The sequence below is a fragment of the Netta rufina genome (genome assembly GCF_964035555.1).
Source record: "Netta rufina genome assembly, chromosome: Z".
Taxonomy (NCBI): Eukaryota; Metazoa; Chordata; class Aves; order Anseriformes; family Anatidae; genus Netta; species Netta rufina.
In genome coordinates this window covers 7,038,032-7,101,555 of record NC_140126.1, presented here as the reverse complement: position 1 = coordinate 7,101,555, position 63,524 = coordinate 7,038,032, and the positions used below count along the sequence as shown (strand labels likewise).

The 63,524-nt window shown below is 63.2% G+C and overlaps 7 protein-coding genes across 15 annotated transcripts in view; 2 read left to right on the top strand and 5 right to left on the bottom strand.

The window, feature by feature from the left end:
- Window positions 1-1,054, top strand: part of LOC311221198 (carbonic anhydrase 9-like) — an 11,957-nt gene extending 10,903 nt beyond the window's left edge. For both annotated transcript variants that reach the window (XM_084305037.1, XM_084305038.1), the window contains exons 9-11: window positions 445-474; window positions 593-686; window positions 832-1,054. In XM_084305037.1, the coding sequence (XP_084161163.1) occupies window positions 445-474; window positions 593-686; window positions 832-895 (188 nt within the window). In that variant the 3' untranslated portion in view covers window positions 896-1,054. The remainder of the gene's footprint in view (window positions 1-444; window positions 475-592; window positions 687-831) is intronic.
- An 826-nt stretch (window positions 1,055-1,880) lies between these two features.
- Window positions 1,881-5,576, bottom strand: LOC311221127 (gamma-secretase subunit Aph-1b-like). Its single transcript, XM_084304926.1, has 7 exons — window positions 5,286-5,576; window positions 4,516-4,686; window positions 3,409-3,482; window positions 3,184-3,306; window positions 2,950-3,077; window positions 2,635-2,758; window positions 1,881-2,410 (listed from the first exon to the last, which is right to left on the bottom strand). The coding sequence occupies exons 1-7, from the start codon at window positions 5,396-5,398 to the stop codon at window positions 2,373-2,375; spliced, it is 771 nt and encodes a 256-aa protein (XP_084161052.1). The 5' UTR covers window positions 5,399-5,576; the 3' UTR covers window positions 1,881-2,372.
- Window positions 5,577-7,515: 1,939 nt separating this feature from the next.
- On the bottom strand, window positions 7,516-18,823 carry TPM2 (tropomyosin 2). 8 transcript variants are annotated; one of them, XM_084305315.1, is made up of 9 exons: window positions 18,605-18,823; window positions 17,839-17,964; window positions 12,287-12,420; window positions 11,753-11,870; window positions 11,585-11,655; window positions 11,326-11,401; window positions 10,623-10,685; window positions 10,347-10,416; window positions 7,516-7,812 (listed from the first exon to the last, which is right to left on the bottom strand). In XM_084305315.1, exons 1-9 carry the CDS (start codon window positions 18,716-18,718, stop codon window positions 7,730-7,732), a joined length of 855 nt encoding a protein of 284 aa, XP_084161441.1. In that variant the 5' UTR covers window positions 18,719-18,823; the 3' UTR covers window positions 7,516-7,729. The 8 variants fall into 8 exon arrangements, with proteins under 8 accessions (XP_084161441.1, XP_084161439.1, XP_084161445.1 ...); XM_084305313.1 differs by lacking the exon at window positions 11,326-11,401 and adding an exon at window positions 10,814-10,889; XM_084305314.1 differs by lacking the exon at window positions 7,516-7,812 and adding an exon at window positions 9,382-10,008.
- A 3,144-nt stretch (window positions 18,824-21,967) lies between these two features.
- On the bottom strand, window positions 21,968-52,460 carry TLN1 (talin 1). The gene is made up of 57 exons (XM_084305302.1): window positions 52,389-52,460; window positions 49,250-49,413; window positions 45,910-46,007; window positions 45,677-45,806; window positions 45,439-45,591; window positions 45,181-45,323; window positions 44,942-45,069; window positions 44,665-44,725; window positions 44,443-44,547; window positions 43,989-44,144; window positions 43,661-43,762; window positions 43,384-43,460; window positions 43,049-43,229; window positions 42,549-42,662; window positions 42,106-42,214; window positions 41,499-41,707; window positions 41,275-41,373; window positions 39,442-39,609; window positions 39,017-39,311; window positions 38,631-38,797; window positions 38,408-38,536; window positions 37,958-38,071; window positions 37,056-37,169; window positions 36,835-36,969; window positions 36,623-36,751; window positions 36,443-36,545; window positions 36,157-36,365; window positions 35,949-36,068; window positions 35,612-35,809; window positions 35,141-35,280; window positions 34,724-34,817; window positions 34,462-34,551; window positions 34,234-34,356; window positions 33,992-34,135; window positions 33,724-33,885; window positions 33,488-33,628; window positions 33,090-33,271; window positions 32,824-32,956; window positions 32,379-32,480; window positions 32,084-32,254; window positions 31,805-31,954; window positions 31,470-31,571; window positions 31,239-31,358; window positions 31,020-31,166; window positions 29,922-30,088; window positions 29,484-29,667; window positions 29,185-29,310; window positions 28,804-28,920; window positions 28,539-28,724; window positions 28,316-28,423; window positions 25,242-25,347; window positions 24,971-25,095; window positions 24,757-24,882; window positions 24,572-24,634; window positions 24,179-24,361; window positions 23,459-23,584; window positions 21,968-23,274 (listed from the first exon to the last, which is right to left on the bottom strand). Exons 2-57 carry the CDS (start codon window positions 49,377-49,379, stop codon window positions 23,143-23,145), a joined length of 7,626 nt encoding a protein of 2,541 aa, XP_084161428.1. The 5' UTR covers window positions 49,380-49,413; window positions 52,389-52,460; the 3' UTR covers window positions 21,968-23,142.
- Window positions 52,461-52,595: 135 nt separating this feature from the next.
- CREB3 (cAMP responsive element binding protein 3) lies at window positions 52,596-56,485 on the top strand. Its single transcript, XM_084305310.1, has 7 exons — window positions 52,596-53,225; window positions 53,334-53,610; window positions 53,869-53,981; window positions 54,203-54,295; window positions 54,790-54,896; window positions 55,192-55,260; window positions 55,353-56,485. The coding sequence occupies exons 1-7, from the start codon at window positions 52,641-52,643 to the stop codon at window positions 55,891-55,893; spliced, it is 1,785 nt and encodes a 594-aa protein (XP_084161436.1). The 5' UTR covers window positions 52,596-52,640; the 3' UTR covers window positions 55,894-56,485.
- Window positions 56,486-57,991: 1,506 nt separating this feature from the next.
- On the bottom strand, window positions 57,992-59,128 carry LOC311221377 (avidin-like). Its single transcript, XM_084305323.1, has 4 exons — window positions 59,015-59,128; window positions 58,713-58,923; window positions 58,214-58,334; window positions 57,992-58,126 (listed from the first exon to the last, which is right to left on the bottom strand). The coding sequence occupies exons 1-4, from the start codon at window positions 59,084-59,086 to the stop codon at window positions 58,081-58,083; spliced, it is 450 nt and encodes a 149-aa protein (XP_084161449.1). The 5' UTR covers window positions 59,087-59,128; the 3' UTR covers window positions 57,992-58,080.
- A 3,233-nt stretch (window positions 59,129-62,361) lies between these two features.
- Window positions 62,362-63,522, bottom strand: LOC311221375 (avidin-like). Its single transcript, XM_084305321.1, has 4 exons — window positions 63,426-63,522; window positions 63,139-63,352; window positions 62,850-62,970; window positions 62,362-62,558 (listed from the first exon to the last, which is right to left on the bottom strand). The coding sequence occupies exons 1-4, from the start codon at window positions 63,495-63,497 to the stop codon at window positions 62,459-62,461; spliced, it is 507 nt and encodes a 168-aa protein (XP_084161447.1). The 5' UTR covers window positions 63,498-63,522; the 3' UTR covers window positions 62,362-62,458.
- Between the last annotated feature and the right edge of the window lie 2 nt (window positions 63,523-63,524).

The following is a 63,524-nucleotide window of genomic DNA, read 5'->3' as shown; positions in this document are numbered from 1 at the left end:
GGGTCAGGAAAGCTGCTCTGTGAGCTGCTGGATGCTGGCACTGATAGTGCCACCCGGCGCGCGATGCTGGGGCTGTGCAGGTGATAATGCTGCCGGGGCAGAGCAGCGCTGCTGCGCTAGGTAAATATTGCCTGGCACAGGATTTAGGGCATGGGTAGGTGGTGTTGTGGGCTGGCTGTCCCCACGTGGGGAGCAACGAGAGCAGCCCAGGTTTGGCAAAGCCTTGTACTGGCACTTTCCTCCCCCCTGACTGTGCCGTGTCTCCTGGGGGTGGTGGCAGCAGGCACAGGAGGTGCTGGCCCTGGGAAAGGTGCCGGGGGACACCCAGTGGGGACGGGGGTCCTGGCAGCCTGGTGCTGAGCCTGGGGCATGCAGCCATGGGGGGGCTGTTCTGGCATCCCGACAGCAGGCTCTCACACCTCTCCTTTTTTAATTTTTCCTCAGCGGGACAGACCAGCTCCTCGTTTCACGCAGGTAAGTGTGCTCAGCCGAGGCTGCTGGCTCCGTGTCCCCCCCAGCCCTGTGTCCCCCCCGCCCCCCTCACCACCACCACCACCACCCGCCCCGTGACGTGCCTGTGCTGGGCTTGCAGGGGACGTGCTGGCTGTGGTCTTCGGGGTGCTCTTTGCCATCACAGCATTGGCCTTCATGTACTACGTCTACAAGCAGCGCAGCCAGAACGCACGGTGAGTGGTGGGCAGAGCAGGGTCAGGGGCACCGCTGTCCCCCCCCCTACCCCTGCACACTGCTGTATGGGAAACAAGCATTATGCAGACGAGTTATCGGGGCTTCCCTCTCTGCCCTAACACCCTGCTCTTTGTCCCACGCCAGGCTGGACTCGCCCACCAAATCCAAGGTCATCTACACGGCGGCCACCACCGAGAACACAGCGTGAGCCCCGCGGCTCAGCCCCGTCCCCTCGCTCCCACCCCGGGCTCGGGGGGCACCAGCCTCCCCCGGCTGCACAGACTGTTCACCTGGGGCAACGCCCAGCCCCAGCAGATATTTTTGTTACAAAAAACGATAAAAACGTTAATAAAAAAGGTCAAAAAGCTGTAAGAGCTTCCTGTGCTGCCGGCCACCTCTGCCGTCCCAGGAGCAAGCCGCGGAGCGACGCCGGACCCTTCCCATCGCAGAGCAAGCATCAGCCTCCATCCGTGCCCCAGGCAGAGCTCCAGAGCAAGCAGTGCGGGGCTCCTTGCACAGCCCGGCCCTGCCCTTCAGCGCCCTGGGACTTCTTCCTCCTCTTATTTGTGCAAAGCCTTGGAAAAACAGCTGCCGGGGCTTGGTAGGGCCGGAGCGCTGCAGAGGTGAAGGCAGCAGCCCCTCGGCTTCCTCGCCGGCCCCCACCCTGCTCCTCTCGAGCTGCTGGCCTCCGAGGCTCGCGTGCAGCCAGAGCCAAGCCCTGGGGAGCATCGGGGCCCTGCTGCAGCCAAAAGCAACGGGCTCGGGCAGGGGTGAGGGGAGGAAGACACGGGAGGAAGCCTCCGCCCTGGTGGCAACCGAGGAGCGGCCGAAGCACCCCCCCCCCAGGGCTGGCACACACCCCACTCAGCTATGGTGCTTATTATTTTTTTTTTTTATTGGTATAAAAGCCCACTGTGGACAAAGCCGCCTTCTCAGCACTGAGCCCCTGGGCTGTTTCAATATCCCCATCTTGTAAGCACAGCATCAGGGCCGGTGCCTGCCTGAAAATCCCCCTCCGGCCCCTGGAGAGGGCGATGATCCCCGGGGGGGCAGCCCCCAGCACCCCTCCCCAGGCCGTGCTGGCACCAGCTGCAGGCTCGCTGGTCCACGGCCACCCACCAGAGCTGCTGGGATCCGTCTCCCCACATCCCTTCCCACCACCTTCCATCCCCAGCAGCTGCCCCCCACCCCACAACAGCCCCCCGACACCACCCCCCAGGATGCCAGCTCACTGCAGTCCAGCGCTGGGGCCACGTCTTGCCGTGAGCAGGGGGCGAAGAGGTGGAGAAAGAAGCACCACAGGGCTCAGCCCCGGCCCAGACAGCGCCTTGCAAAGCTGCTTCCTCCACCCCAGCGGCACAGGGGACAAGGGGGGCATCTTCAGCGCCGGGGGGAGAAGCGAGGGGGGTCCTTGGGATCAGTCTGAGGAAGGATCCTTCCCAGGCAGGGTAGCTCAGGGCCAGCAAAGCCAAGTCCTGCAGGCTGGGCTGTCCCTGGAGGGGCAGAGGAGCAGGCCAGCCCCGGTGCCACTTGTCCGCTGGGTGGTGGTCCCTGCCCCTCCGGGGGCTGGCCGGGGTCCCCCCTTCCAGGAGAAAAACGTATTGCAGAGGAGGCGAGTGCCGATGGTGTCGCCGAGATGGAGGGGAGGGCAGGGGCAGCTGGGGACAGGAGCGTCCTGCGGGGCCTCAGGATGCCAGCTGGGGGCTGGCTCCGCTCTGCGAACCTGCGGGAACCAAGATGGGGTGGTGAGGTGGAGATTTTCACCAAATTTCATACCCAAACCACCTCCCCCTCAGAGTCAGCCCCAGGGTCTCCTCCTGTCCCCTAGGAGAGGCAGCCAGCTCCTCACCTCATTCCCCAAGAGACCCTTTCCCCACCCCAGGACCCAGCACCCAGAGGGTCCCCAGCACCCAGAGGGGTCCCTGTCCCCCTTTACCAAGCACTTACAGAGCAGGAAGCGGCGCAGGTTCTGTGCAGAGCCCCCCGAGAGCAGGTAAGCCCAGACAGCAGCAGCGGCCATCAGCAGGTAGGAGGGCACCAGGCTGCCCACGTACAGCGGGTTCCAAAACGTCTGGGGGGGAGGAAAAGCAGAAAAGGGAAAGGGTGAGAGGGGTCTCCCACAGCCCGGCTGCTCCACGCAGCCACCGTGTCCCCCTCCTGATGGTTCCAGTGGAGTGGAAAGCCTGGTGAGAGTCTGGGATGGGACGGGGACGTGTGGCAGCATCCCTGGAGGCAGCACGGGGCTCTGCTCCCAGCACTCACCGACCCCGAAACCGCGAGGTGCATGAGGACGACGGCGGCGATCTCCCACCAGCGCCGGTTCTCGCAGCCGTGGAAGAAGAGGATGCCCCAGAAGGTGTGCAGGAAGATCAACACCATGGTCATGAAGGCTGCGGGGAGCAGCAGCGGGGGGTCACCAGGGAGCCACGGGCCCTGCGGGGGGCTCCGATGGCTACGGGGAGCAGGGATGTGGGTTATGGCCCCCCCGTTCCTCACCTGAGGTCAGGAAGTAGAGCTGCGAGTCCCCGTGGATGCCCACGGTGCCCGGCCCCAGCGCGTCTGCCAGGAGGTTGATCATGGAGAAGGCGCCGCTCATCAGCCCAAAGCCCACACCAGCCACTGCCGGGACAGAGAGGCCGTGACACCCCAAAACCACGATCCCCCCTGCCCCAGGGACCTCCCAAACCCCATCAGTACCCCGGGTACCCGCGCGGCACTCACCGTATGCCATTTGCTGGATGGAGATGGGGGAGCAGCCGTCCTCGCTGAGGGCCACCAGCCCCTCGATGGCCTTCCTGCAGGGAAAAGCGTGTTGCCAGCAGGCACCTGGCTCCTTGCTCAATAATCCTGCCCTTGATTAATGGACCTGCGGGCACTCTGCGCACCGCTACGCCACGGCAGGAGCAGTGCTGCCACCGCGGGGACCTCCCTGAGCCACCGCCACGGGGCTGAGGCCACGTCGGGTACTTGTTCAGCTTTGGGACCCCCAGTACAAGGACATCGAGGGCCTGGAGCCTGTCCAGAGAAGTGCTACGGGGCTGGTGAAGGGCCTGGAGCACAAGTGCTGTGGGGAGAGGCTGAGGGAGCTGGGGGGGTTTGGTCTGGGGAAGAGGAGGCTCAGGGAGATCTCATTGCTCTCTGCGACTGCCTGAAAGGAAGGGGTGGGGAGCTGGGGGTCGGCCTCTGCTCACAGGTAGCTAGCTTGAGGACTAGAGGGAGTGGCCTCGAGTTGTTCCAGGGGAGGTTCAGGCTGAAATGAGGAGACATTTCTGCTCAGAAAGAGCAGTCAGGCACTGGGACGGGTTGCCCAGGGAGGTGGTGGAGTCACCGTCCCTGGGGGTGTTCAGGGAAAGGCTGGATGTGGTGCTTGGGGGCAGGGTTTAGTGGGTGACAGTGGTGGTAGGGGCATGGCTGGACCAGATCTCAGAGGTCTTTTCCAACCCTAACGACTCTGTGATCCCAATCCAACCCCACAGACCAGGTGTGGGGGCTGCTGGGGTGCCACAGACCCAGCAGCAGCACCGCAAGCTGCAGAGCGCACCCCTAGGGCATGCACACAGCTGGGAGAGCAAACCTATTTTTTTTAGAAAACACAAAGAAAAAAAAAAAACACAACACAGAGGGTGCAGAAAGAAGCCCAAAAAAAAAAAAAAAAAAAAAAAGGAAAAGATATTGCAGGGAGGAGAGGCTGTGGCTCTGCAGGACGGAGCTCTGCCACCCTCTGCCTGCGTGCCGCAGTGCTGCCGCCCTCCCCGCCACCGCCGCCACCGGGTCTGGGTCCAGACTTTGCCCCGGTGTCCCCGTGCCCCGTCCCCGTGCCCCCCGTACCTGAGCAGCTTGTAGTAGAGGAAGCGGAAGGCCTCCTGCAGCAGCACCGAGAACATCACCCCGAAGATCAGCAGCCCCCGCTGCAGCGCCTCGTCGCGCGGGTCGCTGGCCTTCACCGCGATGAACCAGATGAGGGAGGAGAGCAGCAGCGACACCAGCCAGAAGAACGCCCTGCAAGGACCGGGAGCCCGTCACCAGCACGGTACCGGGGACGGTAACGGGGCCTGGACCCCGCTGCGCACTGGTGGTGCCCGTACTGGTACCGGTGCCGCGGTACTGGTGGTGCTGTGAGCACTGGTGGTGCCTGTACTGGTACCAGTGCCATGGTACTGGTGGTGCCCATGATGGTACCGGTGCCCCGGTACCGGTGCCCCCATGGGTACCGGTGGTCGTGTTGTGCCCGTGACAGCCCCGGTGCCCATACCAGTGCCCGGTACCGGTACCAGTATGGGTGCTGGTGGTCCTGCAGCACTCATAGCAGTGCGGGTACCGGTGGCCGTGGCCGTGCCCACACTGGTGCGGGTGCCGTAGCCCAGCCATGCACACCCGTACCGGCACCATCACCCCTCCCGGTACCGGTACCGGTGCCGGTGCCCACCCCAGCCCCATACCCACACCGGTACCGGTACCAGTGCCCACCCCAGCCCCGTACCCACACCGGTACCAGCCGCAGCACCGTGCCCCAGGCTGTGTGCCGGTCCCGGTGCCAGTCCCGGTGCGGGTCCCGGTGCCGGTGCCGGTGCCCACCACCCCCCGGTACCGGCACGGACCCGGCGATGAGGATGATGATGCGCAGCGGGTCGCGGGCGATGGTGAAGAGGAAGAGGCTGAGCGCGGGCCCGAAGGCGATGAAGGTGCACCCGAAGAAGACGGCGAGCGTCATGGCGGCGGCTCCGGTACCGGCACCGGCACCGGCTCCGGTCCCGGGGATCCCGGAGGGGGGGTCCCGGGGGGGTCCCGGGCTGGGCTCGGCACCGCGGGGTCCCGCCTGCTCCCGGCCCGCGCCCCCCGCCCTTCCGGGGCCGCCTGACGTCACCCGCCGCCTGCGCGCGCCGCCGCCGGGCCCGGAAGAGCGGCGCGGGGCGGGGCCCGCACCGGGGAGCTGGGGCGGGGAACCGGGAGGGGGCGTGGCTTTTGGTGGAGGGGGCGTGGTCTATCTGGGTGGGTGTGGTCTGCTCGGAGGGGGCGTGGTCTGGCCGGAGGGGCGGTGTCTGCTCGGGTGGGGCGTTGTCGGACTGGAGGGGGCGTGGTCTAAGCGCAGGGGGCGTGGTCTAAACGCACGGGGCGTGGCCCGCACAGGGCCGCCTGGTCTACCCGGAGTCCACGGTGGCCATGCCCCGCCGGGGGGTGGTCCCCCGAGGGGGCGGTCGGGGGTGGCCTGGGCAAGGCGCTGCGGCTGGGGGTGGTGCATAAAGGGGGCTGCAGGACAGCTGGGGGGGAATCTGTGCCCAGGGGTGGTGGTAGGACAAAGGGGAATGGCTTTAAAATAAAAGAGGGGAGATTTGGGTTAGATATTTGGAAGAAAATCTTTATTTTAAGGGTGGTGAGGACCTGGCACAGAGGAGCCGTGGCTGCCCCATCCCTGGCAGTGCTCAAGGCCAGGCTGCATGGGGCTGGGGGCAGCCTGGGCTGGGGGGAGGTGTCCCTGCCCATGGCAGGGGGGCAGAATTGGGTGGGTTTTAGGGTCCCTCCCAACCCAACCTGTGCTGGGACCCCACGGTTTGCAGTTGTACCCCTGGAGCCCTATCATCCTTACGGTTCCCCTCCCTGTAGAACAAGGGGCAGCGGAGGGGCAGCAGTGCGGTGCCGGGCCCCGGGGGGGTCGGCTGGCGGCCTTGGTGCTGCCATCACCGGGAACAGCCACAGCGCCTGGCAGAAATGAGTTCGGAGGTGAAGGAGGAGCCGTGGGAGGGGTGTAAATGGTTGAACGGGCCGGCACGGTGCAGGAGGCTGGAATGGGGAAAAGTGCTGGGTGTGAAAGGGCTCTTTGTGCCGGAGGGACGCTGGGGACGCGCCCTGATAGGGAGGCCTGTTTGCAGGGCAGGGTGCCGTGGTGGCTTTGCCCTCTTGTGCCTCTTACAGACAGACAAATCCCCTCCAGGGGGCTGCTCTGACCAAACACCAGCTCCACACAGCGACCTGCTGCGGGGAAAGACCTGAGGAGAAACCCCAACCCTCCTGCACGTCCTGGGATGTGACAGCCCAGAGGGAGAATGAGCAGCGAGGGCAGCCCTTTGAAGCTCAGCTTCAGTCTGCAGAGCTCCAAATCGTGATTTGGGGGCCAGGAGGAGGGCAGGAGGCCAGAAGCACCTGGGCAGGAAAGAGCTGCCAGCTCTCCATCCTCTCCCGAGCCGAAGGGCAGCAGCAAATAAAGGGAAGCGGTCAGGGAAAGCTCGCCCTGTCACTCGATGGGGTGACGGCCTGGCCCAGCGAGGGGTCAGCACAAATTAATGTTTCCTGGCTGCCTGAGGCTGTGCTGCCAGGGGGATATCCGCAGGGCTCCATGCAAGCCGTGGAGGGGCCTGGAGCAGAGGGCAGGGCTAGATCACAGCTCCGGGCATCCCCAGGGAGCCCATCCCTGTTTGGTGAGAGCGGCGAGGCACATCCTGCCACCCTCCTCTTTGTGCTGGAGAAAACACAGCAGAGCAGGAGGGAACTTCCCGAGCGTGCTGGGAGTTGGTGGCCTGCCATGATAGCGTCTGTGGGTTTGTACAGCTGTCCCTCGGGCGGCTGGTAGGAGAGAACGCAGCGAGGTGAGCAGCTCCAGGCCTGGAGAAGATCCCGGTAAGTGTGTACGTGCTCATTTTGGGCTGAGCTTGGGACTTTGAGGTTCCCTGTGCATCCTAAGGAATCACTCTCAGTCCCACCCCAAGGCCAAGGACGTCCTTGTGACTGCTCTACCTGCCCCACAGCAATGCTCCTACAGAGCAGCCCCCCCATCTCCCAGTGCCCGTGCCCCCCCATCCACAAGGACCAAGCGCACCCGTCCTTCTTGTCAAACTGCTTTAATATTTGGACATGAAGACAGGACAGAGCCGTTCGGGCTGTGCACAGACAAGACGCCCCCCGAGCCACGGTGTAAGGCTGCAGGGCTTCCCTTCTCAACGGATGTGTGGATTTGGCCAAGGCGCAGTTCAGCTGATGACATCCTGAGCGTGCCAGTGGGGTGCACGTGTGGGGTATAGGGAAGAGGGGCGGGGGCTCCCCAGGCAGCTCAGAGGTTGTTCAGCTCCAGCAAGGTCTGGTCCAGGACCTGGTGGATGCCCACGTTCTCCTCTTTGGCACTGGCCAGACTCTCTGTGAACACAAGGGACACCCAGCCACGCACACAGCCGGACCCACGCACACCACGCCAGGCACAGACACACGCACACGGGACACGGCTCAGTATGAGCAGCCCCAGCAGCGGCAGGGATGAGCCCACGACCCCCGGGTGGGGGTCAGGCAGCCCCCCCCTCTCTTCAGCTTCTCCATCCTCCCGCTGCACCCTGTAGCCCTCGGCCAGCCCCTCCGTGGTGCGGGTACCACCACCACCACCACCACCGCGGCCCCATCTCTCCCCGTCCTGCCGTCCCCACCAGCATGTGCACGAACCCTTGAGAGAGGAGAAGCTGGTGCCAGCGGCACGAGCCGGGTGCTCCGTGAAGAAGAGGAGTGAGACAGCAGCCCGGGAGGGCGGGCAGAGAGGACAGCAGAGAAGGAGCAGAGATATCGAGGCTGCAGGGACGAGCTCCGACGGGCAGCCCGCTGCCGGGGCGGCCTCCTCCAGTGCTTGCTTGCGGTCGGCATCCCCCTCCCCGTTAAGAGTTGGGGATGGGGGCACCCTGCGGGGACCCCACTCTGAGGGCACCCTCCCTGCGTGGTTTTGGGGTGACGGGAGGGAGGGGGAAGCAGCCACACAAATCTCCAAATCCCTCCCCAGCAGGGCCATGCTGATGCCAGGGGACAGCCACCACCGTGTGGGCATCCCAGGACACGACAAAACCCCTGATCCCTATCTCCAAAAAAAAACAAAAAAAAACAAAAAAAACAACATTGGCTCCCCAAAGGCTCCCTGTCCCCCCCAGCAGGGTGGTTATCCCCATGGGGAGCGGGCAGGGGTTCCCAGCCCCAAACCAGCCTGGCCAAAAGGGGGCAGGGGGGCAGCCGGGGCTGGGTGTGAGGCTGTGCTGGGGCTGGAGCTGCCTTAGCTCAGTTGTTAAGCTCGGTAAGGATGACCCGCAGCTCGTTAGTGAGAACGCGGTTTTTCTCGGCCTCCTGCCGGGAGCGCTCTAGAGAAAACGGAGACGTCAGCGCAGCAAAGGGGAGAGAGAGAGAAAAGAGAGTTAGTGAAAAAGAGACAGTGCTGCCTGCGAGAGCCTTCGCTGGGCACCCCGCTGTGGTGCCACTGGTGGGCGCTGGGGACCAGTGGGGACGGTGGGAGGAGGCAGTCGGCCCCGGGTCCACCAATTCTGGGTTTTGGGGCAGGGTAGGATGGTGAGGGATGAGGATTGGGGACCCATTTAGGGCCAGGAACTGCTGACGAAGAGTAGGGCCAGCCCTGTTGGCACGAGAAGGGGATGGAGGAGACGTCAGGGCTGTCGTGGTGTCCGGGGGTGTGGATGGGGAGCGGACAGGACTGGGTCTAACCCTACTAATTTAGGCCGAAAGAGTGATGGAGAAACGTCTCAGAAGGTGGCAGAAGATGAGGAAAGCTGTGTCCGGGAGCCGGGGGTGGTGGGGGACGTCCCCAGGCTGAGGCACAAAGGGGCTCAGCAGTGGGGGTCCCCACAGCCACCTCCCACCCCCGGCTGCCGGCGAGAGGGAGCAGGCAATGAAGGGGTGAGCGTGGGGAGCCAGAGCAGCATGAAGAAAACGAGGGAGAAACCAAGGAGAGAAAACGCTTTATTGAGACCAACTCGGTGACCCGGAGGGACAGAACAGAAAAGAAAAAGTCATGAAATGCAAACTGAAGAGCGATGTGCGAAGGAAGGAGGGGAGCGGGGAGAGGGGAGCAAGGGGAGAAAGGGGGGGAACCGGGGGCTGCCTGCCTGGGGACGGACCCCCCTCATCCCCATGGGGCTGGAGCCCACCTCTCCTCGGAGATGCTGCTTCTCCGGGACGTGTCCCCCCACCCTGGGCACGGCTTTGCTGGGGGGGCGCGGGGTCCCCGGTGCTCGTGCTGCTGGGACGTGGGGGCTGCTCCCCTTTCCCCCAAACACCCCATAGCGCCTTACGCCTTGCTTTCCCCAAAAAGAGGGACACTGCGGGGATCCCCATGGGCCAGGAAGGAAAGAGAGGGGATGGGAAGGGCAGGGGGAGCGGTGGGGGGGCCGGGCAGGCAAGCGGCCGAGCTGGGGAGGGGGAGGATGAAGGTGAGGATGAAGGGGATGGGGGGGGGGAGTGCGGTGCTGGTGCCGGCCGGAGGGGCTCAGAGGGAGGTGATGTCGTTAAGCGCATTGTCCAGCTCCTCGCTGATGGCTTTGTACTTCATCTTCTGTGCATACACTTCGTCTGCAGGCAGTGGGGAGGGGGCAGCAGGGGGGTGGCGGGCGGTGGAGCAGGGAGGGAGCGAGTGGCAGAGAGAGAGAGAGCGGGTGAGCGGGGCATGGGGTGTGCGGGTACGGCATCGGGCACAGGCAGAGTGGATGCGGCCCTATTCCCCTCCCACAGACCCCAAAAAAACCCCACGGCACCCCAGCCTCCCCCCCTACCCACCTCCCTGCACGGGGACCCGGCTCGCCCATGGGGTGCTTTGGCCTCAGCCCGGCCGAGCCCCCCCTAATCAGGGACACGTCCTGTCCCGTTGTCCCCATGACAAAGGGGTCAGGAGGCGGTGGGGATGTTTTTACCTTCCAAATCATCAATGGTTTTCTCCAGCTTCGCCACAGACCGCTCGGCAAACTCTGCCCGGGTCTCCGCCTGCGGGAGAGGATGAGTGTGATGGGGGCGCCCCTAAACCTGCCCCCCAAGCCCACCCCGCACCCCAAAACCGCCCCAAAATCATCTCCTGCACCTGGGCTGCTTGCAGGTGCCGAGCACATTAATTAACCTCCAAGCCTGGGAGGTGAGGGATTATTTTTCCTGCTGCCCTGGGAGCACCCGCGGGGACCCAAAATGAGCCTTACCTCCTTCAGCTTCTCCCCTAGGAGCTTGATTTCCTCCTCGTACTTGTCCTCCTTGGTGGAATACTGCAGGGACACAGAGATACATCCGTGAGCACCGTGGGACACAATCTGTCACCCTTGTCCCCCCCCACACCCAAGGGACCCCGTCCCCCCCAGCCCCAAGCTCTGCGCCCAGCCCCCGCAGCCCCTACCTTGTCGGCCTGGGCCTCCAGGGACTTCAGGTTGTTGGTGACAATTTTCAGCTCCTCCTCTAGGTCACCACATTTACTACATCCCAAGCAAGGCGTGGGGAGAGGGGGGGAAGCAGGGCCGGGGATGGTGGTTGGGGAGGAGAGGAGCGGGGAGCAGGAAGAGCGGGCGCAGGGCAGGAGGAAAGAAAAAGAGAGAAAATAAGATGAGAGAGGAGAAACCTCGGGCAGCAAGGGTGGGAGAGGAGCAGAGCTGCTGGGCACGGGTCCCTTCCTCGTGCCAGCCTGTGTCAGCGCTGCCACCACGCTCCTGCAGCCCTCCGAGGAGGAGGAGGAGGAGGAGGGTGAGGAGGAAGAGGAGGAGAGCGGGCACGGAGGGTTGTGCCCAGCCCGCGGTGATGTAGGGGAAGGCGAGGTGAGGGCTGGCGGCCGAGGCAGAGTGGAAGAGAGGTGGCTGGAGAGCGACAGAGAGAGGGGGGGCTGCCGCACGTCGCCCCGCGCCCCTGCCCCGGTACCTCTTCCTCTGAGGCAATGAGGGATTTGAGGGTCTGGTCCATGGTCCGCAGCTCCTCCTCCAGCTGTCTCACTCGGCTGGGGTGGGAAAGGGGCCAGCAGAGAGCAGGGTCATGGATGTGCTGGGGGGTGCGATCCCTCTGCCTCCCCTCCCACCCCACACACACCTCCCCGTCCCCACGGGGACGCTCGGCCACCCCTGTCCCCACACGGACCCGGCACGGGGGTGGTGTGGGACCCCCCTGGGAGCCCCCCGCTCACCTCTCCGCAACCTCTGCCCTCTCCTCCGAGCGCTCCAGCTCTCCCTCAAGGACGACCAGCTTGCGGGCGACCTGTTGGTGGCATCAGAAAGAAGGTGTCAGCCCCAGAAAGGGGGTGTAAGGCCACAGGGGGTGGCCCCGGGGGGACACCAGGGGACGGGGCACGCACCTCCTCGTATTTGCGGTCGGCCTCCTCTGCTATGTGCTTGGCCTCCTTCAGCTGCATCTCCTGGAGCTCCATCTTCTCCTCGTCCTTCATGGCCCTGTTCTCGATGACCTTCATGCCTCTGAGGGAAGCCAAAGCAAGGAGATTAGGAGATCTCTTCAAGGAGAGATGTTATGGCTGTGGGTCGAGGTGGCTCCTACACATCCTGCCTGCCCCTGCCGTCCTCCAGCCCCAGCACCACGGGGCACTGCCCGGGGACAGCGGCACCCCCTCGGCCACCCCGTGCCGGTGGCACCCCGGGGATGCTTCCGAGCACAATTAAAGCAGCAGAGATGCCCCAAGGCCCTTCTGGGGACACGTCCTGGAGCAAAGAGCTGTGGGCATGGTGCCTCTCAACCAGGCTGGTCCCAAACTCATCCCTCATCCCTCAGGAGCTGCTCTTTGCACCGTGCAGGAATCCCCTCTGCGGAGAGCAGGGGGCTGCTGGTGATGGAGGGTGACCCGACACGACCCCGGCGGTGCCCCCCCCCGTCACACCTCTCGCTCTCATCCGCCGCCTTCTCGGCCTCCTCCAGCTTCTGCAGGGCGGTGGCCAGGCGCTCCTGGGCCCGGTCCAGCTCCTCCTCCACCAGCTGGATGCGGCGGTTCAGAGAGGCCACCTCAGCTTCGGCCTGGGGAGCACAAAAACCCGGGGTCACCGCCCGTCCCCAGTGCGTTTTCAGCAGGAAAATGTGCATTTGCGTGGAGCACCCCTTTGTGCCGTGCTCGCCCAGCTGGGACACGCGTCCCATTTGCCCACCCCGAGCACCTCGCTCGGTGCCACACGGCCCCGGAGGTGGAAGGGGTGCGCTCCATGGGGCAGCACGGGGTTTGGGGTTTGCAGAGCCGTGAGTAAAGGAGGAGGAATGCCCCGTGCAGATTCGCTCCCGAAAAGGAGATGGGAGCCACTTGTGGATTTCCTGTTTACGGAGGCGGCGGCGGAGCCAAGCGGCCGGGACGCCCTCCCCGGCCCCACACCACCGAGCCCCACTGCGCCGTGGGGCCATTTGGGGCCGCCGTGCTGCCCCCCCTACTAATTTACAGCCCGGCACCGGGGGGCAATGGAGCGAGTCGCCCTCGTCAGGCTGGCTCCTGGCCAAGCCTCCTATGGGGCCGGTGGGAGCGGGTCCCATTATTTCCCCTCCCCAACCTCCTCCCCGTTCGTTCCCAGGCTCCCCGCGCGCGGGGCCGTCCGGGAGAGGTGGCCCTGGCCCCCCGCCAGCCCCTCGCCGCCTGGCCCCCGCGCTCTTTCCATTTGCTAAGGCCCTCCTGCTCCGTCACCGCCGGGAAACGCTGCCTCAGCAGCTCCCGGCCCCGCAGGGAGGGGGCTGCTGGAAGGAGAGGGGAGCAGGGATTAGAAAAAAAAAATTAAAAAATAAAAAAAATGGGGCGCAAAGGGATGGGCAGTGCTGAGAGCATCGTGCCTCCTGCTTATTCATGGGCTGGAGCAGGCCTGGCACCGTGCTCCAGCAGCACCCTGGGGACACGGAGCAGGGAGCCAGGCGGGGATGTCCCCATACCCGCCACCACCATCCCCTATAGGTAAGGGATGGCAGCACCTCCGCTGACGCTCCGCATCGCCCCGCAGGGGGCTTTTTTTCCCCGGGGATGACCCCCCCCGAAGTGGGTCAGAGCTGCCCGGATGGGCAGTGGGGAACATGAGCTCGCCGTCAGCGCCTGGCGAGCGGGGAACCCGATCTGCGGCGGCAGGAAGGGGCCGTTTCCTCCGCACACAGCCCCGGGTGACAACAGCCCGGGTACCGCGCCCAGCTCTGCCGCCCCTGATAGCGCTGGGGATGTTACGGGAGCAAAGGGGGGGGGGGGGGGAACAGAGGAAAAAGGAAAAAAAAAAAAAAAAAAAAAAGCACGAAAACACCGCCCAACAACAACAAGAGAAAGCAAAAAAAAAATAAATAAAGCCGCAGCAGGAGCGAGCTGCCGCCTGGAAACGCCGTCCCGCTGCCACGGGGTGGGAATTGCAGCCCAAATTGGTAAATGGGGGGGGTTGTCCCCAACAAGGGACACGATGGGGAGCAGGGGGGCTCTGCTGAGGAGCCGGACACAGAGCCTGGGTGGGGGGCTCTCCGCCGAGCCCCCGAGGAGGGCACCTTTCTCGGGGTCTGCCAGCCCCAGCCCAGCCGAGGCGCTGAGCTGGACGCTCACCGGGGAAGCCGCGGCGAGCCCCACACGGGAGCATCCCTACCAAGGCCCACCTCTGGTGCTGGGGACCCTGCCCAGAGCCCCCCACCCCGTACCCACACCCAGGGGGCTCCCACACACCGGGATGACCACCCCGTGCCCCCCAGCCCCCTGTCCCCCGCGCAGTGAGGATGCCGGTGCTGGGTCCCCCCAGGGCGTGCCATGGGGCACCCGGGGAGCGGCCACTCGTGCCCGTAGCGGGGTGGCCAGCACCCACGGGACCATGCAGCTCTGCTCCCTGGCATCCAGCCCTATGGGGCCAGCGGCGCTGCCCCAGCAGCGGGGGGTCCCTGGGGGGTCCCCGGCCCCAGGAGCCTTACCCGCTCCCGGGCCTGCCGCTCGGCATCGGCCTCCCGCTGCAGGTGCTCGGCGCGCTCCTCCGCCTCGTCGGCCACCTGCTGCAGGCTCTGGATCTTCTTCTTGACAGCGTCGATGGAGCTGATGCCGGCCATGGCCGTGCGGCCGGCGGGGAGCACAGGGAGGCCGCAGCACCGAGCCCTTTGTGGGATCTGCCTGGCTCGGGCAGGAAGCGCTCAGGCGGCGGCCGCTCCCGCCGCCCGCCCTGCCTCCATCCCTTCCTGCTCCTCCTCCTCCTCCTCCTCCTCCTCCTCCTCCTCCTGCTCCTGCTCCTGCTGCTGCTGCCATGGGCAGACCCAGGCCCGCTGCGCTCCCTGGACAGAGCGCGCGGTGCCCCCCGGGTAGGGCGCATGGGTCCCCGTCAGGCTGGGTGCCAGCCCCCTCCCCAAAAAAGCAGATACGTGCCCCCCCCGGACAAAGCAAGTGTCCCCCCAGGCTGGGCAAGATGCACGGTGCCTTCAGAGCAAGGCACGTTGCCCCCCACCCTGGGCAGGGTGTCCCCCAGCAGGGCACATTGACCCCCCCAGGCAGGGTGCACGGCTCCCCACACAGCTAGGGCACAGGGGGGTGCCCCCCAGCATAGGGGACGCAGCCCCCTCCTAAAGCAGGGCACGCAGTGCCCCCCATGGCTCCAGCAGAGAGGCAGAGAGGAGCTTGGAGACAATTTTTTGAGGGGGACAGGGGTCTGGGGGTGCCCTGTGGGCCCCCACGGGCAGGGGAGCAGCGCACACACGGGTGCTCCCCAGCTGCAGAGCCAGGGGAAGGATTTCTGCCCCACAGGCAAGAGGGATGGGGCAGGAGGGCAAAGCCCACTCCGGGGCATCCCCTGGGGTCCCTTGGCACAGGGTGCCCCCGCTGTCTCACCCCTTTGGCATCTGCTCCCCAAGCTGGGACCTGGCCAGCAGCCCCACGGAGACCCCCGGGGCCAGTGCCCCAGGGGAGAGGTCGGTCCCTGGCTCCGTGCCCCCCAGCTCTGTGCCCCCCAGCTCCGTGTTCCCATCTCAGCAGATGCCTTGGTGCATCAGGGGGGCACGGCACGGTGGTTCTCAATCCGCCTAAAGGAGCTCTGGCAGCTCACACCTGCCTCCAGGGACGGATCCGAGCCATTCCCAGGCTGACCCCACTGGCTGCCGCGGGGTCTGGGGCCACCCTAGGGGGGCCAGCACCCGGCCATGCCACTCGGGGTGGGTCCTGCAGCCCGATGTCCCCAGCCAGGTGGCATGGGGGCACATGGCATCGGGCTTGGCCCCTCTCCCAGCCCAGTGCTTGGGCACAGAGAGGTGCACGGGGCACAAATGGGGGGTCCCAGTGGCCAAAGGGCAGTGGGATCAGTGGGATCTGGCAGCAGGGGACAGGCTGTGGGGGCAGGCACCCCGTTCCAGGCTGGGTGCCTCCTGCCCTGGCCCCACCCAGGGATGCAGTCACTTCCCAGCAGCGCCCGTTCCCTCCCACCGGCTCGGGGAATCGCCAAATAAGAGCAAAGTCTCGGCTTGGGAGAGCACCGGGGCGGGAACTTGGGTGAAGCCTCTGGGATCGTGGCCTGGGAACGGCTCAGCCTGCCTTTCCCTGCGCCCGGCGGGTGGCTGGGGACGGGCTGGCCATCGGGGACAAGTGGGGACGGAGGGGCTGCGGGGCATAAACCCTGCTCCGGGCTCGCGTGCTGTCCCTCGTGGGGGACACGGAGGGGATGGGGCCACGGTGGCCTCGTCCAGCTGCTGGGAAGGATCTGGAGCTGCCAACCCCGCGGCTCGGTCCTGCTGCTCCTCGCCGAGTGGGAGCACTTAGCGCTGTCAGCACGTCCCCGTCGGGGACACCTGGGGACTTCCAGGTCTCGCACGTGGCACAGCCTGTCCCCGCGCACGGCACAGCCTCCTGCCCCTTCCCGACACCGCAGCAGGGCTCCTTCACCACGACCCCGCTCCAGACCCTTCCCCCGAGGGGTCAGGGGCTCCCCGTCCCCAAATCTGCCAGGACAGGGCTCTCCTTGCCAAAATCCACAACCTTTCCCTGCTGCTTTGGAGCGCTCTTGGTGCCACCAAGCACCCCTGTGTCCCCTCCATGCCCCACACCAAGCTCGCCTCATCCCACACCGATCCCACCAGTACAGACCAGTACAGAGCCCAGCACAGCCCCCAGCACAGCCCCCCGGGCCAGCCCAGCGTGCCTGCCTCTTGCCAAGATCAACCAGCCCTTCCAGAGGGTTTTCAACGTTTTAACAACTTTGTGTCTGACTTCGGGCAGGCCCAAGGGGTCAGCAAACAGCCCCAGAGCCTTCCTCAGGACAAACTTCCCAAAACTCCTACAGGAGGCAGCCGGGCACAGGGGGACACTGGCACCTCGCTGCCCAGAGCTGGGGGGGGCGCACAGGCTGGGGACACCCCCTCCTCACTCCAGGAGCCTCTCTGGGGACAGGCACCCCTCTGTCCCTTTTGGAAGCACCAGGGATGATGCAAGGCAGGCACTGGTGGGACTGGGGACACTGGGGTGGGTTTCAGGCTCTGTCTCCTCTTTCCCCCTGTCCCCATTTCTCCGCTGCCACCACCTCCTGTGCCCATGGAGGTCGGGGGTCCCTGCGGGGTGGCACTGGGAGGGGGGGGTCCGGTCACTTCTGGGGGCTCTGGGCCACCCTGGGGCCTTTGCTGCCGCTGCTTGTCCCTGCCTGCTGTCCCCTGTCCTTGGCGGCCACCTTGGGGATTTGACGCATCCCCCCCCGTTTGGCTCCACGAACCAGCTGGGATTGAATTTTTGGTTCTCAATCCTGAAAAGCCTGGCCGTGCCCCTGCTGGCCGCGCTCCCGACGGCTCCCTTTTAGCTTCTCCTCCAGTTTCCAGGGTTGGCTTTCATCAGAGAAGGACTGGCCATCAAAAGGAGGGTTTATTTATAGGGTGTCAAATGCCCGGTGTGGCACCGCGGGTCGTTATACCCCGCTCCCGGGCGGCTCTGGGGCCGCGCACAGCTGTCCCGCCCTTCATCCCTGCCGGGCACAAGCCAATTTCAACACCTTCCTAACATCTCCCCGGCGGGATCCATTTCCCAGGAGAAACATCAGTCATGGCCCTAAATAAAACTCTTCCTGGCCTTTCCCTTCCCAGGGTACAGGGCGGCACGTTGGGGGTCCCCCCCACACACACCCCAAGCATCCTATGCAACCAGTGCCCGCAACGTGTGAGAACTTTTCCCATTTCTCCACTCTTTTCCCCTTTTCTACCTCATTTGAGCCACGATGTTCAAGTTTTCCCTACACATACATGGCCGACGCTCACCAGGGATGCTTGTCCCGGTGCGTTTTGGGGCGCTGGGGCTGAGCGGTGCCCCCACACCTGTGGGTACCCCCATGGGACGTGCCCAGCACCCGCTGCCCGTCCCGGTGCCGGCGTGGCGGGGCCGGATCCTGCCACCCTCCCCACCAATATTTCCCATATAAGGCTCCCCTCTTCCTTCGCCCCCCCTCCCCGGGGTCCGGCGCCCGCGCAGGGGAGGGGTTGCCTACGTACGTCCGTGGCTTTCTTCTCCGCCTGCTCCAGCTTCTCCTGGGCCTCCTTGACGGACTCGGAGTACTTCTCCACCTCATCCTCCGTGCCCTTCAGCTTCTTCTGCAGGCCCTGCTGTTCCTCCTCCAGCTGTGGAAGGGACGGGTTATGGGGTGTCAGGGGGGGGGCTGGCACGAGGTTGGCAACCCCAGGGCACCTACCCGTCAGGGGACGGTCGCCCTCATCCCATTGGCATTGTCCTGTCGATTTTGGGGCCACACATCCTCGGGGAGCCACAGGTCCTTGGGGTCGGAGGACCCCTGAGTCCGGAGAGGGCAATGGGGTCCCAATGTGGGGACACCAGCAAGGTCCCCACCTCTTGTGGCTGAGGTGGGAGCACGCTGTCCCCAGGGGCGTCCCTGGCAGAGGGACAAGGGGGTGGCACTAGGGTGTCCCACCAAGACACAAGGAGTTTTGGGGGCGCTGAGGGGCAACAGGGACAACAGGCTGGGACACTGATCCCCAGGGCTGGCCACCCAGTGGGGTGAGGTCCCCAGGGTGGCTGTCCCTAGGGTGGGGGTCCCCAGGGCTGGGTATCCCCAAGGTGGGGGTCCCCAAGGTCGGACACCCGGCGGGGCAAATCCCAAGGGCTGGGGACCCTTAGGGCTGGGATCCACGAGCTGAACACCCATCGGGGCAACATCCCTGGGGCCAAACCCCTTTAGGGTCAGGCTCCCCATCAACTTTTTATTTTTTTGGGGGGGAAGGGGGGGTTCAGTGCGACACCCACCTGCTTGCAGCGGTCCTCCGCCTGCTTCTTGTCCGCCTCCGCCTGCTCGGCTCGGTCGATGGCGTTCTCCTTGTCCAGTTTGAGCATCTGCATCTTCTTCTTGATGGCCTCCATGGTGGCGGTGGCGGTGGCGGTGGCGGTGGCGGGGCACGGAGCACGGGGGGCGGCGGGGCTCGGAGCACCGGGGGCGGCGGCAGCACCGGCACTGAGCCCCCCGCCCCGCCGCGCCGCCTAAGAGCCGGGGAGGGGCCGCGCCGGGAGGGGGCCGCCCCGGTACCTCCCCCGCCGCCCGCCAGCACCTTTTAGGGACAGGCTTCGACACCGGCACCGAAAGGGACGGGAGAACGAGAAACGGGGGGGGGGGGTACCGGGGGGAGGCACCGACAAGGCACCGGGAAGCCGGGGGGGGAACCTGGAGAGGGGCGCGCCGGTGGGGATGGGTGGGGGGCACCGGCAAGGGACGGCGCTGGGGACAGCGCAGGGCTCTGTGTTAGGGTTACCCTGGTGGCACTGAACTGGGGACACCCCCAGGGGACAGCGCTGGGGACACCCCCGGGGGACAGCGCTGGGGACACCCTAGGGGGACAGCAGCGGGGGTACCCTGTGGGCACTGCGCTGGGGACACCGCGGGGCTCTGGGGACACCCTGGGTGGCACACAGGGACGCCCACGCGCTGTAAAACCCCGCAGGCACAGTTTTCTGGGGCCGCAGGGACCTTCCTCGTGCTGTGAATGCGCTGGGGGCACCCGAGGACTGTGGTGATGCTGCTGGACCCCGGTGTCCCCTGGGCTGTTTGTGGCCCCCATCACCCCCGCAGGGCACCGCGCTCCCGGCACCGCAGCCCCCTGCTGCAGTCCCGTGCCCCCCGGAGCTGGTGGCACCCCTAAACTCACAGCGTTTTGCTCAGCCCTACGCAGGTCCCCGCTGAAATAACGCTCCTGTTTCCCAGCACCAGTCCCATCTCTTCCCTGTCCCCCTGCCACCCCCTCAGGGTGGCCGCGGTGAGATCCCCAGTGTCCCCCCCCTTGCACCAGGCAGGCTCTTCCCAGCACAGCCCTCCCAGGACACCCCTCGGTGCCGCCCCGGCGTCCTCCGCGCAAGGCCTGGCAGAAAAACACAGAGGGAAAATCCTTTGGGAGCGAAGGGAGCCGAGCACTGACCTCCCTCCCCATCCCGCTGCTGCGTCACGGCGGGGCAGGGGCCCCGCTTCCACGGGGGAGCCCCGGTGCTACCCCGATGCCACCACCACCACCTCGTGCCCAGGTGCCACCGACCCCAGTGTGCCGGCACCTACACGGTCCCCTAGGATGGCGTTTCGGGGGGACAGGGGGCGTGCGGGCTGCCCTGCTGCTTCTGCCCTAAATAAACCGTATTCCGCAGGCAAAAAAAATGCAAACCCTTCAGATCCCGGCTCCTCCAAAAATACCCCGTGCTTTAGCCCTGCTCGTAAATGCTTCTGGCACATTCCCAGCTGCAGGGTGGGCTCGGGGATGGGGCGGGGGGGGCTGGGATGGGGCAGGGTGAGGGGGACGTGTGGGATCCCCAAGCTCATCACCCCCAGGCTGCATCCAGCCCGGCACGGGGCTCCCCAAAATGGGGTGAGCGAAATCTGCCCTGGGTTTTTGGCAGAGGGGCGCAGAGAGCTGGAGGGAACAGCTTTCTGGGGGCGACCCTGAGAGTGCAACGCAAATTTTGGGGGTCATTGGGAGGGCGTGAGGGGCGTCTTCCAAGGACCAAGAGGCTGCCGGAGCCATGCAAAGTGGCGGAGCCGTGGTTGGAGGCTGGCGAGCGGTATTAGTGCTGACGAATTAGGCACATATTTGGAGAAGGAGAGCCAGGAACCGCCAGCACGCTGCTCTCGGGGGGGAGGATCCATCTCCCGTCGTTCCCAGATGAGGATGGATGGCCTTTGGGGGAAAATTCATCAGCTGGGGGCAAAGCTGGTGATGTGCACGGTGCGAGCAGCCAGGAAGGGGCTGAGGCTTCCCAAGCCCGGATGAATTTGGGACATGGGCACCTTGTGACTGAGGTGCCCCAGGTCCTAGCACCGCGCGGAAAATAACCCCCCATAACACAGCCGGGGAGATTTACAGGGCCAGGGCTCCGGCCAGGCTGAACCCTGCCCCGTGTCCCTCCCCTGGGGATTTACTGCTGCCATCTGCGTCCCCTCCCTCGCCCAGAGGACATCGCCGGGGGTCCCCGCTGCTGGCAGCCCCCTGCCCAGGGCCAGGAGGGGCAGGGGGTGGGCTGTGCCCTCTCGCCCCTCCTCAGAGGGCCCCGTGTCCGTCTGTACCTGGTCGGGAGCCTGGTGCCGGGTCAGGCCAGCGCAGATTGTCAGGGGACAGCTGGGAGGGCTGGGATTCCTGCGGGACGCACAAATCCCCCCTGGAGCCAGGCCACCGCCGCGGGAGAGCGGCCCCAAAGCAGGGGGGACGGCACCTCCGCACCCCGGGATCAGCTGGGATGTTGTGGGGGGGACCCCAGAACAGCTCCAAGCCCCCTGGCGTGGCCACCACCACCCCTGCAAGCTGAGATCTTGCAGATTCGTGACATAAAAAACCCATCCTCCTGGGTGTTTGCTGGTGCCAGGATTGTGTTTTGGGGACAGGGGGGACGCAGGGCGCAGGGGACGGGTCTCAGGGACAGAGGTGTCCCCGCTCCACCCCGCAGCATCCCTACCACCACTCGGGTCCCCCCAAAAATGAGTGATGGGGTGGGAGCAGGTGGGGCAGGGGCCGTGCTGGGGCAGCTGCCACCCACACAGGTCGGCCCCGGGGGGGATATTTTGGGGCCTGAGCTCAACGCCGGCAGCCGGGGGGGCTCCGGCTGCATTCCCAGCCCCACGGCACGCCGAGGGACACAGCCCCAAGTGGGGAGGCTCGGGGGGGGGGGGAGCCTAGCAGGGGGGTCCCCACCTGCACCCCCTCCTTGCTGCCCTGCCCGGGGATATTTTTGTCTGTCCGTCCGCAGGAATGGGGCCAGGAGCGCAGAGCCCCGGGGGCAGGTGCTGCGCTGGAGCCCGGCCGGCCCCCAAATCCCCCAGCAACAAAATCCCCCCCTGGCCCCCCGGCGGCACCTGCGAGGGCCGCACATGGCTGGCAGCGGGGGTCCGGGCGGCCGGGTGCCGCTGCTGGACGTGCCTCGAATATTTTCCGTGCTGGAGAAGCGCCTGCGCCGCGCTCCCCCCCCCCTCCCCAAACCCAGGAGGGCTGGCGGCCCCACGCAGCGGGGTCTGCGCCCCTGCCCACCACGTCCCGCCGTCCCAAATCCACCCAGCAGCCCCCAATTTTGAGATGCTGGCACCCCCTGGGGTTGCAACCCACCCTTTTCCTTGCGCCTTCCCCACGGACACGTGCACGGAGAAAGCAGGAAATCCATTTTTATTGATGAAGGCATCTTGTCAAAGAGCCATCCAAATCCCCATACATCAACCCCCGAGCTTCGGGGGAAAGCTGGATTCCTTTCATGTGTAACAGGCGATGCTTAAAGTATCAAAATAGTGAGAGAAGCCTCAGCAAGTGCAAGGGATAAGGGATAAGGGGGGGGGGGGGGTCCCGGAGCCACGGAGGGGTGAGGAGCTGGTCTCTGGGCCCCTGGGCAGGCGCTGGGCTGCGGGGGATTAGTGGGGACGACGTGAGCGAGGGGGATAAATGAACTCTGAAAAGCTGCAGGCTCGATACTAAAGAAATTTAAAAGTTATAAAAAATACTGAGAGTCTCAGAAAACAACGCAGGCACTTGGGAAGGAGGAGGAGGAGGAGGAAGGCAGAGCTGGCTGGGAGGGCGGGGAGGAAGGGCCCCAGGGAGAGGTGACGAGGATGGGGGAGAGCAGCTCTGGGGCAAAGCCATCTCGTGCCCGCCCCGAGCAGAGGCACTGCGGTGGTGCGAGGATGCTCTGGGGAGGCTCGGTGCCTCCCCGGGATGCTGAGGAGGAAGAGGGGCGGGTGGTTCAGCCAGCAGTAAGGCAACAGAGGTGAAAGGCGGCTCGGTGCAAGAGCGTTAGCAAGAGGAAGGTGCAGAGCTGCTCCTTGCAGCCCACGGCACAGGACAGGGCGAGACACCAGCCTCCCCCCCGTCCCGCCTGGAGGAAGGAGAAGAAGAAGAAAGGAGTGAGAGGGAGGGCGACAAAGGCACGAGAAGAAATAAAAAAAAAAAAAAAAAAATCCTGAAAGGGTTTAGAGGGCTGGACCCACCGCAGGAGGAAGCCCCCCGGCCCTTTTCAATGAGGCTTAGCAGCGGGGTCACCCCGGGCTGGTCCAGGACAGGCTCCCACTCCCGGCAGCCCCCCGAGGTGCGCGGGGAGGCGGGCTGGGCGGCGAAGCGGAGGTGCTGGTGCGGCGCCTGCTCGGGGCGGTGCTGCGCGGTGTCTGGGTTAGTCCCGGCGCGCCGGTGGTGGTGCAGGCAGGGCTGTGGGGTACCCGAGGGCAGCCCGGCGTTGCTCGAGGTGGGGGTGTCTTAAATAGGAGCCGGCGGCAGCAGTCTGTGCAGTGAGTGGCGGCAGGGCTCTGCCCGGGCGCAGAGCGGCGGGGCGCGCGGGGCTCAGTTCTGCTCCTCGTCCCGCAGCTCGGAGGGCAGGAACTTGTACTGCTGCTGCCGGATCATGGCCAGCTTCTTGCGCGCCTCCTCCAGCTCACGCTCCTTGCGCAGCATCTCCTCCTGGGCGGCGATGATCTGCCGGGGGAACGGGGCGAGATGGGTGCCTCGTGCGCCCCCGCGGCTCTCGCTCCGCGCCCTGCCACCATCCCCTCCCACAGCAGCCCACACCACGCTCCTTGGGAGGCACAGGAGAGCGCGTGGAGCTCCCCCTGCCCCACTGGAGCTCCCCCTGCCCCACCGCAGCAGCCCCGCTCCTCACCTGTGCGATCCCCCCCACCATCTTCTCCTTCACCACCACCGTCTCGTCGTGGTCCTGGAAGGCGGCCGCCTTCTGCGCTGCCTTCACCAGGTTGTCCGACGCTCTCTTCACCGCGTTCCCGGCCGCCTGGAGCAGGAGAAGAGGTGAGGGAACAGCATCCTAAGCCTGGGGCACAATTTCCAACTTGGTGGGGGCGCCCCAGTCCCGACCAGGCAGGGGAGGAGGCCGGGCGAGCCGGGAGCTGCCGGCAGAGCTCCCCGAGGATGGCTCGCTGCCACCAGCGCTGCTCATGACCATTTCAGGCACTGCTGCTCCCAGCTGGGTGCCCGTGGCGGTTCCCTCGCTCTGCTCCCATCTGAGCAACAGGGCAAGGATTTTGGGGCAGCCTGGCTGACCTCTCCCAGCTTTCACCCCGCCGGGATCCTCACGCTGACCCCCAGCGTGTGGGCATTAACCTCCATGCCGCGGCCACGGAGGGTTAATCTCCGGTGTCAAAACACGTCCCCAGACATTAATGCCAGGGATTGGGTGCACACATTTCAGGCATTCCCAAGCCAGACCATCAGCCCTGAATGCCCCCGGGGCTCAGCAACCCCCAGCCTGGTGGACAGGAGCCCAGGATTACGCACGCAGGCAGCCAAACGAGGCCCAAAACACACGGAGCCTGCGCCCCAGCAGAAGCACCCAGTGAGTGGACGGGGACTGCAGCCTGGGACTCACCTGGAGCCTCTTCATGGCCTCCGAGTCGTGGTCGGCCTTCACCTTGCAGGCCACCAGGAGCTGCGCCGTGGAGGCAGCCACCTGCTTGGCGGACGAGATGAGCTTCTCCTCGCTGGCGTGGCCCTGCACCGCCGCGTTGGCGGCCTCGCACAGGTTGTTGGTGGCCGCAGCCACCATGCGTGCCTGCAGCAGGAGAAGGGTGTCAGGGGGGGACGGGGAGCCTGCAGGAGAGGGTCCCCCCAGGAGGACAAGGATGGGGATGAGACACCGGCTTCCACGCCACGACCCAGCTGGTGGGAGAGGGAGCAAGCAGGGGGCTGCCTCCTGCACGGAGGAGAGCACGAGGGCAGCGCATCCCCTGCCCCACAGGCAACACGTGTCCCTGATACTCACGGCTGAAATCAGTCCCTGGGACCACTGCCCGTCATCCACCGCGTTGGCTGGGATGGCTCCCACCTGTGGGGCAGGAGAGGAGCACTGAGGGCTGCTGGAGAAGGCAGGGAGCCCAGCACAGCACCACGCAGTGCTTCAGCTCCGACTCTCGTGCTGCTCCTGCCCTTCCTCCCTCCCAGCCCTACCTTTCCTTGGGCCACCAACTCCCGCTGGGCGGCCGAGGCTGCCTTCACCAGGGCGCTGGTAGCTGCCGCGATGGATTTGGCAGCCTCCAGGATCTGCTCCTCGAAGTCCAGGCTCTCATCTGCTTGCTGCGGACAAGAAGAGGAGCGTGAGCCCGAGGTGGGACTGCCAGGAAGGTGGCAGGGGGCTCGTGGGGGGCTCAGCACCCCGTCCTACCTTGGGCTTGGCCCTCGGCTTCAGCTGCTCCAGCTTCTTGGCCGCAGCCTCGATGGCAGCCGCTGCCCCCAGCAGCTCGTTCTCAGCGATGACTGTGGGGTCTTCTGGGTCAACCCACTCCGTCCCTAGAGGGGACAGGAACCCAGACAGGTTAAAGCCACGCACGGCCTCATTTCTGACCCAACCTACCTCCTCCCACCAGCATGAAGGCCCCAGGCTCTAATCCAGCCCTAGGTGCTGTCCCGGAGGAGGACGGAGCCGTGGCGCTCACCTTTCATGGCCTCGGCTGCCTGGATGAGCTCGGTGACAGAGCTGGCCACACGCTTGGAGTACCCGGCCAGCTGCTGCTTCAGCTCGTGGGTCGGCTTCTGCAGGATCTGGGGGAAAGGAGCAGAGCTGAGCACGCGAGGGAGACCACGAAGCAGGGGCAGGACCCTACCTGGCAGCCCCTTCTGACCACGTTTTGCCCCTCGCCCCCAGAATCTGGCTGCCTGAGAAGGTGCCACCACCAAAACCCAGCCACTCTCGTTTCAGGGGACCCCGAGGGTCCATTGGAGGCGATCCCCCAAGAGAAGGGGAGCAGAGCCCCCCAGCCCCCTGAGTACATATTGGTCACCAATTGCCATCCTGTCTCAAGCCAGCTCATCTTTTCCTTTTCCTTGGCCCTATTCAGTCCACGCCTTCTGGGACACCTCGCAGCACCGAGGTCCTCATTTAAGTCAGGGTCCTTCCAGTGCTCGGTGGCTTCCCCCCACGGTTCCCTTTTTCCCCCCCAGGATCCCCTTTCCCCCCCCAAGGACCTCCTCCTCCCCACTCAAAGCACTTCAAGCCCCAGAACCCTCTCCCCGCTCCTCCATCCCCCTTTCTGAGACTCATCTGCAAACACAACAGGACCCCGGAGCCAGGTCCCAGCCCCTGTGGGGCCACACGTCCCCTTCCCAGAGGGCCCCCCCGGCATGCACACACCACGGCACGCCCGAGGCCACACGTCAGCTCGAGCAGGGTGAGTAGAGGCACAGACGGCGGGGTCCTGCCCCAAAACCACACGGCAGCAGCCGTGCCACCCCAGCACCAGGCTGGGCACGCCACCAGCAAGGCTCATGCTGAGGTTAGGCACCGGCAGGCACACCGAGTGTCGCCGTACTCACCGGCTGACGGGGAGCACCGAGGGGAGAGAGAAGAAGGCAGTGAATGCCCTGGCAGGCAACGGGGACACGCGCGGGGTGGGGTGGAGGTGAGGAGGAGAGGGGGGAGGAAGGTGAGGAGGTCCCAGGCCCTGCTGCCATCACCACTGCCAACTTCAGCCCTGCCTGATGCCTGGTGGACGGGCTCCTGAGGCTCGCTTGGCACCTCGCTGCTCCCCACCCTGAGCTCTCTGCCTACACTTTTCAGCCTGCAATCCCCTGCTTTCGGTGATGGAGACCTATTGTTACCAAATACCACGTCCCCACGGAGGTTCGCATTCCTTCCCCTCCCCAGTGAAATATGCTGCTGGCTGGCTCTTTCCCCGGGAGCCGCGTTTCCCATCCCCAGCCAAATAACTCTCCTGCACTCTGACCGCTCCTGCTCGCACACCGCGGGGTTGGTTCCCAAAAGGACTGATCCAGCACACACACTGCAAGCCTCCACTGCTGCTGGGGGCAAGGCAGTGCCCTGTCCACAACCTTCCCAAACACATCCCTCCGTTTGGGGCAGGGCTCACAAAGAGCTGCTGACTGCCCCCACCAGCACCTCCACGTTGCCCTCCTGAGCACGCCTGGGCGAAAAGCCGTGTTATTAACTCTGTCATCTGCCCCGACAAGATTTTTAAAGTTGCTAAGCGGTTCTCTTTCTGGAGGCCAGAAGCTTGCTAAGATGCACCTCCGGTGAATAGTTCACGGGATGGGCTGCACGTATGATCCTCAGGAGACATCGCACGGCGGCTGGAAGGCGACACCCAAAATGCAGGGGAACAGCACGCTTCTGCAAGCAGTCTGACCTTGGGCACTGCCACAGTATGTCATTAGCCCAATCATCTGTTAACAACAGGTCAGCCAGAGAATTTCACCTAGCACTTCAGTCTTGGCTGCGATGACTTAACGAGTGGCTGAAGCATCTTCCAGAAAGACATTTGATCTAGATGCAGAGCACGGAAAACTCACTGCCCCCCTTGGAACCGCATCCTGATGTCCTTCAGATAAAACCATCCTTTGGTTTCCCCCATGTCTGGCTTCAGTGTCTAGCCCTCGGGTCCTGCCTGCCTCCCTCTTTGTTCTCAGTCCCTTTTTAACCACCCTAGTGAAACCATGCTGCTAACAGACCCCACGCTCGCTCTTTTTCCTTGCTCCAGGTCCAGGCTATCGTCAGCTCTGCAGGCACGCGCTCTGTGCATCCATCCCTGCAGCAAGATCAGCTCTCACCATCTTGCCAAGAATGCAAACCGCTGGAAGCACCTCACTGAACCCTTTCTTCCCATCTCCTGCTTAATCCAGCCTTAATTTGCTGCATTCAAGCCACACCGATCTTGCAGGGCAGCTAATTAAAGCGGCCAGCTGAAGGGCTCGGGAGGACTGAGCTGGAGGAGGGCTGGATCAGGAGGGTGCAGCTGGCCTCTGCAGTCAACACCTCTGCCACCGCAGGCACTGCCTGTCTCGCACACCCTTGACCGAGCTTAACGAGCTCTGTTTTCACACTGGCTAAGTTTCTCACTCCCACCACTCATAATGGAAGCTGCTTCAGGATTCTGTTCCTGTGTTGTCGAATTTCCAGCCTCCATCTGTTTATGGCCGGTTAATCTCCATCTGTTGTTAGCCAAATACTTTTCTTTAGAGCTTGCTGATCACTCCGACATCTGCTTCCGTAAGTAATTGCAGGCGGCCCTCCCATCCCTCCTCACCTTGCCTGCCTAAGCAATCAGGGAGCACGGGAGGTGCTCCTTTCCTCTGCAGGACCTTCACGGGGATTGAGGTGGGCCACACAGTGGGTACAGGGGCGAGGAACGGGAGAGGGACCTGTCACCAGCTTTTTCAGGTTGATTTTGCCATCGACTGTCTAGCTCAGCTCAAAGCAACCTTAGCCCGGAGCACTGCAGCAATGAAGAGCTGTGCAGTCTCAAGGCAGCCAGCAGGTCTCTCCTTCAAGGCAGGACCTGAAGGACAGGCCTGTGTGCCAGCGGTGACCGCATGCCACCTCCTCCCCTGCCCTCAGCCCCGTGCAGGGCTCACCTCGGGCACTCAGGGGGAGTGCACTAAAAAGTCCTCAGAGGGAAGATCTACAGAGCCCAAAGGAAGACGGGGATCTGGGGAGCACCCCGTTGTTCAAGGGAAGCCTCAGCAAACCACAGGAAAGGGGTCTGGGGACACTCACCACCAGCACGTGCTCCAGCAGCTCCAGGTATCCATCGGCACACTCCCTGCCGAAGCGCAGCGCCCGCTGCCGCACGTCGGCGCTCACCTCGGGGTGGTAGGCGGCCTCCTGGAACCCAGGGACAGAAATTCGTATCAGGAAACCTCCCCTGCCACTCTGGGGCTCAAACAGGGCACCCCCAGCCCCGTGCCAGCCCCACAGCCCCTGCCCATCCCCGCGGCACCTTGCAGGCGCGCAGCATGTCCGCGATGGCGCGGCGGCTCAGGTTGGCCGTGGCGATGACGTCCTCCTGCCGACACGAGTTGCCGGCGGCCACAGCTTTGGCCGTGGCCATGGTGATGCCTTTCGTCATTCGGATGAAGTCCTCCGGGGTGGAGACCTGGGCAGGAGGCACCGGGGAGGAGAAGACCTGAGAAGAGAGAGGCACAGGGGTGAGGTTTTGGGGTGGCAGGAGGGCAGGGGGGGGCGCCCCAAGGCGCTGCGCTCACCGCCAGCTCCTGGCGGATGTGCTCTATCGTGGCCTCCAGTGCCCGCGTCCCCTTGGTGGCCTCGTCCTCCACAGCCTTCACTGTCTTCAGCAAGGAAGTGACATTGGTCACCATCACCTGTGGGAGGGAGAACAGAACTGGGAAAAAGCCCCCCAGAAAGCTCCGGGATGCTGCCGGCGCCTGTCCCTCCCTTGCGGTTTGGTCTGGATCTGCCCCTTCTCCATATTCCACTCACACCTCCTCATTTTGATCTCTGTGCCCCCTTGCCCTGACTGCCTCCCAGTTGTCCTCCCGTCCCCAGACAGGCACAGAAGCCCCTTCCTCCTCTTCTTCCAGCCCTCCTGCCCCATCCCCTTCTCCCCGTTGTGCCCCAGTGCAGACCTTGGCGGAGTTCTTCAGCTGGTAGACAGCGGGGTCATCCCCAGCTTTGCCAGCAGCTGCTTTGGTGGCACCGATCAGATCCCCAAGTGCCTTGGCAACGTCCTTCACAGCATTGATCAGAACCACCTGGGGAGAGCAAGACCAGGGTCACGGCTTTGCTGTGGACACACCCAGGCTGTGGGTGGGGTGGCCCAGCAGCAGAAAATTCGGGCACCCCAGAACATGCCATCTACACGGCGTTCAAATCAGCCAGCTCTGCTAGCACCAGGCAAAAAGCTCGACCACACACCCCACCCTACCTGAGTCTCTGGGTCTTCAGAGCCCAGGCTGGCAGCACCCAGCTTCACCACCTCCGCCAGGCGGGTGATGGTGGTCACGGAGGACTGGGCAGCCTGCGCCAGCTTCTCCTGGCTGGCCGTGGCGTTCTGCACCAGCACCTTGGTGTCCTCCACCAGCGCCTTGGCTGTCTTCAAGATGCCCTCCCTGGGGAGAAGAAGGGAGTCAGAGAGGGGTGTTTAAGGAAAAACAGAGAAGCCTCTGCATGCACACGTGCTCCTTGCTCCCTGCCTTCCATCTGTATGAGCTGGAGGGGAAAAACTGCCAGCACAACCCGAACTCGCAGGTCTCCTTGGGGCTGGTCCACAGCTTACAGAGGTGTGAGATGGCAGGGCAGAGCCTGGCCCCTGCCCCCAGCTGAGCAGGGGCTGGCCAAGGTATTGTACCCCCCACCCTGGTACCTGTGGTCAGCGAAGGTCTCCGAGTTCTCCCGGTTGAGGGTCCCTGCCGTGGCAAACATGATGGTGGTGTCGAGGTCAGCGATGATGCCAGCGACGGCGCTGGCAGCGGTGATGCAGGCTTGAGTCCCGCGGTTCCCAGCCTGCAGGGCTGCCAGCACGTGGGACACCTGCGTGGTACGAGCAGGGTGACTGAGAGAGGCAGAGCAGGCTCAGGACATCCCCACCACACACCTCTGACACCTCCCCAGGACGGACACCCTTCAATCCAAGGAGGATCCTTCATCCCCTTCTTAGCTCCCATTTATTTTTATCTCCTACCTATCGTGCTTGCGGGTACAGGAGACACTGCACTCTGCTGCTTTCCAAACAAACAGGGCTAGCACCTTATCAGAACATTACAGCTCCTTCCTTCTGTAAGTACTAGGCTCAATTTCTGTGCTTTGGCAAGAGCTCATAAGACAGTAAGTTCCCTGACGGAAAGTAAAAGCTTGGAAAGGAAGAACCAGGAGGAGGCCCCGGGCATGCAGACATGTGCCAGGTGGTACGAAGCAGTGTTTGCTTTGCCTTTGTAATCTTGCTTGCAAGCATTGCCATTCTACCCTTATCAGTTGTATTTTTTAAACCTTTTTTTTTGTCTGTTACTAATCAGTGTGCTTTTTCAGACTGGCTGATGGGCAGGATGCTTTCCACCACGCTAGCAAAAGGCGCAGGGGATACTGATCACCTAGCATGAGCCGCAGGCTTACTGGAGGCACAGCAAATGCTACACACACCTCTGCAAAGGCTGATTTAGAGAGCCCTGGGCTGCCAGCAGGGTGTGGATCTGTCTTCCTTGGCAGGCTGTTACCAGCACGTCAGCAGGCAGCACCTGGCTGCCACAATTGCCCATCACAGTGCAAGTTGTTATGGTGCCAGGAGGGGAACCCATCCTCTGCCCCACCAGCTGAATTGTGCCAGGGCCAGAGAGCAGACAGAGCCCAGCAGGGTGACAAGAAAACCCCTGGTGGAGGCTCAAAGGGCACGTGGCTCAATCCAGAGTTGTTCTCACATCCTTCCTCCCCTCCTGGTACCTGCCCCAGGACCCTCGGGGCTGCTCACCTTCTCGGAGACCTTGCGCGCGCTCTCGATCAGCTCCTTCTTGGTGTAGGCATCGCTGGGGCTGCACTGCAGGGCTCCAGCCTTGGTCACCAGGGCAGCACAGCCATGACCCAGCTCCTGCACCCGGCGCTTGATGTGGGAGCCGATCTGGAGGAAAATACAGGCGTGAGACAGCCCGAAGGGACACCCTGCCTGGGTTCCCCCTCACGATGCTCTCACCTCCTCATTCTCGGCGGTGAGCGCGGCCGGCTTGGCCTCCTGCGCCAGCTGCCCGTATTCGTTGGTCAGCTGGTTGGCCAGTATGCCCAGTTCGTCTGGGTTGGTGGTGGACTTGGTGACCTGCAGGTGGGAGAAGAGCAGGGCTCAGACGGGCTTTACGGTGGGACAGGGGAGCAAGGAGGGCAGCTGCCCTGCTGGGCGAGGCGGCAGCACCACTGCTTCTGCACCCACCATCTCCTGCACGGTCACTGCGATAGCCTTGGCCGTCTTCACCATTGTGGTCTGGTAGTCCACAAAGGTCCCCTCTGGTTCACCCATTGGCCCCTCGTCAAGCTGAAAGAGAACATCAGGAGAGTTTGGCCCTGCCCAGCACCCCTCCTTGGCTACAGCACAGCAGGAGACTCACGCTGCCCTGCCTGGGGTTTTGCCCACTATGGCCCTGAGTACGCCCTCCCCAGCCTGTACCCCAGAATTTCGATATGGGAAGATCTGAACATCTCCTGCATCTCTCCCTGCCTCTGACTCTGCCTCCTCCTTTCCCCCAGCCCTCTCTGCGTTCCCCTCACCTGGTTGATGGCCTGGGTGATGGAGTCCACCATGCCCCCGACGACACCCGCGGCGCTGGCTGCCTCGTTCAGGGTGGTGGTCAGGTCCTCCACAGCCTCCTTCATCATCTGCACGGCCTCCTCCAGAGCCTCCTGCGTGTGGGCAGCTTGCTGCAAGGAGGAGATGGAGTGAGAGAAGGAAGAGACAACAGGGACACCAGCTCTGGGTTTTGGTGCCCAGCAACACGTGTAGGACACGTGGCACGTGTCCGAGGCTCACCACGTGCACCTCCTGCTCACCTTGGGGTTCCCACCGGCCTCCTTGGCGGTGTACAACATCTGCAGGGCGGACTCGGCCAGCGTTTTGGTCTGGTCCAGAAGGTTCATCTGCTGCTGGTGGTTGGGTGTCTTGGAGGCAGCGCCGATAGCTGCCAAGATGAGCGGCTCAAAGTACTGAGCCATCTGGGACACCTAGGGAAGAGCAGCGTCAGTGCCAGCAGCTCCTGGAGGCTGGTCACAACCCCTCCTCCTGATGTGGGGTGCTCCACACGCCTGCTGCCTGAACGCCCCCTCCCCACCCATCCCCTCCCGTTACCTTGTGTCCCAGCTGCGAGGCCTCAGCCCGCGCGGCGCTGGCCACGGGCTCGATCAGGTGGTTGATCTCCTGCACGGCCGTGATCATCTGGTTGTGCAAAGCCTGTTGTGAAAAAGAGCGCACGGCATGAGGCCGCGGCAAGGCTGGCCTCGCTGAGCTCTGCTGGGGCAGAGTTAGCCTGCCCCCGTTAAGCAGGGCTCCGAGGTGATGTTTGATCACTGAACAACAAGCTCTGGCTCCAAGGGCTGGCAGACAGGGTGCTGCACAGCCCTGCTCTGCCCAACCAAGAGAGACACACAGCAGGGACACAAAGCCTGGAAGAAGGCTGCTCTACCCAGCACCCGGCTGGGTGGATGCTGAAGACACAAGAAGGGCTCCCAAAGCCCTGTGTGGAAGCAGAGGAGGCCAGCAGGGGCTCCAGAAAAGGACTTTGCCCCCTGCTCACCTCCTGGGAGATGCCTTCTCGAGGGGCCAGCTGCTGGCTGATGGCCGCCAGGGAGGCCTGGTCTACCTCCCGCATGCACCTGTTGAGGACGTCGATGGCCTCGTCGCACTCCCGCTGCCCTGGAGCTTTGTCCCTGCGTGACAGAGAGACCAGATGAGCCAAAACATCCTCGTGGAGTGAGCCCAGCCAGGGGAAACCATCAGCAGGGGCTCCGGCCAAGCACGCCAGGCAGGCTGAGAGGGCCGCAGACCCATCTCGGCCCTCACCTCATGTTGGTGATCAGCTTCTTGATGGAGTCCGAGACGGTGCGAGAGTGTCCGGCCAGCACCGACCACTGCGGCGGGTCCTTGGGGTTGACGGCCAGCGAGCGTGCGGTCTGGATGAGGCCGGCAGAGCTCTCCAGCATGGTCTTGGCGGACGAGACGATGGGCTCCATGGCTCTGCGTCCCTGTGCAGGGAGACGAAGGCCCAGTGACACAGACGGATGGGCACAACACCCCTTCTCCTCACCCAGGAGCAGCCCCTCAGTGCCCAACGCTCAATGCTGCCTCCTCATCGCACCCTCCAGACACCATTCCAGCTCTGGGTCCCATTTCAAGCTCCCCACCCTGCCGCAGCGCCCACCACAGCCAGGCCACCCCTCCCTGCCCCGGCAGCACCCCACCTCGGGGCTGATCTGTGCAGGAACGGTGGCAAACTCGGGGTTGGAGGCGAAGGCTGTCAGGTTGTCCACAGCCTCTATCAGAGGAGCCGTGGCCGCGCGGCACCGCTCCCGGTTCTCCTCGTTGAAGGCTCCGTCCAGGGCCTGGCGTGGAGGAGAGAGCGAGCAGTTAGCTACCCATCCCTCAGCACGCCCCACGTCCCAGCTCTGCGGGGCTGCCCATTGCCACCCCAACACACCTTGATGGTCTTCACCAGGTTGGCCGTGCTGTTGGCCACCTCCTTGGCCGACTGCACGAACTGCCGCTTGGCCACGGGGTTGGCGGTGCGGGAGGAGGCCAGGCGGCACGTGTTGCACAGGGCCGAGGTGTGCTTGGCCACGATGGTGGCTGCTGACAGCACCTGGGGGGGAGAGCAGAGTGAGGCAGGACCCGCAGCACCTCCCTGCTCTCCAGCACCCCCTTTTAGGCAGGAAAACGCCCGTGGTGGTGCCCCAGCTCACACCAACCTGTGACTGCGTGCAGGCAGGGTCCACCAGGTTCTGGCAGGCCATCTGGATGGCTTGGTTAGCTCTGGCAAACTGAGTGGGGTCTACCAGGCCCTGCTGACCCGCCTGGCTGTTGGGATCTGAAACTCCCACCAGGTAGGCAGCCTGAAGATAAAAGAGAGGCAGTGAGGGCTTGCACCGGGGCAGGAGAAGACTCCCAGCACCGGGTGAGATGGATGGGGCTGGGACCAAATGCATCTCACCTGGGCTGCTGCCTCGGTGAGCCCGCAGAGAGCTTTGGAGGCGGCGCTGATGGACTCCCCGAACTCGGGCAGCTTGCTGTTCTTGGCGTTCTGGGAGATGCCGGCCATGGACTCGCCCAGCACCTGCGGGACACACGGCCACCAGCTGGAGACCACCGCTGGCTGCCATAGCCTCAGAGCTCACTGCTCTGCCAGCCCGGCGTCTGTAACCCGCAGGAAGACACCCACCTTGGAGTTCTCCATGACGCTGTCCAGGCAGTTGAAGTAGGACATGTCATTGACAGTCTGCGTGGGGTTCTCCAACAGCTCCTTCACCGTCTAGAGAGACACACGGGTGGCACGTCACGGGGAAGGGTCCGAGCTCTCCACATCACTGTGCACTCGCAGCTCCTTTTTTGCTCTCTCCTGCCTCGTGTGGCACAGAGGAGCTGCTCCTCTCCCCGCCCCAGACATCCCAGCACCCAGCCAAGCAGAATTCTCCAGTTCTCACCTCCAGCTCCCTCAGGGCATTGTCGCACTCCTTCTGTCCTGGCGCCTGCTGGGTGCACATGGTGATCAGCTGGTTAATGCTGTCGGTCACAGCCCTGCCGGGAGAGACAACGCCTGGATCAGTGCCACCGTCACCGCCCAGAGCCACCACTACTGCAAACATCCTTAACCTGGCTGTGGGGCATGTCCTGGTGCAGGAAACGGGCAGAGGTTCGGGCTGGAGGACACTCCTACCAGCCCGAGGGCTTGTCTCTTTAGGCAGCCAGGCCAGGGTGACATTAGATAAATGTTCTCAGGACAGCCCCAGAGCAAGCTGAGCCCCATGGAGGCAAACACCAGGACTCCTGAAGCTGCTGGCCCAACACACACTTTGGCACTTGCCCACCTCCCTCCACGCAGCCCGAGCAGTTCCTCCTACCGTGCAGCCGCTGCCAGCTGATTCTTGAGGTTGGGGGACGCAGGGTCGGCGGAAAGCGCCTTTGCTGCCAGCAGCAGCTTGCTGGAGGACATGGAGATGCTCTTCAGGTTTGACACCACCTGCGCCTGGTCTTCCTTGTTCTGCAGGGAGCCAAAAAGTCACCAACAGCAGGTTCCCGAGCTCCGTGCCCACCCCCTGAGTTTCTCTGGTGGTTTCTGTGCTGCGCCAGCTCCCCTCACCCAACTCACCCGCTGGCCACCAGCAGCAAGCGTTTGGTGACTACGCTCGCTGCACGCAAGCCACTTCCTCCCCTGCTCTTGCTATTTATCCCACCTCCAGGCTCCATCTCAAGGGTGTTAGCCACAGCTGCTCACAGCAGTCCCCAAACCACTGCTTGTGGCTGCATGCCTCCCCCAGCGCTCAGCAGCCTCCCACCATAGCCAGGACTGCCAAACGGGTGTTTGCTCTCACCGGGGACAGGCTGGCCATCTCCACGCCCGCCTGCAGGAACTCGTTGAAGTCCTGTCCGAATTTGCCCGAGGACTTGGCCAGGTCCTGGGGGGTGCCCCGCGATGCCTGCACCAGCTCGTTGGCAGACTGGTTGAGTCCCGCTGCCGCCCGGTTCAGCTGGCTCTGCGCCTCCTGGAAGGTCTTGTTGCTGGGAGGGAACTGGAGGCAGGGAGAGGGTCAGGAGCAGCACGGGGAGCCCAGCACCCTCACACACCTGGGGACGTGCCGGAGAGCATCCAGCACGGCCGGTGAGCACCGCAACACCTCCCCGTCCCCCTCAGCCCCGTGCTGAGCTCACCGAATCCGACAGCAGCCTCTTGCTGGCCTCTCCCACCATGCGGATGGCAGCGTCCACATCCCGCTGCCCAGGCAGGCAGTTCACGCAGCGGTTCAGCGCCTGCGACACCGCCTTGGCCACCTGCAGAGGACGAGAGCGGTGGCTGTGCCTCGGCCACCCCCATCACCCTGCCTCCACCCCGCTGCCTCCCCCGGGGACCCAATCCCACCTGCACCAGGCGCTGCTGGCTGTCGGGGTCTCCGGGCTTGGCCACCGCCTTCCTGGCCTCCTCGATGAGGTTGTTGGCCTTATCCATCACATCGCTGGCGCACTCCAGCATGGCACCCTGCGCCTGCGGGTCCGACGTGTTGGCCGCCACGCCGCGGGCAGCCTGGCTGAGCGAGCGCAGCGCCTGGGCCACCTCCCGGGCAGCGATGCCTGTCATGGGGGAGAGAGATCAGTCAGAGAGAGCACAGCCCCTCCACGGGGCACGGCTGGGGCATGAGGGCTGGTACCTGTGTAGTTCTCGTTGCCCTGGGCCACCTCGCCCAGCAGGTGGGCGATGGCGGAGGTGACGGCCTTGGTGCTGTTCCCCAGGTCCTGGGCGCACTTCTCCATCTGCAGGGCGAGCAGGGGTTACACCCCACCCAGACAGCCCCCAAACCCCGTGCACAGCACCCCGTGTGCCCCCTCACCGTCTCTCCGGGCAGAGGTTTGAGCTTGCCATCCCTGGCAGCCGCCTTGGCCTCCTGCAGGTCCCTCTCCAGGCTCTGCACCAAGCCCAGCGCCGAGTCGATCTCCAGGGGCCCGCAGGCCTCCTGTGCCTGTGGTGGGGAGAAGGAAGAGCGTTTTTGTAGGAGCTTGGCCACAACAAGAGCTGTCCCAGCCTCCTTCACCAGCCTCTCACCTTCTGTGCAGCCGTGCGGAGCTCGGCCAGGGCTGCAGCCAGGTTTTTGGCACACTGGCTGAGCTGCATGGCGGATGCCTGGTCGGTGATGGTGGGCACGGTGGCCTTGGCCGCGGCTACCATCTTCCCACCGGGCTGCCAAGAGAAGGAAGAGTGAGACGGGGTGGCACGCAGCTGGCTGTCCCCTCACTGCCCGCGGCCAGCAGCAGGTTTGGGGGTACCTGCAGGAAGTTCTGGCTGGCGGCGATGAGAGCCAGCTGGGCGCTGGGGCTGTCCGGCTGAGACTGGCTTCCCCGCACGCCCTGCACCAGCATGGGGATCTGGTCGGCCACCACCTGCGAGGAGAGAAGATAAAAGTCACCGCAGGGGACACGGAGCGTGCAGGTCCCTCCGGTGGCTCCAGCCAAACCTGCCCTCCCTGCCCCCTGCGGCTTGGCCACCCGCAGGTCTGACCGATGGTGGCTGTGGAGAGGGGCTCTGTCAGGGAGTGTAGCAATAGGACAAGGGGGAATGGCTTTAAAACAAAAGAGGGTAAATTTAGTTTAGATATAAGGAAGGAGTTCTTCACTCAGAGGTGGTGAGGCCCTGACCCAGGCTGCCCAGAGGAGCTGTGGGTGCCCCATCCCTGGCAGTGCTCAAGGCCAGGCTGCATGGGGCTGGGGGCAGCCTGGGCTGGGGGGAAGTGTCCCTGCCCATGGCAGGGGGTTGGAGTTAAATGATCCTAAAGGTCCTTCCCAACCCAAACCATTCTATGAGCTCGTGATCATTGATCAGAATCAGATGTGATCAGAGTCAGACATGATCAGAGTCAGACATGAACCTAGCCCCTCAAGAGCCTCCTTGCAGGCATCCCCCAAGAACCCAGTGCTCTACAACAACACCCAGAGCCATCCCCGACCCCTTTACAGATGCCAAACCCCGCTAACATTTTGCTGAAGATGCTGCGTGACACCAAGTCAAGTTCAAAAAACCTTTTAAACCCCCTCACGCTGTATTTGCCGGAATCACTGTTCTCACAATAAGGCTGCTCGGCACAAACACAATAAAAGCTGGGCACGTAACTACAATTCTCTCCCAGCATCTTTTCCCACCAGCTTGGTCCATTTTCCCCCGTGCCCCTCACCTTGCAGCTCTGCACCAGCTGCTGCTGGGCGGCAGGGTTCTTGTTGGAGGCGGCGGCGTGCTGCGCGGCGGCGATGGTCTGGGTGGCGGAGGCGGCCGCTTGCTTGGCTGCGTGCTGCAGGGGGAAATCCGGGGTCAGCCGTGGGGGCAAGGTGGTTTGGAAGCCCCCCCACCATGAACTAGGGTCCCGCTCCCCTCTAAGGCTCTCCTGCTGTGGCTCTGCCTGCCACAGCATCACCAGCAGCTCTGGTGCTGGAGATCAAGTTCAGCAGCGCAAGGCAACGTAGTGTGGACATGGAAAATGGGACGACAGTGAAGTGTCTACAGGATTCAGCACGAACATATAAACTGCCCAAAAGGGATGTCATCTCTCCAGAAAGCTCTGGGATCCAGGCTCCTGGCCAGGACCAGCTCCCACACCAACCCTGCTCCCTCTCTGCCCGGTGCTCACCTCCAGCTTGTGCACCAGCTTCTTCTTGATGGCGTTCTGCGCCGCGGCGTTGGTGGCCATGCGCAGCCCCTCTGCTGCCTCCCGCAGCCGCTGCTGCTGCTCCTCGCTGTCCGGGTGGGCTGCGGCTCCCTGGGCAAAGCAGGAGAGCCGTCACTCCTTTATAGCCCACACTTTACGGGGAGCAGCCCCTCTGCTCCAGCAGCTCCTCCCGTGCACCACGAACCTTTGCGGCCTCGACCATCTTGGCGGTGGCGTCGGCCAGGATCTTGGCCGCACTCAGCAGCTTGCGCGAGTTCTCCAGGTCTGTCTCTCCCTCTGCGTCGGCTTTGATGGCGTTGACGAGGTCGGAGGTGGCCTGGGCCAGGATACGAGCCTGCCTCACCATTTCCCCTGGGACAGAAAGGAAGGGTGGCCGTCAGCGAGTCCCTGGGGCTCCCTGACACCTCCCCGCTCCACCGCACCAGCCTCCAGGCACCAGACCACAGCAAAGGCACGGCAAACAGGCACAGAAACACGGACCCAGAGAGGCTGCTCCATCTACCCGTGCTCCCTCCAGCCCCCCACCCACTCTGCTCCCCCCCCCAGGTGCCACCAGCCGCTCGCTCTCACCCGCGTCGCCCATGGAGCTGAAAATGTTCTCGGTGACGTTGAGGATGGTGTCCGTGGCCTGGTCGTAGCGCCCGATGGGCTGCCCGCCCGTGGCGTGCTGCTTGATGTGCTGCAGCAGGTCATTCAGGGCCTGGGTGACAGCGGTGGCCGCCACCCCCACCTGCTTCAGCAGCTGGTCGTCGCTGGTGGCCGCCTTGGAGGCCTCCACGCAGCCCTCTGCAGACTTGGCCACCAACTTGCCGGCCTCGATCAGCTGCTCCTGGCACACCGGGGAGCTGATGGTGGGAGCCACCACCTGCAGGGGAGGAGAAAGCTCTGTCACCACGCGGTGCCTGCTCTCCAGGAGCTGCCCCCGACCTCCAAGGAGGAGAGGAACCAGGACTTGCTGCCCCAAACCCCGCGGGGTGGTGGTCGGTGCCGCTTACCTTGGTGCAGGCCACCAGCTGGGAGGTGGAGAGGGCGCACTGCGTGGCGGCCGCGATCACCTGCGTCTGCAGCGCCGAGTCCTCCGTTTTCTGAGCCACGTTCTTGGCTTTCAGCACCAGGGCGGCGGCGGCGCTGGCCACGGCCTTGGCCAGCTGCATCAGCATGTCCTGCGGGGATGGAGGAGGTCAGCGCCGGAGTCACCGCGGAGCCCGGCACGGCACGGCCGCCCGCGCGGCTCTCTCGTGAAATATTCAGCAGGGAAACATGAGCTCAGGGGGCCTTTCCGCCACCTCGGCCTCGCAGCGAACTCCTGGAGTGGCTGGCGTGGCTGGCAACTCCTCGAGCGCATCCCTACGGTGTGCCACAGCCAGCACCAGGACGCTGCCCTGGATGGAAACACCTCCAGGAGCAGCTCAGACAACCTCCAGCATCACCCGTGATGCCGCCGCAGGAACAAACAACCCGTGCCACATCCTCAGTGGTACCGCAGCGAGAACCACAATGCCAGGACGCCCTGCCAGCAGGCAGCTTCCCTCGCAAAACGCCCGACCCCACAGCACGCTGCAGCCCTCAGGACCTGCAGGGAGCTCGGACGAGGTGCTGTGCACAGGGCACGGCTCCCTGGCGGCTGCACGGGCACCCTCCTGCTGCAGACAGCAGCTACGGCGCTGCCAAGCCCCGGCCCTCCTTCCAAGGGCGTGCTTGCAGAGCGTAAACCAGGCAAAACCACCACCAGGATCTTGAGCAAGCCCTGAAGCTGCACCCTGCTACGACAGCAAAGCCTCTGGCCACCAAGCAGAAAGGTCGCACCGTCCCCACGTCTCCTGCGAGCAAAAGCTGCTCCTGCTGCCATCCATCACCCTTCCAGGCAGGACAGCAGCCCGAGAGCACATGCAGCGAGCTCAGGAGCCACCACTTCCCCGAAGCACAGCAGCTGCCCGAGGCAGAGAAGCAGCCCCCTGGCAGAGGAGCCCAGAGGAAGGAAGCAGATACACTTGGGTCTGGTGGCGGAGGGGCAGGCTGCCCTGCACATCGCCCTCCGGTTCCTAAATCTGCCCCTCGGCCCCGCTGCCCTCCACTGGTTACGTGAGCTGGGATTGCCAGCTCTGCAGCAGGGGCCCTGCAGGATGGAGCTGCCTTTCCTGGCGCTCCCTCCAGGGTTTTCTGCTCATATTGTGGCCACGGTGAACCAAAACGTCTCCGTTTGGGAGCCTGTTTTGGTCCATGCGAGGGCTGGCTCCCTCTCCCAGCACAGTCTGCTGCCTCCCTTGTGCTGGGAACAGCAGTCATGGAAAAACAGCGTGGCTCAGCAGAAAAAAAAAAAAAAAAACAACCACGAGGCTCCAGCTGCCTCAGTTCCCTGCTCTGGGCAGCCTCACAGACCCGGGCACAGCTTGCCCGGGCAGCGACCCGAGTGCATGGACTTCGGAGAGCTGATTAGGAGAAAAGCAGATTTTCCACCAGAGCCCTTCTCCCAAGAGTTCAGCTGATCGTCCCCAGAGGAGCAGCCCTCACATCGGAGAGGGGCAGACACCACCGAGCCATGCCTACAGCTCCCTTTTACCGTCTTTGGGTCAGAGGCAGACAGGATCCAAGCGCTCCGGCTTTCTGGTATCTACATGAGAATCCACAAGACAAGAGGCGTTACGGGACCGCGGCTCCAAGGACGGGGATGGGAATCGGCCCGTCCCCTCCCTGGGCAAAGTCACCCTGCGCGGGCCAAGCTTCAGCACGGACCTCTCCTGCCGGCAGAAGGTCCCCGCGGGGCGCTCCTGTGCAAGGCAGAAGGTTTTTCCGAGCGCGCGTCCCCGTGCGCGGCCAGGCGCACCCACCTGGAACCGAGGGTCAGTGTCGCTCTCCCCGATCTGCTGCAGCAGCTCCCCGCTGGTCTGGCCCACGAGGCCGGCAGCCTGCAGGAGGTTCTGGCGGGGCTGCAAGGAAGGAGGGAAAAATGAAAAAAAAATAAAATAAATAAATAATTAAAAAAAAACAACGGTGGGTTTTGAGCAAGCCCCAAACCGAGGTGTTCCCGTGCTGCCCCCTGGCCCCCTCGCACCTCGGCGCTGGCAGGCTGCGCCGTTTTCAGCAGGTCGGAGACGGCGCTGGCCAGGTTCTTGGCCGCCTGCAGGAGCTGCCGCCCGTTCCCTCCCTCATCCTCCATCAGCGCGGCCAGCAGCTTCACGCCCTTGGACATCTCGGTCAGGTTGGAGGATATGGTGGTGACGGCGCAGCCCACGGCCGTGTAGTCGGTATCTGCTGGGTCCCCTGCGCGGGAAGGAGAGGAGATGTGGGGGTGGGATACATCCAGTGACGCCCCCAAAAGCCCCGAGTCCAAAAAGTGGGCACGTTATTTGGGAAGGACGGCACGGGAAAGGAGAGCTGGACCACGCTGCGGCCGTGGTTTAGGGGAGGGGAGGTCAGGCACAGCAGGGGAAGGATGGGGAGCAGCCTGTGCACCGACAGGGATGTCGTGGGGTGGAAAGGCAGGGAGTGCTGCTGATTCTCCAGGCACATCAGAAGAGGTCTGGGCTCTGTTAGCTCTGCTTGAGCCAGGCTGCCTCCCTCCGGTCTCCAAGGGAGGGCAGGAACATTGATCCTCATCCAAAGGCTGGAGAAGGGAGACCAAGCCTTCCCCAGAGGTGGAGGATGGCTACTGTCCTCACCTGCCGTGAGGTTGACCACCGAGGCTGTGCCAGCGGTGATAGCATCCACCTGGGAGTGGATCTCATGCTTGGACTCATCCATCTTGTTCTTGCGCCACGCTTTGGAAGCCTAAAATGAGGAGAACAGGGTCAGGAGGTGGAGGTGGCGGTGGGGAGCCCCAGGCAGGTGCAAGAACGGGGAGACAAGGAGAAGGGAAGGAAGAGAAGGGACCTCCCCAAATTCAGCTCATCCTAAAGCTGCAAGCATTTGAGAACAAGCCCCCCACGACCAAGCACCCCTTGCACTCCTGTGCCTGGACACAACCCCACCTCTGTGGGGAGCAGATCATCCCGGGAGCTGCCGACACTTCTCCTGGCACACAGCCTCATCCACCCCACCACGAACCAAAAGCCCCCCCAGCAGGGCTCCCCCAGCCCGGACCCCTTTTCCCCCAGGCACTCACAGCATCCTGCCCGAGGGGCGGCAAGGTCTCGAAGTCGTCCAGGGTGGCCTGGGCTGCGTTCACAGCCTGCATGCTGGAGTTGATGGTGCCCGTCAGCGCCTGCTGGGCTGAAGTCTGCAAGGCAAGGGCAGGGTGAGGGGAAGCGCTCTGGGAAGGAGCTGACATAAAAAAAGGGGGGCAGACAGCAAAAAGGGGGGCGGTCTCCACTCCGTGCCCCCAATGCAAAGTGGATGCCCAGTGGGGAACCCAGCCCGTAACCACCTCTCTGGGGGCAGAAGCAAAGACTGTGGGGACACAAAGCTTTTACTGGGGGCAGGCTGGGGACCACCGAAGGTGACAGACTCTGTGTGGCCCTGCTCAAGCATTTCCTTGGCTGCAGAGGAGGATGAAGAGGAGGGCAGCCCCCCCGGCAGCAGCAGGGCTGCGCCACGAACCACAGCAGCAGGAACAGCCCCGCAGGTGCCTGCACCCTGCAGCGGTGGGCACAGGGGAGTGCTTACCAAGGGGGGCATGTGCCCGCGGTGCATCTGGCCGCTGGTGATCTGCAGCTGGGCCTGGGGCATGGTGCCCACCTGGAAATTCTCGGGGCCCCCAGCCCCCGTGCGCATGATGGCCGGCAGGGCCACCGAGCCCAGCTCCGCCTTGCCGACACGGTTGAACTGCTGCTGCAGCACTGTCGACCTGCAAAGGGGGGAAAAAAAGCAGCAGGTAGATCCAGGAACGCTTGGACAAACCTCCCCAAACCAGCACCACCACCGTGTACAAGCACCCTGAGGGTGAAGGGTGCCCACAGGGTGCCGGGGGCTGCAGCCATCCCGCAGCACAGCACACTTACTTCTTGGGAGACACCGAGTCCTCCAGCATGGTGGACTCCTCATCACCCTCCAGGCCAAAGTGGTCCTTGCTCTTTTTCTGTGGAGGTGAAGATAAAAAAACGTCAGCCTGCGTGCACCTTCCCAGCCTCCCCACCGCTGCCCAGGCTGGGACACCCCCAAAACCCCATGGCACGTCCCCAGCCCCCCCTGCAGCACTGCGTGCCCAAGGGGCACCTTGCAGCACCCTGAGGAGAGGAGCCAGCTGTAGGCAGGCTCCCTGCACACCCAGGCACTCGCCTTTTTCAGGATGATGTCGATGTAGCCGGCGATCAGCTGGGCGATCTGCTCCCCCTCCGTTGTCTGCACGGAGTAGTAGCCATCCTGGTAATCTCCGAAATCCTGCAACAGCATGGCACGGGGTTGCACCAGGGCAGGGCGCTTGCGCCCGTCCTGAGCCCCTCTGGTATGTGCTAAGCAGCCGTGGCCAGCTGCTGTGCCAGGAGCAGGGCTCAGCACCTCCATCCACCCATCTCGGGGCCAGCAGAGGCAGGGGGAGCAGGGCAAGGCAGCCTCACGGAGGGGGACAACTCGGGGGGCGAGCAGGAGGGCTGGGGCTGGCTCCTACCAGGGTGAAGCTCTTGGGGGAGGCTGCCCAGCGCTTGATGTTGGTCAGGCTCCACTCCTGAATCACTTCCTTGGTTTTCTCGTCCACGCGCATCACGCACTCCTTGGTGATCCCCAGCAGCCGTGGCACCAGCTTGTTCTTCCCCTTCATCTTCTCCTGCGGGATGGGACGAAAGGGTGAGGGGCTGCCCCAAAGCTGGCTCGGGAAAGAGTCAGCAAAGACCCCCAGGCCACGCTTCCAGGTGGGTCTTGGAAAGGACACGGGGAAAAGCAAGAGCCAGGGAGCAAGAAGGCAGCATGGACGGAAAGCCAAAACGAGGGGCAGGGAGACGAGGAAAGCTGGAGCAATGTGGGGTGAGGAGCGGATGGGGACAGGAGTGATGCAGGGATGCTGGAAAAAAAGGGAATTTTGGCCAGCCAGCACGAGGGGTGGGGCTGGGGAGCTGCTGCTCTACCTTGACCAGGAAGAAGGAGACGCCGTAGGTCTTGAGGGAACGGGCCAGTTTCACGTAGCGAACTTTGGCCTCGATCTCACTCATGTTCCCGCAGCCCTTGTGAGCCTGCAGCGACAACGAGGGGACGTCAGGACAGCTCCACGGACCCCTGGCTGTGACACCGTGCTGTCCACCCCCCCATCACAGCCTTCCCAGGCTCTCCCCGCTCCGCCCTGCACGTACCATGAAGATCTTGCGCTCCCCTTTCTGCTTGATGTACTCCTTGGGCAGGAAGTCCTTCAGCCTGCCAAAAGACAGCAAAATCAGCTGTTAGGGCACGGTTTTTGGGAACAGGAAGGATGTGGGAGAGGTCGCTGCGCTAACGACAACTCCAGGACCCGCAGGGCCTCTCCTCCTCGGAGCCACCCCTCGGGGATGACGGAGCCCCAGGGGCTGCGGCTCGGCGCAGGCGCTAAGGGAAGGGCGCTGGCAGGGGCAGCGGCACCCCCGGGACACTCACTCCAGAAAGCCTGGCTTGTGCTTCTGCTCGTTGTGTGGCCCGAACTGGATCTGGCACTGGTAGCCAGCGAACTCGCACGCCTTGTCGAAGGAGACGGGGTGGGAGCCGTTGAGGATGTCATCCCGAGCCTGCGCGGGGAGAGAAAGCGCCGGGGTCTGAGCACCCTGAAACGCCCCCACGGCTGCCCCTGGCCAAAAGGCTTAATTACGAGCCCCGAGGGGCACAGGGCAGCGCCGTACCTGCACGTAGAGCAGGTTGAGCTGCACGGGGTCTCGCGAGTCCACGTTCTGGTCGGAGTAGAAGAACTTGCGCCGCAGCAGCAGCGTCTCGTTGTCGTCGATGCCCTGCTCGCGCAGGGTCCGGCCGTGGTCCAGCCAGTTCACTGCAGGTGAGGGCAGAGCATCAGCAGGGACAGACAGACAGCCGGGCAGGGACAGACAGCGGGGCAGGAGGCCCTGCTCCCATCCCTGCTGCCCCCAGCACTCCCCGGCACGTACACTCATCGTCCGTGTGCAGCTTCTGCTTGAGCTTCTCCATCTTCTTCTCATCCCGCAGCAGGGTCTTGTCCTTCTTCAGCGTGCCGGTGACCTCCTCCTTCTTCTCTTCCATGATCTCCCGAACAAGGGAGTACTCATCGTAGTTGGTGATGCCTGCAGGAGGTGCACGGGGCTGAGCTGGCGCCGCTGCCCTCCTCCCCTGAGACCCTCCCGCCCCTCACCAAACCCGTCCTCTCACCGATCCGGGCGCATATCGTCATCAGCATGTCTGTGACGGTTTTGGAGTCGTCGACCATGACTGTTTTCACCGTCCCGTCCAGCATGCGGATCTTCAGGGGCCGCTGCTTCTTCTTGTACTCCATGGTGTCCTGCAGGCACAGCGAGCACAGCTCCCAGCACCGGCACCGGGCACCCGCAGCTCCCCCTGACCATGGGGGGACGCGGGGTGCAGGATGCGGGCTGGGTGCTTACCCCATTGCGGAGCATGTAGTAGTCCAGAGCCTTCCCAGCCTCCAGCCAGATCCCTTTCTTTGGGTCTTCATCCGAGAGGAACAGCCCGAAATCGTTGGCTGGAAAACAGAGAGCCTGTGTCAGCACAGCCCCGGGCCAGGAAAGAGCGCTGCGGAGAGCAGCCACCGCTGCCACGAGCAGGGGGAAAGCCTGAGTGGGCACAAAGCTGGCAAAGGAGCGCCGGGGTAGGTGTTTGACATCCACTTATCTACAGGGAAATTCATCGAAAGCACGCCTACGCAATGGTGACAGCCACAGCTGTGGAGAGAGCTTGGAGCTGTGCTTGACAGCTGAAAACTTTGGTGCGAAACATAACAAGGCACGATGACAAGATGCTGCAAAACCTAACAGGCAAAGCACGGTGAAAAAACGCTGGTTTTTACCAGGAAGGGTGCTGGGAACGAGGCAGAGGGCATTGCCTCCCCGGTCTGTACAACCTCAGCAAACCTTGGGGCGTTGCTGCCCCTTGAAAATACACCGAGGTGGACACGCTCGGTACGGGGCACTAAAGAAGCTGGCACTCCTTGCTTTGGGGAGGAGCAGGCTGGAGGAGGACGTGCTGGAGGTTTACAAGGTCTCGGACACGGTGAATTGGTGCAGAAGCCATGTTCTGTAAATCCTGCCAGCTTGTGCCAGGGGACTGGGTGGGTCGGCTGCTGCCAGAGCCCGGGGACAGCCCCGCTGCTCTTGTTGCGAGAAGTGGGACGGGGTCTGGCCCCGGGAAAAGCCCTTCTCCTCCCCTCCAAAAGCCCTTCTCCTCCCTTCCAAAAGCCCTTCTCCTCCCCTCCAGCAGCTGCTGGGCCGGCCATTGGTTTTGTAAGCGGGCGTTGCTGGCGGGGAAGGGGAAATTCCTGAGCTGCCCTGCGCCTGCCCGGCTCACGCTGTGCTGAGGATCCTGCTAAAGGGAACAGGAGAAGCGGGGAGGCTGGCCTTTGCTTCTCTTTTCTTTCTTTCTTTCCTTTTTTTTTTTTTTTTTTTTAAATAAAAGAAAACAACTGTTTTCGAAGCCAATTTTAAGAGGATAATTCTAAAGCTCTGAAAACCGAGCAGCTTGTCTGGATCTTTGGCTCGGGAGGGGAGAGGCGCTTCCTGACATGGGGCAAGAGCAGAGCTGGAGGCTGTGCACAGAGGGTGCGGGGATGCCACATTTCAGCCACAAAACCCAGGCCAAAAGCAGGGGAATTGGGTAACGCCTGGCCCAGCAGCTTGAGACCCCTTTCCTGGCGCAGAGAGAGAGGAGCAGGGCAGGAAAGCACGCTCAGGATGGGTCTGCTGGGGGGCAGGGGCTGGGTGTGCCCAGATTTAAGCAGCCCAACCCTGCTGAAGGTGACAAAATAAACGAGCAGCTCGAAAAGGGATCCACCAGGGCCACCGGGTAAGGGCAGCGAGGAGAAACAACAGCTGCAGGGGTCACAGAGGGAAAGAAGAGCTCTGAGCAGAGAAACGGAAGATCTGTCTGCGAGGTTCCCAAAACTGCAACCCAAACTATTTTGGAGAGCCGGGGGCACAGCGGTGGGGAAGGGGAGGCAGCGAGGAGCAGCAGCGCTGAGCCCAGCCCCGCTTCCAGCAGGGCCGAGCTCCAGCTGTTCTAGGGAAAAGCCGTGAGCAAGGGGGCAGGAACTCGGGCACGAGCAGCTCCCTTTAAGGTTTTTCTCCTCGCCCTTTACGAGCAGCTTGGCCCGGGCCCAGGGGCAGGAAATGCAATGGCTGCGGATCTGTATAAACACCCCGTCCCCCTCCGAAACCGAAAGCTGCGGTCACACAGAGCGAGAAGGCATTTCCTCTGCTCCGCCAGGAATCCGCTGCTCCCAGATGTCGTCGCCTTCCCCTCCTCCTCCTCCTCCTCCTCCTCCTCCTCCTCCTCTTCCTCCCGTGGTCCCCACGCTGCGGCCGCTCCCTGCCCGAGGCAGGAATCAATCGCCCGGGCACGGCTCGCATGGTGAGCTCGTTTGTCATCGGCTTAATTCTGAGCCTGACGGCAGCAGGGAGATATTACAGCTGAAAAGAGGCTCGGCGAGGTAGCAGCTCACCAGCACGTCACGGCCTCGCGGAGGGCCGCCGGGGAGGGATGTACATTCCCCAAGAAAGGAAAAGTGAACTTATATGGTGCAGGAGCACCCGCCGGGAGCACTGCGGCTGCTCAAGCCCACCTAGCCTTGGCCAGATTAATGAATGCAGGCAGGGGAGAGGAGACAAGAGGCAGGCGGGGAGCTGGCTCGGAGAGCTGGACCACTATTGCACTTCCCCTGTGTTCCCCTGCCACCCTGAGCCCCCACATTTCGTCCCAGGCATAAATGAGGGAGCACAGAGAGCCCTGAGGTCTGGCCCTGTGCTCTGAAAGGGAGCTGATGGGGAGCATGGAGGTGCGAGGGGAGCACTGGTCAGGCTGCAGGAAATACTGGTTATTCTCATTTAAATTAAATTCTCATTTAAAGAAAAATACTTAATAAGTAAAAATAAGTAAATACTTATAAAATAAGTAAATACTAATTTTCAAGTAAGTGACCTCAAAAGCTGACAACCCACACCCTGCGCACGCAGGTCACGTCAGCTCCTCTCGGAGCTTTTTGGGGCAGCAACCCCACACGGCGGGGACACTGCCTTCATTTTTGGGAGCCTGTGCGCCCAGCAAAGGGCCACCAAGCAGTGATATCTGGGCCACCTCTCCCAGCACGCTGGCAGAGCAGGACCTGCAGCGCACCCACACCAGCATCGCTGCACCATGGGGTGCAGACCCCAAAAAACTCCAGACCTCCAAAAGCAGCCACGGTGCTCAGTGAACACGAGAGCATCCTCATGGATGGGGGCTCTCTCCTACAAAAAAAACCACTCTGCACAAAAGGTTCTGAGGTTCAGAATCCAGTTTCTTTGCCCCCTAGCAGGGACAGGCTCCCCTCTCCCTTAAACCTTAAACACGCGCCCCACTGCTACTCTCTTCTGGGTGCAGAAACCCAGACTTGCATGGAATGAAATGGTAAGGAGAGGCTGAGAAATGCCAAATTTTTAATATTTTTTTTTTAGGGGACTGAACAGCCTTATGCTGAGCAGCAACAGGTCGCAGAGAGCAGCCTGAAATAAATTTGGTTTTGTCCAAAGCTGCAGCAGTGGGAGAGGGGCTTGGTGTCCTGACAGCACCAGTGCCAAGCCTGTCCCGGGCAGGTGAGAGGCTGTTTGGGGCGTGAAAAGGAAAAAGAGGAGCTGCAGCTGGGAAAACAGAGACCGGGGCAGCAGGAGAGGACAGGGGACGAGCCCAGGAGGAGGAGGGCACTGCAGGGAGAAGACGGGGTGACCACGGACTTACGCTGTCCCATCTGTGCCTCGGGCACCCGCTCCCGGATCATGCGGCAGGCGTCGTACACCATGGTGGAGGGCTCGAACTGCATGGTCTTCACCACATTGCCGATGCTGATCTTCAGCGAGAGGGCAACCATGGTGGCGGCTGGACCGTCCCCACTCCTGCGTCACCTGCCGGGGGACACAAGGGGGTCAGCTCTCGGTGCCAGGACCCCGGGGACCGGGCGGCGGCCGGGATCTTCTCGGGTGAAGGAGATTTGTGTGCTCGCCCCACCAAATGTGCCTGGGTGCTGTGGAGGGGGAGCAGAGATCAGGGCTTGGCTCCCCAACCGAGCAAGGGCTGGTGGTGGCGGCTACCGAGGTCCTTCATGGACACGAGGGCTTCAGATGAAGCTCCTCGCCCCTCGCCCCGCAGCACCCAAGGGTGGTTTTGAGCTCTGTCCGGGACGGTGCCTTCCCAACCCTTCACCCCAGCATCACGGGGTGGGTTCTGCAGCCCTCGCCCAGCAGCCAGGAGGAAACGCGTGCCAGCAGGGCGGCGAGATAAGCTGGGGCAGCGTGACGGGAAGGGGGTTAATTATAACCGCCCTGACACAGAAGCCACAAGAAGGAAAACCCTGCTTTGACCCGAGGCCACCAGTGTCCGGCCCCGCTATCGGGGCCCAGCAGAGGTCCCACACGGCCACCCCAAGGTGCCGAGCCCGGAAAACCCGTGCGTGCTTCCTGGGGGCGCAGAGACCTTGGGGAGCAGATAGGGACCCCTGCACCGGGCGGGGGGGAGCACAGGCGATGCAAACCTCAGCCCCACCTCCAAGGGGCAATTTGGGTGCCCCGTGCCCTCTGGAGCCCACTGAACGGAGCGACCCCGCTCCTCCACCGGGGCTGACCCTCTGCAGGCTCCCCGCAGCCTCGGATAGCCGGAGGAGGCAGGAATCCCAGCGGATGCACACCGCATCTGCCCGGGGCCGGGCGGGAGGAGCGCGGTGCCGCCTCCGCCAGTGCATGGAGCGGCTCCAGCTGCGCATTCCTGAGCCGTTCGGCAATGCTGCGTGCAGCAGGAGCCCTCGCAGAGGCCCTCGGCCCCCGCCGACGAGGAATGCGAGGCGAGCGGGGGCTCCCCCCCTCCACACACCCCGAGCACGCACCCTGCCCCGCAGCCCCCTGGGCAGGATGAGTCCCCGCGGCAGCCGGTGGTGGAAAAGGCTTTTTTTTTTTTTTTTTTCTTTTTTTTTTTTTTTTGAGTGTTTCGCAGGCAGGGCGGGCTGCTGCGGTCAGCGGGCCGGCGCTCGTCATCTTCCCTACATCTAAAAATATTCCGGAGCTGAGCGCAGGGCTGCCTTCAATCCCTGCCCCCTGAGCCGCCCTGGGGAAAGGAGGACGTGCAGCCTCCAGGGCAGGGTCAGGACCACGAGGGGAACAGCATCAGATGATGAAATTAACTCCCTCCCAGCCCAAACCTGGGTAACGCTGAGGAGGGAGCAAAAAAAGGATGGTGAGAGTGGGCAGGAACCCGTCCAGCCGTGCCGACCATCCCAGCAGCCCCACTCTTTAAGATCTTTGACCAAAACAGATCTTCAGGAGGAACCCAAGCCGTTTTTGGAGGCGTTTCCATCACCAGAGGGGAAAAGGCAACATTTTGCAGCAGGGCAGGGGCCGCCCCGCGCCACACACGCCCTCCACGACCACCAGCAGCCGCACGTGGCCAAGGCGAAGGCTGAAAGCAGGGTGCGAAAAGCCAAGCACAGAGAGCTCAGGCTGGGGGGAAAAGGGCACTTGCCGTGGGCGTTGCAGCTCCACACCCGGCGTAACGCTGCAGGCACTCACGTGCAAGGTGCTCAACACCCCCAGCGAGCAGCCCAGGCGCTCTGGCCGGGCTGCAAAGCAGAAGTGGGCTCTGCTGCTCACAGCAGCACGCCCCGAACCCCAGGGCAATCTGGCGGCGCCTCGTCACGTGCACTGGTTTGCAAATCGCCCCCGGTGCCTCCCATGGGCACCAGACAGCAAGGCGCACGGCGATGGGCGAGCACGGCCACCCCCGTGCCACCCCTCGGGATGAGGGGGGGGGAGAGAAAAGTTAAAAAGGAGAAAAAAAAAAAAATAGTAATAATAATAATAATAAAGGGCTAGGTGAATGCACACCGAATTTCCTGGCCAGGCTCCAGGGAAGGCAAACAAGCCTTGCTGGCAAGCAGGGGCAGACGGGGTGGCCGGGGGCGCTTCTGCGGCGAGCCCCGGTGACGCAGCGGGTGCCAGCCCTGCCGGCACCGGGCCCCGCGCGCCTGGGCAGGGGAAAAAAAATAAAGTTTTACGTTGGTAATGGTAACGGTGATGGAAAAACAGCTATAAAGTTTTGGGGTTTGCTGTTCGGCAGGGCAGGCGGTGTGGCACGGCGGTGGCACGCTCCCTGGAGCCACAGCCCCGCGCCCAACGCACCCGTTCCGCAGTTTTCACTATCTTCCGGGTCCGTTTCCCGATTTCCCCTCTTTTTGCCCCAGCGGAGCCGCAGGGTGCCCCCGCTGCAGGAAGTTCCCCCAGCCCTTCCGCCCCGCGGTCACAGCCCGGCGGCGAGGCAGGATCCGGGGAGCTGGGTGATTTAATTTATTACCTCTTTTTTTTTTTTTTTTTTTTTGGTGTCGTTTTAATTCCTTTTAACCAGCCGTGAGCCACAGCCCAGCCCTCGGGGTTAATCTGTAACCGGCGGGCACGGAAATCCCGTAACCGGCTGGCTGCCGAGGGCGGGGGGTGGGGGGGTGGGTGCGCGCCTGTCCCCCCCCCTTTTTACCCAATTTCGCTCAGTTTCGCCCCATTCTGCCGGTCTGCGAGCTGTCAGCCGGGACGAAGCCTTCCTCCTCCTCCTCCTCCTCCCTGCCCGCGGGGTCACACCGCGGCCACTCCCGGGACCCCGGGAGGAGGCAGACGAGGAAGAGGAGAAGGGAGGAAGAGAGGAGGAAGGGTGGGTGATGGTGATGGTGGGGGGTGGGGGGGGGAGACACCCCCACGGATGCCGCGACCCCCGCAGCGCGCCCGCGCCCTCCCCCCACTCCCGCACCCCGCCCCTCGGGGGGTCGCCCCCCGGTGCCCCGGGCCCCCTCCCGCTGCCGGGGCGCCCCTCGGGGCTCGGTGCCCGCTCCCCCGGCCCCGTGTACCTGGAGCAGCGCGCCGGGCCCGCCGAGCCTGTGCGGCAGCGGGGCGGCACCGCCCGCTTCCCGCCCCCGCCCTCCGTCCCTCCCGCCACCATTCCCCCGCCGCGCATGCGCCGCCGCGGCGCCGGGGCGCGCCGGCGCGCCGCGCAGCGGCCGCGGGGCGGGGCCTCGCGGGGCGGGGCGCGCCGGCGCGCCGGCGGAGGGCGGGAAAGGAGTGCGCCCAGGGGGAGGGACGCGATCGGCGCTGGAGCCCCCATGGAGCCGCCGCCGCCGCCGGACCCGCTGCACTCACGGTTCCTCCCCGCCGCCTTCACGCTGCCCCCCGGCCCCGCCAGCCCTCCCTTGGGCCCCGGTGTGCCCCCCGAGCCGCCCTACAGCCCCCCTGCCTACCCCATGCTGCTCGCACGCTGGCCGGGGCCTGCCCCCCCGGTGCCCCCCGCTGCTCCTCGGGGCTCCCCGGTGCTCCTCTCTGCTTTTCAATGCCCCCCGGTGCCCCCCGGTGCTCCTCGGGGCCCCACGGTGCTCCCCGCACCCCCCCAATGCCCTCCGGTGCCCCCCGGTGCCCCTCCGTGCCCCCCCCCGGTGCTCCCTGCTGCCCCCCAGTGCCCTCTGGTGCCCCCCGGTGCTCCTCGGTGCCCCCCCCCGTTGCTCCCCGCTGCCCCTCACCCTCCCCCGCCCCCTCCCGGTGCCCCTCGGTGCCCCCCGGTTCCCACCGAGCCCATGCCGAGCCCGCAGCCCCCGGGGGAGCAGAAGCAGAAGCAGAACCCACCCGGGGGGCAGGGGGGTGAGGTGGTCTGGGAAAGGCTCCTGCTGGCCCAGGGGAGCATGCCTGACCTCGAGGTGAGCTCTGCCTGGGGGGGTGGCTCCTCCTGGGGGGGGTCTGTATTGGCTCTGTGCTCATGAAAGGTTGAGTTTTTTTTGTTTGTTTGTTTGTTTGTTTTTTTATAGCGGCTGAACCGGGAGGTGGACGAGTTGCTGTTGGACGTGCTGAGCTCCTTTCTGGACATGGTGGAGTCGCTGTACATCTCCAAGCTGCCTGGCTACAAGAGCGGCATTTCTGGGGAGCAGAGCCTGCCCCAGAGCCCCGGCAGTGCCCCGGCCAGCAACACGCAGAGCTCGGACGTGGTGCAGGGTGATCACAGCTCTTCCCCCCAGCAAGGCTGGCCGGCACCAGAAAGAAGCGTGAGGGCAGACACAGGAGAAGGAGATGTTTCCATCAACCCTGGTGAGCGATGTGGGGGGCCCTTCGGGCCTGGCTTTGGGTGGTGCTGTGCCTGGAAAAAAAGAAGGAAAGCGTGCAGAAAAGCACCCTGACACGGAGGCCTCCTGTGGGGGCACAAAGCAGCGATGCAGAGGCTGCTATCGTGCCTTTCTGCAGGCATAAAATCACAATTTCACGCTACTCGGATGTGGCTGGTGAGGTTTTTGTGCTGCTTCGCTGAGGCCCACAGCTTGACTCTCCCTTCTTTCCTTCCTTCCCCAGAGCCATGGATGGGTCAGGAAAGCATGCATGTGGCAGTGCAGCCGGGCACCAGTTTCCCAGTTGCTGTTAACGTGGATGCTGGACCCCAGCCCATGCCCGAAGCTACCATGCAGGTACTGACTGCTGTGCCTAAGGCAGCCTGTGCTGCTGGGCCCAGCCTTTTCTTCTCATCACATTCCTCGGAGCAATTTCTCCCTTGCCTGGAGAAAAGGGAAGATATCTTTGGGGAAAGCTTTGGGGGAGCTTCTGCATCCCTTCTCTGCCCCGGGGTGGGCTCCCTCCCTTTGCTTTGGATTTTCAGTAGGTATATTTCTTATTTCTGCTGTTTTTCTAGCCTGCCTTACCGGAGGTGGTGCTGCCTGGGGAGGGGAGTCAGCTCCTGGAGAACAATGGTGCACCACTGCAGACCGGCCAGCAACTGAGCAAAGTGAGTCCTGGCTGCAGCCTGCCAGTCCCAAACAGATTTTGATTCCACAAAATCCTCAGACTTTGATTCCTTCAGAGCTGAAAATGCAGGATGGTGCCTCGGCAGGGCCACATGCAGCAGGCCTCAGGGTCCTGCTCCTCCCTTTTGGGCCCTGGCTCTTGGTCTCCCCCCCTTGTGAGACTGACCGCAGGAGGCAGTAACACCACGAGTGCTTTCAGCCTTCTCCCCGCTTGCCTGGTGGCTCGTGCGCTGCCTGCTTTTCGTCTTTTTGCCTTCCTTCGGTTTATTTTATTGCTCTGCTACGCCAGGAAGCTGCTGGTCTTATCAGCAGGCCAGAGTTTGCCTTGCAGCTTTTGCGTTTGTGCAGTGGCGTGGGAGGAGTAGGGCGCAGAAGCAGGCAGCTTTCTGCTTTCAAGGCTGAGAGCTGTGCAGCATTTGTCAGGGCTGTGCTATCACCTCGGGGGAGGGCTGCTGATGAGGCATGGCTCTTGCAGGCTGAGGAGAGGCTCCTGAAGAAAACGTGCTGGAAAATGCGGAGCCATCAGTTGGCCCTGGACAGCCATCGCAAGGATAAGATCTACATGGTGGGCCTGGAGAACAGGTACGGGCACACAACCACACAACTGCTGTGCTCTGCTGCTGCTGGGGTCTTGTCTCCGTGGGCAGAAAGCGAGCAGACCCTGCAGGGGAGCTCAGAAACTTGGGGCATGGCCCTCCTGCTCTGTTAGGCATGGGGGAGGCATGGGGCTTGCTCAACGTGAGCCAAGCATTGACCAGACCCAGCAGTGCCTGTGGCTGTTCCCTGAGGAAACCCACCTGGTGAAGTCCCTGCTGTTGACTAACAAGTTAAAACCTCTCTGTTTTTTTTCCTCCCCCACACCCTGCCCTGTTGGCAGGGTGGCAATCTGCACGGCTCAGAACCACGAGCTGCAGAAGAAGGTGCAGCTCCTGCAGAAGGACAACACGTGAGTCGGTGGCCGGAGGCATGGTGGGGAGGGTCGTTCCCTGTGCTGGGGTGGCAGCCAGTCGCTGAGATGTCGTGCCTGCTCTCCTGCAGGTCCCTGCTGGAGCAGCTGCACAAACTGCAGGCCCTGGTGCGAGAGCTGACCGCCACGGACAGCATGGTGAGGCACCTGCACCCGGCGTGGCAGGCGGCGTGTGGCAGGCAGGAGGAGGCTGTGCTGGAGAGGCTGAACACCGAGCCGGAGGGCACCTCGCTGCTGGGCAGCCTCAATCCCTCGTGGGGAGAGGGGCAGAGCCTGCCCGTGCCCGATCTGAGGTACGCCTTCAACACCGGCTCCTCCTCTGACCCCACTGCCATGGCGGGCTCCGAGCTGGGCCCTCCCCAGCCACAGGGAGCAGCTCTCCTGCAGCCACCCCTCGTCCTCTGGGGTGCTGGTGCCATGGAGAGCCAAGAGGCAGGAGCAGGAGGAGCACACCAGCAGCATCTTTATCCAGCAGCAGCACCACACCAGGGAGATGTGACCCTCGCCTCCTGCTTTCCGCCGGCCGTGGTGAGGCCGGGCGCCCCGCAGAGCTGTGTTGGCAGAGGGTCTGTCAGAGCGCAGGCTTTTAAATCAAATCCTGGCGGCTGGTAGCTCAGAGGGGGGGTTACCAGGGAGGAATCGTGCTGCAGATGATCCGTTCCTGCACCCCGGAGCTGTCACGGGAGCCTGCCCGAGGTGGGGTGGGGAGCTCTCTGAGCTTAGCTCCGCTGGCGTGCAGAGGGTGAAGGGGAAGGCTGCGGGGCCTCCTGATCTTCTGAGGGGATTTCTGTCTGCTGGCTGGGTGCTGAGCACCCCAGCTTTGAAGGCGTGAGAAAGAAAAGTTGTGTTTTTGCAGTAGAGAGCTAGGTTTCTGTGTTCCAAGGTGGTTGTGTAGTCATAACGAGAAATGTTAAGTAGGTTAAGTGGACAATGGAAGGCCTCGGTATTCCAAAATAAGGTAGAAGCTTGAGAAAAACAGGGTGAGCAGTGTGAGAATAGTAAGACAAAGATCACGGGTTCTCAAAGTGTAAGAAAGGAGAAAATAAAGGGTTAAAAAATAATAATTTTACAGATATGTTATAGAGGAGTGTTGAGTAGCTTGTGAAGCTGTAGTACTCAGCCAGTGAGAAAACACAGGAGGTGATCAGGTGTCGGGTAATAGGCAATAAGAGGTTAAGGTTTATTTACTGTAATGTGCTCCTGATTGACAGGACGCACACCATTACAATCACAAATAAAATAGTTTCACAGGAGATCCTGTCTGGAGAAAATTATTGGAGATTTTCCTCACACAATCAGCTGGCTCTGGGCTGAGCGGCTGGGGCTGGGCACGGGGCTGGGAGCCCTGCAGAAGCACCCCGAGTGCAGGAGCCCCCTGCCCAGCCCAGCAGAGGCCGGGGATGCGTGGCACCCTGCAAATAATTCGGGACGAGCAGGTGCTGCCAGCACGGAGTGCGCCAGGCTGCGATGCTGTTAGCTGCGGCAGAACCCGGCAGCTTCCCCTGGAGGAAGTGCAAGGAGCCCGCCGTCTGCCCCCACCTCTGCTTTCGTAAGGAGAAGCTGCACAATCGCAGGAAGTGGAGCAAAGCTGGAGTGGTGCAACAGCCCCGTCCCCGCAGGGGGGCTGGGGGGCGATGGCTGCTGCACCGGGGCTGTGTGCTGAGCTCTGCCGGGGTCACCAAGGTGGCTCCTGAGCCCAATGCGGGGCTTGGGGTGCAGGAACCTCGGGGAAGGAGGCGTGTTTGTGGCAGAAAAGCACTGGGAGAGGTGTTGTGTGGGTGGACAAGAAGTAAAACTGCTTGCTTCGTCTCTGCTCGCAAGAAGAAGAAGCGGAAGAGTGGGGCTGTGCCTCGGGACAGGTGGCAGCGCGCTTCTGCTTCTAGGGCGAGGTGACCCCGGGAAGGCGGCCGCCGCTCCTTCCCCAGCCACCTCCTGCGGTCTAGGAGCCCAGAATTGCGTTTGTTTCGTTTTTATGCAGTTTGAGGGCGGGGTGTGTAATGCTGCCGGTGCCAGCTGGAGTCCCAGACGTTGGCCTGGGGCTAACCAATATCCCTGCGAGTCGTCCAAGACGAGACGTGGCAGTGTTGGCAGCAGTGCCGGGCACTGCACCCCGTACCTGCCACCCAGCCGAGCAGCAGGAGGGGAGAGCTGGGGTGTGTCAGAGCCTGCGTCAGGTCCAGGTGCTGCCCTGGAGACATTTCGGGGTCGGTGCTCTGCGTCCTCAGCCCCTTCCACCGCAGTAATGCTGTTTTTTCACCATTTTCCATGCTGCTGTGCCTGCCTTGCAGCAAGCAGCTGTGAGCCAGCAAGGGGAAGGCAGCGTGGCATGGCTTCACGCCGTGGCACGAGGGGCAGCGATGAGAAAAATGCCAGGAATGAGCCCTTCAGACGCGTGGTGCTCCCATCGGGCAGAGGAACAGCAGCAGCCTGCTATTTCTGTGACCCCCCCACTCCTCATCCTCGCCAAGGACTGTCCCTGACGGCTCTCCCTGCACGCTGCGGGTGGCACGGGGCATGCTGCTGGCACTGCCACAATGCTGTCCCCAGCTTGTGTGGGGCTGAGCACGGTCCTGAATCCCCTGGAGGTGGTGGGGACCTCGGGATTGATCATGGGACAGGGGTCACAGGTGATGGGAGAGGCACTGGGACACCACAGGAGGATGTCCTGGCAGACGGGAGGTGAGAAGACAAGAGCCAGAGGACATTTTGCAGCAAAGCTTTATTGTGAGCAAAGGAAGCAGAAGGAGCTGGGTCTGCAGCCCAGCACTGACACTGGCCTGGGACCCCACGGGGCCACCCTCACTCCCAGCGCTTGCGCAGGCGGGTGAAGGTGTTGGTGCCGACCCTGCAGGGACAGAGCAGGAGACGTCAGGCAGGAGGCACGGGGCCACCACGTCTCTGCCCAGGCCCCGTGCCTCTGCCCCGGGCTCACCTGGTGGCTTTCCAGTCGTCACCGATGCTGTCTTCGTGTGACCGCAGGAGCCACATGGTCTTCAGGACCTCCTTGCCGTGCTCATCCACGAAGCACTGGCCCGTGAAGACGGTGATGGAGTCTGCGGGGAAGGGCAGGTGAGGGGAGCGTGGCTGGGTCTGGGCTCCCTGGCCCTGGGGACAGCTCGCTTGGGGATGGTGGTGTTGGGGCAGGGAGGGACGGGGGGACGGGGACTGCATGGAGATGGGCAGACAGCAAGGGGGTTCAGCCCCAGCCCCTTCTTTGTGTCCTGGGACCAGGAGGTGACTCTGGGGGCAGGGATGGGGACCCACTGCAGGCACAGCAGGGGATGGGGGAGACATTGGGGAGTCCTAAGGCAGGGATCATCAGGGATGCAGCAGGGAAAGGCAGGAGAGCATCTGTGGTGGGGTTGGGGGCAGCACAAGGAGGGATGGGAAGCACCAGGGACACCGCAGGGAGGCTGGGCAAGGAGAATAACCTGAAAAGCTCCACTTGACGGTGAAGCCGAAGGTGGGCTGGCTCTTCTGGTTGATGCTGTGCTGGTTTCCCCTGAGTGGTGATACTTTGATCTCTTTTGTCGTGGCCGTCACAGCTGTGTGGTAGGTGCCGGCGAACTCGCCGTTGCTGTTCACAGCCCCGATGGTCATGTTGGAGCCCAGGTCGTTGATCCAGTGCCCGGTCAGCACGCACTGGGGCAGAGAGGGCTCAGCACCGTGCAGGAGGCAGGCAAGGAGGCCCCCAAACCCCATCCCCATCCCCAAACTGTCCCCATCCCCTTACCTGCTCAGCAGAGAGGCCGGGGGCCAGCAGGGCCAGGCCGAGCAGCAGCAGGAGGGAGGTCGTCGGCACCATCTCTGCAGCAGGTGGACGGGCGGCTGTGCTCCTCGCAGGGCTCCCTCGCCTTTTTATTGCCACGGGGGTGCCAGCTCTGCCCAGGGTTGGGTTATGCAATCAGGGCGGTTCCACCTCGGCAGTTCCCAGCTGCAGGCACGGATTCCCAAAACCCGGTGTTGAAACTGTCCCCCCTTGCTGGCTTTTACAAAGAGCCCCGCGGGGAGGCTGGCTGCACGGAGGCTTAGCCGGGGAAAACCCCTTTCAGGGAGGATGCTCCCTTTGGCTGACCCTCAGCCACCTCAGGGCTGTGGCCAGGCAGCACATGGTGTGCCCAGCAGCATTTACGCCAGCCCCCGCAGGGATGACAGCATCACAGCTCCAGCCCGCTCCTCCTCACCCAGCTCCATCATCCAAAACAAATTTGGACCAGAGCTGCTGCGAGGTTTCCAGGTGTGCAGCTCACTCCCGGCTGTGGCAGCCGGGTGCAGCCCCAGGGGCTCACGCTCTCCCAAACCCCTTTTTAATAAAATCTTTATTAATTTCTTAATAAGGAAAACCCCCCAGCCCTGAAAAAGCCATTAAGGAGCATAAAACCATCACGCCCTGGGTGCGCCAGCATACAGGTTTGCTGCTGTGTTGGCAGGTTAGAGGAAAAAGGCTGATTCTGAGAAGGAAGCATTCCTCGAATATCTTGGATGTCATGTTTTAGTGCTGACAAATAATTTTATGGCAGGGTGTTCAAGTCGTTTTATTTGTGTGTTTACATACTTTCACTTTTGTTGCTGGCCGAGGAGGCTGACGTGACTCATTTCATGCCAGATTTTCTCATATGTTCCTTAAAAACATCCAAGGTGACCTCTTGAAAAACAAGTATTACTTCCCCAGTCATCAGCCACAGGCACAGAGGAAAAAAAAAAAAATCCATTTCTTGTAAGGAACAGCTCAGAAATACATCTCTGTTCTCCTTTCCTTTTAGCCTCACTTCTGAGCCCTGGTTTCTCTCAGCAGCAGGACTGATCCCTGCCCGTGCTGCTGGGCACCTCACTGCCACCTCTCTGCAGAAGCCTGCGGACCCCTCGCCGCTCCCCCAGCATTGCACTTCCCGGCAGGACCAGTCTGGGGATTTAGGATCTCGTGGCTCGTTTCCCAATGATTTTCCAGCCCTTGGTCTCCCTGCTGCACACACACACATGCCCCTGCTGTTACAGCAGCCATGCCTTTCTGGGAAAAATTCTCGCTGCTGTGTTGACTTTGCTTTTATCTAGGAATCGGCTGCACCTCGAGGTAGGATTTCCTATTAAGCTGCTGGGTTTACTTTGGCTGCCTGGGCACAGCTCATTTACACCTGGATAGGTTTCGATCAGCAGAATAGAAACTCCAGCATCAGCACTATTTACCATTACTTTTCCTATATTTAATAAACCTTAGCCTGGTCGCGTGCAGGAGCTGGTGCACAGGGTTTGTGCACCGAGCATCCCCCGACGTCCCCCAAACCAGGCAGCACGTGGCGAGCCCTGCGATTGAGTCAGCCTTGGGAAATATTTCTCCACAAACGGTGGAGAAAATGACTCCTCTCTGGAACCAAAGATCACAAGCCCAGCCTAGAGAGCTGTCCGTGTGGACCTTTCTGAAAGCTGGCCCTCTAAGATGCAATTGTAACTGGTGTGCTAAAAAGAAAGTAGTAGGATTAGCCATTTATATGGTCACATCGAACCCCCTGGTCTTTGAAAGAAAGCCTGTAGGCAGCCATCCCGTGGGGTTAATGAGCAACTCCAGCAGGTCTCAGCAATTCAGCCAAGCCTTGAAGAAAACCTGACAGCTTTGGCAGCCGTTTTTGTTCTTTGCCTGCCAGCCCAGGATGTCACTGCGCATGGGGATGGCCAATGGGGGCGAGTGGTTTGTTTTTCGGGGACCATGCACCATGCTGAGCCCCCCGTGCTCACCCCTGGGGGTGTCCCCATGTCACCAGCCTCACTCCCCAGCTGACAGCCAAAGCCCTGGTGCAAGGCAAAGGGGGGCTGGCTTCCAGGGGACAGCAGGGGAGTTTCACTTCCCCAAAACCTGGTGGGTGCAGCCACCGGGCAGGACGTGAATGAGGAAAAGGATGCGAGGAGCCCAGCCCTGGTGACAGGCTGGTCACGGGGCCAGCCTCCCATGCAGCCTGGTGGCATTTTGGTACCCGTGCCAGTTTCAGTGCCTTCCTGGGGCAGGGAGTGCGAGGACTTCTTGCTCCCACCACCAGCCTGTGGGCAGGATCTCATGGGAGCCAGCCTGTCCGCAAGGCGTGCCCCCAGGTTCCCGCAGAAGGGGGACAGACAGCCGGACAATAGTTTGCTAGGCACTAGAAGTGATTAATCAGCTGAAACCTGCTCCCCCAGCTCGCAGCACAGTGCCAAGCCAGGGCCGTGCCGCTCCACCGAGCTTCAGCTGCCGTGCCTGCGGGGCTGGGCTGGGGATGCTGGCAGTGCCATCCTGCTGACGGGGAGCTCGTGGCAAAGCCTGCGGGGTGACGCAGAGACAAATCCTGCAGCTGGACGTGGGGGGCTGTGGGCACCAGGATGCCCATAAGGGTACGTGCTGGGAATTGTACTGCCAGCAGGCCAGAAAGGTGGGAAAGAGGCAAGGGAAGGGGTAAACGCTCTGCCCAGCCCTCAGTCAGCCCCACACTGGTGCAGCAGAGTGAAGCCCCTCTCTGTTTTGCTCTGTGCAACACTGCTGCACGCCCGCAGTATGAACTTTTCCTGGTCTGGGGAGAGCCCCAGCTGGCAGCAGAAGTATTGCAGCCCTTCCTCGGGGAAACCCCGCGCGAGCACCAGCCGTATTTTTATCCACTAGCACCAGCTGATGGATGTTGGTGGAAATGGAACAACTCGCGGAAACCTGGCAAGCCCGCTCGGAAGAGAGGCAGCTGTCGAGGCAGAGGGAGCCTGGAAGAATAAATCAGATTGCTTTGGAGACGCAACGCGCGTGGCCCGGTTTTGATGGGGTTGCGCAAAGAGCAGAGGACGGGACCCAAAATATGGGCTGTAACCAGAGCTGTGCTGGGCGGCTGGGGCGAGCGGGGAGAGGTCGGGGTGACCGGGGAACCTGCACGGCCGCGGGGAGAGGCGTGGGAGTTTGTCTGCTGAGGGTGATTGAAACTGTTGCCTGATAAAGCATGGAAACGCTCCGTGCTTTGCAGGTCCCGCTGCCTGGCAGGGAATGAGGATGATTTAAAAAAAAAAAAAAAAAGTGCAGCCTTGGCTGATATGGATTCTTTTCTTTCTTTTTTTTTTTTAATGTTTGAGGCTGGGTTAGGTTGTGGCATGCAGAACCTGTGGGGTGCAAGCTTTGCCGTGGCCATGGGGCAGAGGGGATCACCCCAAGAGCCCCTGCTTAGCTGGCACGCCTTCACGGGGTGGGTGAAGCCACATCCTCGCAGGACGAGGACAAGCTGTGCAGGATCTTCCCTCCTGGGGCACGTTTGCGCGTGAAGATGTTTCTGCCCACCCTGCAGGGAAGCAGAGAGGTCCCGTGGGACGACCCACATACGCAGCCTGCTCAGCGCCGCATGTGATGGGGGTGTCCCCAAATATTCCCCAGCTTGTCCCATGCAGCTGCTGGACACCCCGTGCCCATTCCCCACAGCCCCACCAGCTCTCCCCCTCCTGGCTGCAAACCCCACACCGGGGGGCTCCCTTGGGGCAGCCCCCACGCCCTGCTCACCCCACTAAGGGATGCTCTGAGGGGTGCTGGGGAGGACCCATCCCCGGTGCCTCTGCCCACCACGTCCCCCCGCTACCTGGTGGCTTTCCAGTCCTCCTCCAGGGACCCGACGGCTTCGCGCAGCAGCCACGTGGTGCTCAGCACCTCCCTCCCGCTCGCCTCCACGAAGCACTGCCCAGCGAAGGTGGTGGTGGCATCTGCGGGGAAGGGGTGAGGTGGGAGGGGGACGGCACCCGATCACTGCCCCCCTGTGCTGGGGTGCCCTGAAGCCCCCCCTTCTCCCCAGGCAGACTTCCCAGAGGAGGACAAGTCCAGCCGGCTGCTGGAGCAACTCATGGTGCTGGTCCTGGTGCCCCAGCACTTACTGGAGAAGACGTCCCACCGCACGGTGAAGGCAAAAGTGGGCGATGCCACCTCACTGGGCTGCTGCTGGGCTCCCTTCAGCGGGGAGACGCGGGGACAGCCGCCGGCGAGGGTCACCCGGGTGAGGTACTCGCCCTGGAAGCCCCCGTCATCGGTCAGTGCCGAAATCTCCATCAGCGAGTCCTGCTCGTTCCTCCACAGCCCGCTGAGCTGGCACTGCGGGGACAGGGACACGGGCCATGCACCGTCCCCATGTGCAGAGCCCTTACCCCATCCCTTAGCCCCCTACCTTCCTCTCCGCGGGGCTGATGCACACCACCAGGGCCAGAAACAGGGCCAGGGCGAAGGCACCGCTCCCCATGGCCGCGGGGCTGCCCAGCGCCTGGCA

Excerpts from the sequence above, each read along its gene's own strand:
- LOC311221127 (XM_084304926.1), bottom strand. The coding sequence starts at position 5,398 with ATGACGCTCGCCGTCTTCTTCGGGTGCACCTTCATCGCCTTCGGGCCC. Across the intron at positions 4,687-5,285 it reads ATCATCATCCTCATCGCCGG|GGCGTTCTTCTGGCTGGTGT; the intron begins GTCCGTGCCGGT and ends CGGTCCTTGCAG. Across the intron at positions 3,307-3,408 it reads CATCCAGCAAATGGCATACG|TGGCTGGTGTGGGCTTTGGG; the intron begins GTGAGTGCCGCG and ends CTGTCCCGGCAG.
- LOC311221375 (XM_084305321.1), bottom strand. The coding sequence starts at position 63,497 with ATGGGGAGCGGTGCCTTCGCCCTGGCCCTGTTTCTGGCCCTGGTGGTG. Across the intron at positions 62,971-63,138 it reads GCGGTGGGACGTCTTCTCCA|ATGCCACCACCACCTTCGCT; the intron begins GTAAGTGCTGGG and ends CCTTCCCCGCAG. Across the intron at positions 62,559-62,849 it reads GAGGACTGGAAAGCCACCAG|GGTGGGCAGAAACATCTTCA; the intron begins GTAGCGGGGGGA and ends GCTTCCCTGCAG.
- CREB3 (XM_084305310.1), top strand. The coding sequence starts at position 52,641 with ATGGAGCCGCCGCCGCCGCCGGACCCGCTGCACTCACGGTTCCTCCCC. Across the intron at positions 53,611-53,868 it reads AGATGTTTCCATCAACCCTG|AGCCATGGATGGGTCAGGAA; the intron begins GTGAGCGATGTG and ends TTCCTTCCCCAG. Across the intron at positions 53,982-54,202 it reads TGCCCGAAGCTACCATGCAG|CCTGCCTTACCGGAGGTGGT; the intron begins GTACTGACTGCT and ends CTGTTTTTCTAG.
- LOC311221377 (XM_084305323.1), bottom strand. The coding sequence starts at position 59,086 with ATGGTGCCGACGACCTCCCTCCTGCTGCTGCTCGGCCTGGCCCTGCTG. Across the intron at positions 58,924-59,014 it reads CCGGCCTCTCTGCTGAGCAG|TGCGTGCTGACCGGGCACTG; the intron begins GTAAGGGGATGG and ends TCTCTGCCCCAG. Across the intron at positions 58,335-58,712 it reads CGTCAAGTGGAGCTTTTCAG|ACTCCATCACCGTCTTCACG; the intron begins GTTATTCTCCTT and ends CCTTCCCCGCAG.
- TLN1 (XM_084305302.1), bottom strand. The coding sequence starts at position 49,379 with ATGGTTGCCCTCTCGCTGAAGATCAGCATCGGCAATGTGGTGAAGACC. Across the intron at positions 36,970-37,055 it reads CCAGCCAGAACTTCCTGCAG|CCCGGTGGGAAGATGGTAGC; the intron begins GTACCCCCAAAC and ends TTCTCTTGGCAG. Across the intron at positions 29,311-29,483 it reads CTGAAGACCCAGAGACTCAG|GTGGTTCTGATCAATGCTGT; the intron begins GTAGGGTGGGGT and ends TGCTCTCCCCAG.
- TPM2 (XM_084305315.1), bottom strand. The coding sequence starts at position 18,718 with ATGGAGGCCATCAAGAAGAAGATGCAGATGCTCAAACTGGACAAGGAG. Across the intron at positions 17,965-18,604 it reads CGGAGGACCGCTGCAAGCAG|CTGGAGGAGGAACAGCAGGG; the intron begins GTGGGTGTCGCA and ends TCCCTTCCACAG. Across the intron at positions 10,686-11,325 it reads TCATTGCCTCAGAGGAAGAG|TATTCCACCAAGGAGGACAA; the intron begins GTACCGGGGCAG and ends GTGTCCCTGCAG.